We start from the raw sequence: 72,089 nt of genomic DNA, 5'->3' as shown, positions 1-72,089 counted from the left end.
TCTATTACTTTATATACTTAAAATCAATGTGTTCAAAAACCTTTAGAAATGAGCTAATCTTACACTCCCTCTTTACAGATGAGGGAACTGAGCAGAGCTAGAAACACAATTCAGAGCTCCTAATGCCTTGAACACTTTTCCACCTAACTGCACAGATTGCCTAGGCAACCATATACAAAAACAAGACTTTGTCAAAACATCAAGATGACAGCACATAAGCAAAGCAAAGCAAAGACATTCTACATATGAAATACTAGCTTTCAAAAGGAGTTACTTATACACTTTGTCAGCCATTTTGGAAAACATGGTACCATTCAAGTCAGATAATATTTTTTCTTGGTTAAATTCAAAATACTTTTCCTCTCATTGAATATGATATTACGCTATAATTTCTTAAGAACTATAATAGAGAAAGACAAATATTGTTCCTCCATCTCCCTTTCTTAAATCAGAGCCCTCAGGAAAGAGTGACATTAGTCCTTCAGTGTCCTTCTCATATTTCCTTCCAGTGGTCTGCAGCATATACAGCCATGTCTGCCAGCTCGAACTGTGGCCTACTTGATACTTAGAGTGGCATTATGAATTCACTACCATCTCAAGGAATGGACAGACTCACGCTAAGTCATGGGCATTGAATTTTGTATATCACATCACATTCTAAATGTTCTTCTAAGGCTACATTCTAGATGGAGAGTCCTTGTGGACCATTCTTCCATAAATGGAATGCTATCCAATCAACTCTACATTTGATAGGGTATTCCAAAGGTAAGACCACTACATAATGCAGCAATAAAACCTAGGTACTATTGCTGCTTTCTAACAAGAAAAACTAAAAATCGCTTACGAACCCATGAGTCACAAGGAAACATGTAATACAGATGTGAAACTACTATCCTACAATGCAGAATAAAATGGTATCCTCTACCCAAACCCACTCCATAAAAACGCATAGTTCATCTGATCCCGCAGCTGACACACGTGGAATTGTCTGTATCATTAAAGCCAGATAATTTGACCTAAAATAAAATGTACTATAGGGAGATCGTTTTTATCAGCCCCAATAGGAAGAAATGTCTAAAACAGGATAATTAGGGTCTTTCAAGAAAGTAAAGAGTTCTTTCAGTTAGCAAACTGAAATTCTCAGCAACTCGCTGGGATATTTCTTTAGTTCCTTCAGTGTGGGCCAATATTCCAAGAAGCAAGGTGATCATAAGGCAAAATACTGACAAAATGTTGTAACTTCTTGACTTCTTTCCTTGATATTTCGTAAATAGCGACATTGACATTTCTAAATTCTCAAAGCTCTCCTCTGTACTCTGATTCAGAAAGTCACAACACTTCACTGCAAACGGCATCATAGCTAAACCAGAACTCCACTGTAGATACACACAAACTTACGTGACTCAAAGGGAAAAAATGGCACTACAACAACCTGAAGAAGTAAAAACAAAAAACCCGGTCACACTTTCTTTCCCCTTTTATTTATAAAACTTCTTCTAAACATGCCAAACAGCCGGTCATGGTAGGTGTTTCTCTAGTTCGGTGGTATTGAAGTGGCCAAATGTGGATAAATGATGGGCTTCCAATCTTATCAGACTTAATGTTAATATCTCAGATGATTTTGTTAAACAGTCAAACTAAGTGATCTAGACTATAGTCACACCATTTACACAGCAATAACTGTAACTTCCCAAATGCTGAATTTCACCTGAACCAGTTCAGGGTATGGGCGTTCATTCAGAGAAATTCTCTCTGTAAGCAATTGTTTTCAGAGAATGAAAAATATTTAGGGGAAAGAATCAGGGCTCTCTTCACAGTGACATTTAAAACTAACAAATTTGAATCTCTCCAACATGGGCCTGCAGCAAGAGGAAGAACTTCTCATTTCACAATTACACAGTTACGTGCGGATGCAAATATCTCTCTCCCTCTAATGAAATAACGATACTCTCTTTTCTGCAGTTTCATTGACAAATATTTAAAAAGATATCTAAATGGGTTCGGCAGAGTGAGAGTTAAATCTGATTGTAATTAGATTGCAGTATGCATGGTCATGTGGTTAATAGTAAATTTTCCTTGATTAACTCGTCCTGTTTGTTAAGAGCTCCTATTAACATTAGTGCTCTCCGTGTTGGCTGTAGAGACACACCATGGACCAGTGCAAAATTAATGAAGGCAGGTACGCATGCTGATTAGAATGTGGCAGTTTAATAAACTCTTCCAACATTAAATTATTTAATGCATTCATGCTCATGCAGGCTATTCGATGGTCAGCTTGACCACCTATGTGTTAATATTGGGAATTGAAATGCAGAGAGTGGAAGAGATATAGTGGTGTATGAGGTAATTAGCTCTCATGTCTGATAAATGGGGCAATACCTATGTGTGCGCATGTTTTAGCACACCACAAATGGCGCTTTCATTAGCTGGAATCTTCTGTGGAAATTTCTATAAATGTTTAGTTTGATTTTTGCACCATAAACAGTGGATCTGATAGCTGTAGTCACTGTCGGTTGAATATTTGAGGCAAATTTCAATTCAGCTATAAAGCAAACTGACTTGTTAAAATAAATGGGTCACAAAAACTAGACAGGAAGCTTATCAATAAACATCTCCAATCTGGACATAGTCTCTATCTATCATATCGAAAATATTTTATATAAATATAAATGATTTCAATATATAAATGCAAATATCTATTAGATTTCAAGCAAAATAATAAGCTCTTATATTAGCACAATGCCCGATAGTTTATACAATGCTTGTACATGTGTTATTTTATTTAATCCTAATCATAGCCATTTTAGGTACATCGTGTTTGCTAATAAGTGGCCGATCAGAAACTTAAAATCTCAGTTCCTGTAATTCAAAGTCCAGAGCCTTTTAGCACAATTTCACAGCTGCCTACAAAAGTAATACTAGTGAGAATAAACTATTACTTATAAAAATAAGTTCATTTTTAACAGTTGATGAGCATTCTAGGAACTTGACCTCTCCAGGAACAGGATGTTACTTAGATTTAGCAGAAACAAGAAAGAGGAAATTTCTATATTTTAACGCTGTCTAAATACAAACAAGTATTTTAAATGACTTACATTTTCCTAGACCCCAGGATACTTGCTGGCTGTATTTTAGACATTCACAGGAATTTTCATAGCATTTGCATGAAATTAAGTACGCTAACACAGAACAGTCCAGACTCTGGACCTTGGAGACAGTGCAGAAAATAAAAACTGTACCTTTGGTCAAGTCACCAACAAGTCTAGCTTTACTGACTCACAGACCATTCACTGTAAAACTAAGCCCCGGGAGAATGGTTGAGTCGATTTCAGTCTGGGGTTTCTATGATTTTGCCACTCCCATCTTCATTTCTTCTCTCACTCTTATGATGCCAGCTAAAATAAAAAGGAGAAAATGATTCTTGCCCTTAAAAACTCAAAGCAGAGTAGCAAGGAAGCTGGGAAAGACGAATGCACCGGAGGCTAGGATAGCAGATCTGTTTTCTAGTCCTGGACATTCGCAGGAACCAGTAGGCTGACTCTGAGCAATTAGTTAATTTCTCTGGGTCTCAATCTCTTCAGACGTAGTTGAAGGGATTGGAGAAAGTGAACTCTCAACTTCCTCAAATCTCTAGTGGAAGCTTCTAATTGTTTCTCACTGGGAGAAAGGAGGCCAGTGATCTTATTTCACCTCCCCTTGTGGACAACAAAGCCATGAAATTCTGTGGTAGACAGAAAGTGCCACCTGTGAACAGCGTACTCCACAATTCCCCTTCTCCTTAAGGCCTGAATGGGCAATTTTAGGTTTTGGCTGGCCTCTAATTTCTCTGTAGGCTTTAGCCAGTCTGGATGTTCTGATTGAATTCCTGCTATTGTTTTTTTGTTTTTATTTTCATTTTTTGTCTCTGGCCAGCTTCAAAGGATGCTGTGGTCACGAAGTAATATTGTTCTCTTGGTTAGCTATTACAATGTTGGTGGCAGTTTCATTGGTGCTTGTCCTTACTGCTTCCCTTTGACAATGTGGAAAGTTATTGATGTCTGGCACTTGTTACAGGTGGTTGGCAGCTATGTGAATACTGTAATTTATGATAGACTTTCCACAACATTGCCATGGTGTCCGTGAATTGTGACAGCTATCTCAAGGATATAAGAGCTGCCAGTCTACTTTTTGCAGTCACGGTGTGTGCTGACAAAATGGGCTTTACCTTCCTCCAGATCTAACAGAAAATTTGTACAATTGGGAGAGTAAACAATTTCCACTTGTTTGCATATTTGTAATCAATGAGCATTATGGAAAATCACTGAATTCTATCCATTTATTTATCCCAAAGAAAAAGTAGCTGAAACCAGGCTAAGTCTTTAGTTCTTACTTTCAAGCCTTTGACTTCTTTGAAAACCAAATGTGAGGAAGCATTTTAGCTGACTACCTGAAGTGGGAGAAGCCTACTCCCAAAAGAAGGCAAGGTCTCACCCAATTTGCAGAACGAACTCAAAACAGTGATAATAATTAAGCATTAAGAATGGCATGATTGGATGACTGGGGTAATGATAATGTGGTCAACATGGAAATATACCTTTAACATCACACATTTTTTCCAACACGCCCTTATAGGCTCAGGTAACTTTATCAGCAATATCATTCCTTTTGTAGCATCTAGTGCAGTATAGTTACCATTGACCAGGTATTTTGAATTCATTTAACCTTCATGACAACTCAATGAGATAGGGACAATTTTTATCCCTATTTTATGTATTGGGAAACAGAGTCTCACAAAGTTTAATTAACTTGCCTGTGGTCACAGAGGGACTGAGGCAGAGGCAAGATTCAAAGTCAGAGAGTCTTAGCGTTCTTAACCCCTACAAATAGTACACCTAAACCTGCACAGTCCAATATGGTGGCCACTAGCCACATGTAGCTATAGAGCAGTTGAAATGTGTCTAGTCTGAATTCAAATGTACTACTAGTGTAAAATATACCAAATTTGAAGACTTAGTATGAAAAAAGAAGTATGAAATATCTCATTAGTAGCTTTATTATATTGATTACATGTTGAAATGATAATGTTTTGAATATTTAGAGTTAAATAAAATGTATTATTAAAATTAATTTCACCTGTTCCTTTTGATTTTTAATATGCCTACTATAAGCTTTATATGCATATAGTATTTCTATTGGTTAATGCAGATTCTTCATCCCAGTGCCTCCAATTTTATTTATTTTTCCATGTTTTCCATCACTAGAATATTTCATTTCCTAAGAATTCCATTGAGAGAGGAGAAAAAATGATGGAAACCATTATTCTGCCTGAAAAGCACAATGCTCTCAGTATTGACCATCTCATGATGTGCTTCACGAGCATAACCTGATGTGGGATTTAGACTGGCTGTAGATCCACAGTAACTATAAACTAAAGTGAGCTGCTTTACTCTGTTAGCCACGAAACTATTCTGATTTACAACAACAAACCATATTGGAAAACTTCAAATTTTGGGAATTCCTGGCCAGTGGTTGGCCAAACGTTAGCGTCTACCATTTGCAATTCTCTCTCTCTATGTTGAAGTCTTTAAGGGTAAGCATCATGAAATATTCATTATTTTGTAAGAGACCCTAGTACAAGGGTCTTTGGAGAATATAACGGCAGTAGACAGAGACTCCAGCCCAACAGCACCAGTGAAATTGTATCTATTAGGGAGAGGAAAAGAAATCCTGCAAGAAGTCTGAAAAAACAGCTCATTTCATTCACAATTGTACAAATATCCGAGAACCAATTGCATCAACCAAAACACATTTAGGGCACTTTTCACTCAGAGGATTCCCTGTGAGAAAAAATAGTCAAAATTAAGTTTTCTTAAAGTATTTGTTGCTGACTGATCAAATTTATCTTCGAAATGAAATTAATAAGTCAGCAAGGGTCATGAGGGGCATGCACTGGAAAGAAAACTCTTAATAGTCATTGGAGAAGCTACATCATAAGCAGAGCCCATGGCTTATACACTTGAATATTTACACTCATGATGAAGAGACAACACGTGAAATGTCACAAAGTAAAGAGCTGCAAATATTAATGAACGTGGGTAGGAATTAATTAAATACATTGGATTTAAGTGCAGTGTATGAGTCAAGACACTAAAGAAGACTGAGACAGGTAGATACGGGGGAGGGGCGTTAAACTTAAGAGTTTCAGTTTGATTTAACAGGCAATTGCGTGCTGTTTTTGAAATAGTTAATCAAATAGAGAAATCCAAGTTTTAACTTTTTTGAAACTGTAAAAACAATAACAAAAATTCTTTTATGGTTTTTTCCTCACCTCTAGCTAAAAACCAGCTGACTTTTAAAACCAAATTTGGCAGGTGCTTGACGGCATGCTTTCAGCATGATGTTTTAAAGATTAAACTATGGAGCAATCTTTAAACCTTAATGGAGGTTACATGGCGAATGCCACTCACACAACAGAATCATCATGTCCGTCTCTCTAAATGTGTGTCTCAGGCTCTAAGCTGGAAGAACACAAAGCGTTATTCTTATTCTTCCCCCTCCTCTTTGGGTTCTAAGAACACCCTTTACGTGTTTCTGTAGCACATCTAATTCCTCTCCAATACATTTTGCTGGCTTTGGGGTTCAATTTAATTTAAAGCAGCAGAATAATCCAAGTGAATCTAGGTTGTTGTGATGTTACATTAGGAAGACCTGATCTGTTTGCAGCTAAGGTACACCCAAATTCATTAACATTTACTCCATAGGCTTCCAGCAGGCAACTTTATGAGAAGAAACAGATGCATCTGAATGTCACCTTACCCTACATGTGACTATTCCCAGATTTTTGTTCTGTCCACCTACTGTCTCTGCATCCCATTCTAAGGAAATGTGGATAATGGCATGAGTTTGATTTATTTTTAAATATACAAAATTGTACAGAATGTTCTCTAAGACACTTTGACAATTAAACAAGTCCAAATTGTACACAGGTGCCATGGGGATTGCCCTCAGTAGTTTTCTAAGTGCTAATCACTAAACGTAAATGCAGCAAGGCTCAAAGGGCGAAACCATGGAGGTTGTGGGTTCTAAACCCCACGTCAGCAGTATGACCTAAGGCAAGACTTCCTAGAACAGAAAATAAAAATAAGTTGTCCAATTGTCTGGCTTCTGCACCAGGGCAAGGAAACTGGTTGGAGATCTCAGGCTCATGTGCAGCTCCCGTGCATCCTGAAGAAAGTCAGCCCCTTGCCAACAGGAGCTAAAAAACTTAAAACAATTAGTACACAAATAAAGGAAAACTATGGAATGCTGACAAAAATGTGGAGGGAATTCTAGAAGCTCAGAGAATGGAGAGATCATATGGGCCTATGGAAATAATCAGGGACACATTGTGATGGAGTGGAATGAATATATAATAGGAGTCACAGGACCTTATTAGTTCTAGGACTGGCGCATCTCAGAGCATGATGATAGCTCCTGACCCATAAATGCACAAAGTTATTGTGGAGGTAACAAGTGAGACCATGAGCATGAAAATATTTTAAATACTATAAAGATCCAACGTGCTATGTTAACTGTTACGTATTATTGATTTGCTGGATTGAAGTGAAATTAAATCTTTCCAAAATATGTCCATTTAAAAAAACCCCTTCAGAACAGTATATTTGTCCTTATAATTAATATTTTTGGGGGAATAGATGACAGTCACCTCTGTGGAAAGCGCCACACACTTTGAGGACATAAGAATGCTGGTGTCTGTGTCTAGAGAGAGCTCCTGATCAGGAGGGAAAATGATACCGCACTTAACCTCTCCCCATAAGTAAATAAAATAAATCCCGTGTTAAAGTAAAAGGAGAAGAAGAAAAGAAAAAGGGGGAAAAGAGAGGGAGAAAGAGAAAGAAAGAATTTAAAGTTTTACTGATGCTGGAGAATAAACAGCATTGCCTGGAGCTCAGTGATCTGTTTCCATACCTGCTAAGGCTCCTCTTCAGCTTGGTGCATCCTCCTCTCCTCCGCCCCTTCTTTCCCATCCTCCACCTCTTCCTGCCCTCAGCTCCCCTCCAATCCCCACCTCCCCCACATAAATTCTCTACCTAAAGCTGGCCTCATGATCCCTCTTCTCTCACTCGTTCTTCCCACTGTCCAGACAAATTCTCTTCTCCTCCACATTGCTGAGGGTCTTCTCTAAGCCATGTCAGCCTGATCTTTCTTAGTTCCTTCCCCTTCATTGCTTTCCCATTAACCTGAACAGCAAAACAAGAGCCTAAGGACTCAGCAGACAGAAACAAGATCTGCCTTATAAGGTGAGGAGAGAAGAAAGAGTGTAAAATATCACTAAATAAATATAAGAGGATGATGTACAAAGATCTATGGAATTATAATTAACATTTATTAGTATCTACAATATGCTCAGCGTTGTTTCAAGAATGTTACATCTCTTAATTCCCTTAATTCCTTCAACCATCCTATGAGATACTGTTCTTATCTCCATTTTACAGTTGAGAGCAATGAAGCCTAGCGAAGATAACCAATTCGCCCAAACTCACAAAACTTTAAGTCTGACTGAGGAGCCCGCACTCCGTCACTAAAGGAGATGGACTTCAGGTTAGGGACATAAATCAATGTTCAAAGTATTGAAGTTGGCTTTGTAGGGATGGGAATAGGAGGAACTAGAATTTTGTGGGTAGAGAGGGTAACGCCTGTGAAGAGGTCACAGCCAAATCCAAGAGTACCTATCACAAGCTCGTGACAAGTACAATATTGTCTAAGGTCCATCCCTCTCTAGGCAATGTTTTCTTAAAGGCTGGATTTGTACAGTGAGTCATTTTTGAGAAATTAAATTTGTATTGGCTACTGATTTCATTAAACTCAGGGAGTAGGAGAGTCAAATGAAGCAGAATGAGAACCAAACTAAATCCAATGAAGGCCCAAACTATTACAGAACCGGAGACAGCCCGCTGGTCAGGGGTAGCCGAGCATCACACATCCCCAGTGCGTGCATGAGGGCATGGCATGGCTTGCTCAGAGGCTCTGCTGGAAGGTGGAAGTGTCATTTCTTTTGGCTTTTGTGCTGTTCCCCCACCAACCCTGTATTTTTTTGATGAGATGTGAAAGCATTATGAATTTGTTCCACAAGTTCAAGTAATCCTTTTTAATAATTGTGATTCTTTACTTTTTTTAATATTCAGATCTTTTCTCTCTTTGGTTCCATGAAGGTTTATACTATGCCTGATATTGAGTTTGACTAAAAGAAATTGTTTTCATGTATTTAGGCTTTAGGAAAAATTCTTTAGGTATATTCCAGAGTCTAGTAATTGACTGTTATTAGTATTAATAGGAATTACACAGCCTAATCCCACTGCCATGCATGGAAAATTTACCCCTTAGGATCAAGCCTTAGTAATAATACAAATGTGTCAAAATGTAATTTCCAGTTCACAGACCTGTGGTAAAGGCAAAGCAGATATGGGAGTTTAGGTTTGAAATAATAGAAAGGAAACATCCTAGTTTGTGCTGCTTGGAATTACAAATGTGCATTAAGTAATCATATTTCTTCAAAATGTAGCAATCCATTTGCTATTTAATTTGTAGGGTTGGACTGATACACAGGACAAGCGATCATTCCTACAAAGGACTCTTAATAGTGGATCCTTTCTACGCATTTCTTCAAATGAAGGGTACCTCTGGCCGTACTTCTGTCAGAGCCATTTCCTTTGCTCTCTAATCTCTGTAATATATATTATTTGAATATCTGGTAAATGTATTATTACCTTGTAAATAGGTTGTGCAAATTACCAGCCCACACAAATTTCACCAATATGTCTCATGCTAGGTTTTACTCCTGATGCAAAGTAAAAGAAATTGGCCTTCTTTCCTTTTCACCTGATATAATTTGTTAGTTACCTTGGCAGAAATTTTTTTTTTAAGTCTGCTGATAAACAACTAATGACATGTATTTTAAAATGTGGGTGAATTCTAAGAAAAGGTAATCTAGGCTTTCCTGATTCTGCCTATTTAGGCAAGAAATGGGCAGCTCCTTTTGTGTGTATATTCTCTGCATTAGTCCAGGGCTTTCTGCAATGATGTCACAAAGGAAGCTGCCCCAATTATTTCTCTCTTCTACATTAGTATCTTCCATATTTTTAAACTTGAATCAGCAATCATTCCACACTAAAGGATATATCATGACTTGTGAAATGCTTAGTACCTTTCAATAAAAAAAGATGAAATAATTTTACATAAGCAAGTTTAAAACGTCAGGAGAACACAAATGGATCTATTTGAAATCATTTCTAAAAGAAAATTTAATTTTTGTCAATAGTGTATGAAAAACAATGAAACAGACTAGAAAAAATTTGATATTATACAGTCCTTTTGACAGAGGGTCAGTCCTCACTTTTAAAATTTGGTATCCTAAAAGAATATCAATATGTTTAGTTTGAAGATAGAATATTTTCTGAAAGTTTATTTTCAGTAAAACCAAAAGTGAGAAGAATTGCAGCAAAATATATTAATAAATTAGAGAATGTGCTATTTAACTGATGTGTTTAATGGGGAGCTATGCTTGCTATTTTATAATAGCAACAATTTTTTAAATTACTGTGTAAGAGGTCTCAGCAACATTTCCATTGTGAAACATACAACCATCCGAATCCCAATCCTAAAATTTTTAAGCAAATCTACTATGAAGACACGTATTTTTTTCTTTTCAAAAACTGAAAGTAATTTTACTAATGCATCCGGTAACCAGAAGCCAGGTCAAAATATCTTGAAAAAAGCACATTTCACATGTTTCCTGAGAAACTCAAAAGTGGTTCCTATCATCGAGGAGTCTACAGGAAGGACCATAATATGTACAAAGTCGACTTTGGATAGAACATAATTTCTTCTTCAATGTACTTGTTCTCATCTAGAAAAATTGTTCTATTTTCATGTCAACATTAGATTTTTGAGTGTTCCTTTTCCCTAGACTGAGAGTGGATTTATGAAGGTCTTTTTTTTCTCCTAAGAACTCAGAGAAACAATCACTTTCATTCTGTAAAAGGAGTACCAATTATAATTGTGGTGATTTGTATTTACAGAGTAGTATTACCTAAAAGACCAGCATGCTCTACTTCTCATAAGGTGACTCTTGTTTCAAGAATCTCCAGAGAACTTATCCATGAATCTTCATAATGCCTGGGTTTTAATATTTCAACATTTCCAAGAACAACGTGGTCTGTAAAGAGCCCAGGAGTGAAGTGGAAGCACTCTTATCAATGATACTTATGAAAATGAAATATATTTTGCAGGTTCCTTGAAATAGAAATCAGCGGTGGGGGAAGTTGATTGTTCCATTTGCTTCTAAGAGTTGGAGGAGATGACCTTTAACCAAGGAGCACGGAACACCAGGACACAGTGCTAAAAATGATCTTCTCTTATGAAATGAACAGAAAGAAAATCCCATTGCACAATTCTAAACAGTTACGCTTTTTCAAAAATAGGCCAATTTAGCTTGATCAGACTCCTTTTCCTCTTCCTCTTGATATCTACTATTATCCCCATATTTTCTTTCCATTTTATAGCATTCAAACATTTCTATCTGTGCACTGTTTGTACCAAACGTGGACTAAGCATAGACTTCCAAGTGGCCACCCCTGGCCTCCTTTGTCTCTCCTCACCACACCTTGGACTTTGGTGTCTTGATATCTTTGCAAAAAGCATGCCTGAGCTGAGTATGCTCTCCTTCCCTATCATAACCCTACTTCTGTCCAGGCCCCAGTTCAAAGATTTCTTCAGTTGGAGTTCACCTTTTATCTACTGACGCATTATACACTTGGCATGTGCTTTCTATATCATAGATATATTTCTGAATGAACGAATATCACTGGTTATTATATCTTTAGTATGTATGGCAGAGATCTTTTTGTATAATAAGAAGTCTGTTGCTTTTTGAGTGAAAAGTAAGCAAGAGATATTCGTAGAAAATATGAAGACTTTTTATTGAGATATAATTGACATATAAATTATATTAGTTTCGGGTATACAACATTATGATTCGACATTCGTATAAATGGCAAAATGATCACCACAATAAGTCTAGTTATATCCGTCACCATACATAGCTATGATGTTTTTTCTTATGATGAGAACTTTAAAGATTTACTCTCCCAGAAACTTTCATATATAAAATACAATATTATTAACTGTAGTCACTGTGAACATTCTTAACCATAAAAAGTTCCTCACAATTTAAAGTATATTCGTACTTGGAAAATAGCACCCTAAGACTAAAGAAATCTCAACTAAGGAGGGATCTCAAAGATTTCGCTAAAGTAGGCATTGGAAATGGAATCATATTTAATTGAACTACCAAATTAAATAAGGAGCAGTCTAAATCTTTCAAAAAGGAAATTTTTGAAGGATACTAACAAATGACACACAAATGAGGAAAAGGCAAACTAATGTTTAAAAGGTTAACAATGTATGAGTTTTGACTCAAAATGTCAGCTGGCCTCCTACCTTTGGGTGGTTGGAATGAAAAAAAAATTGCCATGGATATTAAGAAGAATTCTTTTAATTCTAAAGAATCTTTCACACAGGTACCTCGAAACATGTTCAAAGTCTTCTCTGGTAGTTAGATCATCTGCTGTGGTCATATTGAATGCCAGGGCAGGGCAGCCAGAAGGTATAGAAAGTCCAAAGTCACATAGTGTCACTAATCTCACCAAGAAAACAATGCCTGCCTTCCAAACCCTTGACTCATTCTCTGGCCATGGGGTTACATTTTCCATACCTCTCATATGAGGAAAAATAATGAGAAACATAATTTTTAAAGAGCTACTAGTAACCACCAAATATAAAATTTTCTAGAAACCACCTCTCCTGTTCATGTCCACTGTTACCGCAATAACCTAAACCCTTTTTAATCTGAGTGGACTACTGCCATAGCTTCCAGTGGGGTTCTCCAGTCCTAGTCTCTCCCCTTACCAAATGTCCCTCTTACCACTGTGACATAAGTCTCCCCAAATCACGCAGCTCAAGGATAGTACTGCTCCCAACCTCGTTTCTCTAGTTGCTAAAGTCCCATAAAATCTGATCACACCTTAACTAGCCAAATTTGTTTTCCTACCATTGAACAGTTTAATAAGTAAAACACTTTTCTGACTGGATTAAGTAAATTAACCTCGACTTTTTATATGTACCTTAAATGTCTAAAGGCTCACCAAAATGTCAGGCAAAAATAGTAGCTCAATATCCACATATGTTAATCAATTAAATAGTTGAAAAGGGATTTTTAAAGTGCTTGTGAGGTACTGGTAAATTGACGCATGTCCTATAAGCTGCTTTGTAATGTCACCATCCAACCCTCTACATGTAAATATTATTAGGTTCAACAATTCTAGGAAAAAAATCAGCAGAGGCCCTTTTCCCTTTTCTCATCAAACCGCTGTGCTCTAAAACATTCCTCTAACGAGATTTGCCTGGTTTCATCATCTTTCTCAGACAGAATTCTAAAGACGCTTCCATATTTAGGGGTGTTGAATTTATTTGAATACCAAAAGCCTAAAACCAGCGTTTATTTGCCTTCTTATAAGCACTTCAATAAGGCAGACCCAAGAGCTATCAATTTAAGAGCAACATCTGGATGTCTCAGACTTGCCTAATAGATGCAGAATGTTCTCACTCAAGGATTTAAAGACAATGCGTAAAATAAAGGATACAAAGCTAGCAAACCCTGTGTACCACAGAATAAAAAACACAGCTCATTTTTCCATGATTGAGAGGAATTGTGATATTCTCACGGTAGCTCCCGTTGCAATTACGTGGAAGATGTAATCTCTCAGTGGAGAGTTTGCATCCATCTTGAATATTTGTCTGCGGGACAGGTATTCATAAATTTCCACTTCCCTGGTTTAATTTCAGTCTTAGGTGGGCAAACAAGCATATGTTTCACAGTGGATCCTTCCTTGTCAATCCTTCAGATGATCAGCTCCTTTGCAGTTTGGTGTTGATCAAACCAAGGAATGCAAAAGTTGGGTCACTCAGGAGCCACTTCCCTGAGATTCCCTCTCCTGCTCTACCTGCGTCCAGCAAGGAGACTGCTTTTTTTGGTCAATTATCATAAGATCACTTCCTGGATAACGAGTAACAGAAAACGCACAATTCCTATAAGCTCATTATTAGTGATACAGACTCTTGGTCAGCTATTAAGGATCGACGTTCACAACGGTACAAGTAGACAACTGACATTTTGCCCAAGCATGCGTCTCCGGCCAGTGATAATTAACCTGCAGGTAAAGAACCAGTCATTTTCTTAATACAACAAGGAACCTCTTTCAAAGTTGGGGCCCTTCCTGTTTTAATAATCAAAAGGAAAAGACCTTTGGTACTTAATATTTAAACAAAATGTTTAATATTTACACAGTAAAGTTCTTCTTCTGATATTAAACCAGCATTAGAGCTGGGATGGAAATTGGTTTATAATCTCTGACACCAGGCCCGGAGCCTTGTAGTGTAGTAAACAATGTCACTCTTCAGATGGGCACCACCTGCAATGGGTTCAGAAATGTCAACTGTAATTAAAGATTTTATTTCAAGGATAATTCATAGGTTATGTACATGAAGGACTGCTTTGCGTCATGAGAAATTTCAAAGTACTGGGCTCTGTAAACAAGAAGCAGGTCTTTTTTTTTATTACATGTTTTTTAAAAAGCACATGCAAACTGCCCACAACCAAATTAATATTATTCTTAAGCATATGCTTTATATTTTGCAAGAATTTTTAAAGTCAATTTCAGGAGACTTGACTGGTAATGATGTCTCCACCTTACCAATTATTTCTTCTAGCTACAAGTAAGAATATTGTAGGGGAAAAAAGGGTAGATTTGTCATAAATTAACATGGTAAACTAATGCAAAGTTGGGATTGACGCTCATCAGTGCTAAATTTCTCCTTTGGGGCTTTAGTTTTAACCTATGGTTTCAATGAAAACCTGAAGACAATTTATTATTTTTAAGAGGATGACAAGTTATTCTAGGATGTGGGGGTCACCTACCACCTCCAATAATCCTTCTAATCCTAATGAGAATTTAGAGTGAAATTATTCAATTAAGAAGCGTGCATGCATACAAGAGACAGAGAGAGGAAGCAATCCTCCATTCTTTCTTTATCAATAAAAATTCACTCACTGTCCCTCGGTAGCAATTTGTTAAAAGCTAATATAATGACTCAGAGATTTAAAATACACTTTCCCTGGCCCTCTACCCTAACAGTCTACATCAGTTCCCTCCCCCCCAAAAAAAAGGCTTAAGAGGAAAGATATTAAATAAAAATGCTATTAATATAATTTAAAAAAACTGGGTAAAAGTGACACTTTTTTGTGCATTTAACGCAGTCCATTGTAAAGAGTACTCTTTTCTTGAATTATTTAAGGCGGCAAGGAAGAAGGATGCTCTGTCTGTCTTGCTCACTCTGTCTCCCTGTTCTTTCTGAATTGGTTCATAGCCAAATATTTTCTGACATATATCATCTACCAAAAAGAAGGCTTCATGCATGTGAACAAGCTTCAACACAGGGTGAAGAGGTGTTTGATAGGGAATGCAGAGCCCCCTCTACCAGGTGGATACCCCGCAGAGAGGCCCAGCCCTGAGCAAATGGAGCCATGCCCATGGCAGCACTGTTTCCAAGCGAAAATGTCAGTTCTTTGTCATTGGGAAGAAATTGTTAATAGCAAAATGCAAGATACATAAAATCTTCTCAATCACTATTCCTAAAGTGAGTGCAATATGAATATTTGTTAAAAGAGTTCAGATTGTGCTTCCTTTAATTAATAATCTTTTCTTTTGGAAATACGATTACTATAAAAGCTATGTGAAAACATGGGCAAAGGAAATGGCACATTAAGAGAAAAATGTTATAAATAATATGTATACTGATAAAAATTACATTGGAATTAAAAAGCTGATATGAAAAAAATACTTGAAGGGAATATGACAACAGCATGTGAGGATGGTGGGGTTCTAAGTAACAATTTTCCCATTCCCCAAATTTCTATAATGAGATTACATGACTGTAATTATTAAACATCTATATCCAGTAAGAAGATAGTCACTTTAGGGAATTAAGAAGTCCACAGGGCACTTATTCATTGAACCACAGTAGAGAAGAGATGGAGAAGGAACTCGGTGAAGGCTTGGACCAAACACAATGGGAATTTCTTTGTCTCCACATCTCCCACTCAATATAGAGAGAAGAGTCCAAGAGGAGCATTGGCAAAATAGGATGAAGGGAGAAGGTAGGAGAACACAGCAACAGAATGGTTAGTTGGACTGAACCTGGAGCTTCTGTTAAACTAATTTCAGATCCTAAGTATTAAAGATGCCCTTTATCTTCCTGTTAAAATGGTGCTGCCCCAGCTGCAAGACAGAAGAAAGACAAAGGTCTCTCAGTCCAGCCGTATCCAGTCCTGATTAGGAGAGTAGTAAAGGCTGTGGTTTTGTTAAAAAGCCTACAGCTCTCACAAAATAGGATTATAGCATGGGCAGCGTGGTTCAGCTACATAAACCCTCCCTGAGTCAGACCAGACACAGTATTACATTTACAATGCATTTTCTAACTCAGAAAGGAGAAAGGACACGTCTAAGGTGGCAAAGCTAGTAAATGACAGAACTGGGAGGTGGCACAAATGATTGACTTGATAGTTCCATGAATTTCTTTATTCAAGTCATATACCTACATACACACATTGTTTGTCTCAATCAGTTAACATCTGGTGGGTATTTGTCCGGTGACTTGGAGAGCAAGAGCTCTCATTTTCCCTTTCAACCTAACATGATTTCCCACTGCGTCTCTAATCACAATTGCCTCTCTGCGAAAAATCCCATGTTTGCAATGGACCCACTATGGCGACAGTGCCATAAGCTTTCCACACGCCAAAGCCCGTTAGCCAGCCTCGCAGCCTTCAGGGGTGGAGAGGCACAGGGTGCCAGCTTGAGGCCTTTTACATAAAGGACCAGGCAAAGGGCGTGGCAGCCACGGAAGAGTGATTAGAAAAAAGTTCCCTCCCCTAGAGACTTCTCCTTTGCCTACTAAGATGGAAAAGGCTCAGGAAGAAGAATTCTAAAGCACTACACCTGATCAAATAATAAGAATTCATTTAGAACAAACACAATATTAAAAGCTAATTTTTTCGCCGCAAAATTAATTGATTAACTTTTCCCTCTACAAATATATTACTAAAACTTTCCCACTGCACAAACTCTCCAAACAAAATTAATGGTTTTGTTTTGAAAATTAATTTAGATATTAAAAAATTATATTTTCCAGCAAGATCTCCGTTACTCAGATTAAATATTAACCAAAAGCTGTCTTCTGCTTAAATAGAATTTAGCCTTTGAAGTGTTTTTATTAATCTCTTCTGATGTAGGTGCTTGAAATTCTATGAAAGTGCTGCTGCTCCCCGTTCTGTGCATCACTTACTGTAATTTATTTTCAGAACATAATTCTATTTATAAATGAAAATCCTATTAAAAGAAGACAAGAAAAATTAGTCCTAGACTTTGCATTGGTAGAGTAGAAACAAAATGAGCGGCCTAACCTGAAGTGACATTTACAAATTACCTGTTAATTTAAACCGGGTTGAGGGATGACAGAATTTAGTCAGACTGACAGGAGGTACCGGAGGAATGACAGTTGGGTCTGGAGTGGTCATAAAGCTCTTACTGCCGGCACATTGATCTGTGTTCCTCTACCACCCACCACCTCCCCAAAAGCTTCCTGCCTAGTAAATAACATATTTGTAAAAATATTTACATTTTTGGCAGATTAGTGAGTAAAGGTTTTACACAGCCGGAAGCTCTCCTCCTTTGTTTAAGGGAAGGAAATCATTTATTAAAAAAGGCTTCAGGCTTTAGTCAGGAGAGCAATCCTCCTGCACACCATCCCTACTACGCTTCCTTCAGGAGTGTCGTTGACTAAGCGTGAGCGCCCAAAACGACTACAGACAAGTGAATACCTACCCGTGGGCACATAGATCTATGCATCCTTCTCACTCTCCACCTCGAGGTTTCTGAGAACAAGCTCTCAGAAAGAGCTGGTGCGCCTTTTACTCGATCTTTGAAACGTAACCTCCACAAATATCCTGTAAATAAAAGTGTAAAATAATAATCCTCTAAGAGGAAGCCAAAGAAGGAAAAAGAATTGTCGTAGCCTTGGATTCTCTTAATTTTATTTCAATTACTACCAGCCAGATTAAATATCTGCAGATATTGCACATATCTAAGTAGATTTTAGTATGTAACAATTAAAACTTATTTTTATAAAATATCTATTTCACACTCAATTTACAAAGAGGTAGTTTTTTTTTTTTTTCTGAGGAAGATTCACCCTGAGCTGACATTCATGCCAATCTTCCTCGATTTTTCAGTCTGTGGGCTGCACCAGCACAGTATGGACACTTAACTGAGCGGTGTAGGTCCGCATTTGGGAACTGAACATGGGCCACCAGAGCGGAGCACACTGAACTTAACCACTAGGCCATGAGGCTGGCCCAAGAGGTACGTTTTTCTGTCTGGCAGCCATATCCTCAGTAGCACTAATAAGAGCTATGTGTGTGTATAGAGTGGAAATATACACAGGCACACATGCACATGCATAACACACAACACATACATCTGGTTTTTCATGAGTAATACCTCTTTGTACCTTAAGAAACAAAACCAGTGTTTATTTTTTAAGTAGGAGACCATCTTTACATTCTTAAATTAGTAACAGTAAATACATTTAAACAAACAGAAATAAAAAATAAAAATATGTTTCAATAAAATTAAAATGATAAAATAAAAATAGGAGGCCATCTTTGCCTTCTGAAATGAGAAGAAAACCATCCTGGTGTTTCACCTGCCTGCCTCCTGGGTGAGACTCCTGATCTCCTTTGCCTCCTTTAAGCGAATTTCTCCATTTGAGAATTCAGCAGATTTCAAGAACTTGTTGTACACTTTCTTCTTGTTTACTCATTCTGGAAGGCTGTGGACTGTGCAGGGATAATTCTGTAACACAAATGTAACTGCTGTGAATTATTTACACTCGGATCCTCAGAATCTTCACACAACTCTCTGTAACTATTCTGGGCTGGGAAATTATTGGGTGGAGGCCTTTTTCTCTGAACAAATGTCTCTTTGTATTTGCGGTGCGAGTGCCTACCAAAGACTATGAACCATGAATGTATTGTTTTAGAAGAGGAATGCTATCAAAGAAAGAATTTTATCTTGAAATTTTGATCCAATATTCCTGATTTTTTATCTTTTGTTATCTAGCAATAAGGATGAATTCAATCCATTAATACTAGGAGAATCAGAATAATCACCTGGATAACTACTTTTTCTTAATAAGAAACTAGTTGTAGAGATTAAAATATTAAATGTGAGTGAAAAAATTTGAAATCTGAGATTCTGACCAACAGTTTATTAGAAAAACAAATCCTTTTCCATCCAGCTCCTCAGTCGGACTGAATGAAAGCCTGTCCTGTTCCAAAGTGTTCTCCATACAAATTCCATTCCAAATAACCAAGAGAAATTACTCACCTCTTCCTCCATCCCTCCACCCCAGAAGGGCCATGGGAGCCTCCTGCCCAATCCTATCTACTGTAAAAAAGAAAATCTAAAGGCTCCCTTGTCCTCTTTGGCCGATAAAGAAACACTTTTTACATGAAATGTTACTTTTGAGTCTTTCTTCAATCTGAGTTTAGAGATAAATTATAAATTATCTGTGTCTTAGACTGCTCTGTCACATTGCTGTCAAGAAGCATATGCCTGTTTGGACAATCCTGGTTCTTTCTACAAGATTTATGAAATGTTACTTTGCTCCAAGATTGATATCCAAGTCCTTATTCAGTGTATCAAGGGCATATGATAATGATAGCGATCAATGTTATTTTAACACTGCACAAAGGCCAGGGTGTCAAGGCCATCACTTCATTAGACAACAGGACTATTGATTATTAACTAGAGACTGGCTAAAATCGAAATACCTGTACAATCTCCCCATGCCAAAAAATTATCAGTGGGAGAGTGGATTACATAATCTGTCAACTACTGTGAAACTTTCTCAAAACTAAACAGAGGGTACAAGGAGCACTTCAAAGGGCATTTCAAAATGAGCAATTTCTCCTTTATGTCCCCTGACCCTCTGCTATCCTCGCTCCTAAAGCTGAAATAATTTTAGATTTGCAACACTGCTAAAGTTGTGATCTTATGATATAAATGCTCATTATAAATTGAGGGAAGTGGGGGACAAGAAAACCTGAGGTTTTGGTGGGAATGGAGGGGAGAGAATGGAAGTAAAAGGTTACAGATTTGAAGGGAGTTAATTAAGGACTATTTATGCTCCATCTTTCTCTAATCTTCCTCTTTCTGCCTCTTTAATATTTAGATGTCTTCTAAACATCACAGGACTAAAGGAAACCACACAGTTTTCCCTCCCTGTCAAGGGACGTATTATTATTTAGCTGGCTCCAATAGTTTTTACAAGCAAATTTATCAGATGCCTATTCTCTCTGCCCCAAGCTGTGAGGTATGGAATTTGTACACTCTCATCGCAGGTGTTAAAGAGGCCTCTCTATCCTGGAGTCACATATTTGGACTCCAAGGCAATTTCCCCATCATGTCTGCTTTAATTGGACCATGCTTCCTAATCAGCATAATTTCCCCCTTGACCAGGCCTCTGTGTGCCTACACTCAGAAAAAAGGAAGTGGGTTAAAAGGAGGGCATCGGAAAAAAAAACTCAGCCTGTTCAAAACAGTGATTTGAACACTTCCTAATGGAGCTCTAACAACTCATCCTAAGTAAGGCAAATGGCATGAGGCATGTGGAAAACTGATTAGTGAGGACCAAAGCAGACATTTATTGCCCAGAGGTAGAAAGTCCACTAATCTTCCTGTTAAACCTCTGTTTTCATTTCCTTCTCAACTAACCTCACTCTGGACCAAATTCATCACCTGTCTTAAGCCTCCAATTGCTACTGAAATCGAAGAAGTCAAGGGAACAGTGAATGGAATCTCACGGGAATTTTTCCCCCATTCCTCCCTGCTTTCCCAAAGATCATTTTGAAGTGTTGAAATATCAGACACTCAGCCCTTTACAACTTTCACTACATTTTTGCTTTTCAGAAGCAGCCTTAGGAACCCCACATCATAGTCCGAAACCATCACCAGTGGTCTTGGGGAAGGGAGATGGGATTGACTTCAGTGAATTGTTGAGCACACAGAGAAGAAAATCTATGACTAATTGCAACATGAGGATGTAATGGGAGCCTTCAATGTCACGAGATTAAGTCTCGAGCCAACCAATTTTGATGGTGCTAGGCTAAGATGGTGGCACCCTTTTGATAAGTGAGAGACCATAAAAATGAAAATCTTAAAAAAAAAAAAAAATCAAAGCTGGAACAATGGATCAACAAAATAAATAGCAGTATTCAATTATAGCCCAAAGTATAAAATAAATATATATGAGTCCATATTGCTATAAATAAGTGAAGGAATAAATAAATAAATGAGAAGAAGAGAAAATCTTCCTTTCAGAAGAATTTTGAATAATTTATACAGATACTCTCCACTCCAGCAGATGGTTCTTAATGCCCTCCCCCCCCACTGCCCCAGCTACCTTCCCTGCCCTTGAACCGGACTGGATTTAGTGACTTTCTTCCAAAGAATAGAGTATGCAAGGAGGACATGGGGAGTAAGTTTAGAGTGGAGATATTTGCCAAATCCTACCTGGGCCAGATGATCAAGATTAATATCACCAATGATAAGTCATGTTGATAACGTGAACTCCCTGATAGGATATGACAAGAAGGGCATTTCACCTCTGTGGTATTCATCCCCAAAACTTATAACCACAGTCAAATCAGACAAATCTAAATTAAGGGACATTCTACACAATAACTGACCAGGAATCTTCAAAACTGTTGAGGTGATAGAAATAAGGAAAGACTGAGAAACTGTTGCAGACCAGAGGAGACTAAAATACGACATTTAAATGCAATGTGGTATCATGAATTTGATCCTGGAACAGAAAAAGAACATTAGTGGAAAAGCTAGTGAAATCTAAATAAAGTCTGGAGTTTAATTAATAGTAATATACCAGCGTGGGTTTCTTAGGTTTGACAAATAAACCACGGTAAAGTAGGATGTGAACATTTGGGGAAGCTGGGTGAGGGGTATGCCAAAACTCTCTGTATTCTTTTTGCAACTTTTATGCAAATATAAAGTTATTCCAAAGAAAAAATTTATTTTAAAAATCCAAAAATATCCTTGTAATGACCAGCCTAGAATTTCGTCACTGCATAAAAAAAAGGAATAAAAATGTAGAGGTTAGGATTTTTGTCAAGAAAAACAATGAAATGAGAAAGGATAATCTATTTGTAAAAAACAACAAAATAAATATGTATATACACACATATACATACATGTACATACATAAATGTGTATATAAGATATAGACACACACACACATCTATATATAGATAGGCCATAAATACAGAGATATATAGATAGGTCAAGACTATCACTGCCATCCTATTCATTAGTTCATTCATTCACTCATCTATTATTTTGAAATAGTGACTACTACAAGTGAGGCACTTTGCTGTGGGCTGAGAATCCAACCATGGATAAGATGAATATGAAGCTTACCCCCAGGGAGCTCCTATATAAGCTCATTCTTTTATGGTCCAAAACTTTTAAATCTTCAAGAATTTCATGTATTCCCTCAGAAGTATTAGTTTTGTCAAGTAAACTTCTTGAGTTCCAAACCCAGACATACCACTTGTTGAGTATGTGGTTCTGAGTAAAATTCTTAATGTATACCTGTGTCTCAATTTCGTGGTCTGGAAAATATGAATCATAATAATTACCATCTCCCAAAGCTATTGTAAGGGTCAAATAAATCCTCACATATGTTGTAAAATGCTATGCAAATGTCACCTATAACTCAAAGGACAGTTAACGTGCTGTCTAGCAGGGCCCATTAGGAATAGGAACCATGGTAGAATGAGGAATCAGAAAGGAGGATGGAATTCTGAATTTGGCTATGGGACGGCACCAAGAAAAAACCTTCTCTACTTTATACTCTTGCCTGGAGTCAGCTTTGGAACTGGATACGTAAATGTCCAGAAGAAAAGTACAAAACAATCTTGTGAAGTAAGTGCAAGTCACACATTACTGGCCCCATAAATAGATGAGGCACCAGAGGCCCAAAGATATTGAATAACTTGCTCAAAAGTCCACACTGAGCCAGTAACACATAAAAATTAAGAATTAAGTCTGTTGGCATTGAGAGTGTTACCACAAAGCTTTTGCCATTTATCATACTCTTTGTGCTTATGCCCATTTCATCAGGACTCAGGATCTAAAACTGCTTCTTGGGTTTGTCAAGGGCTGTGATTGGGAGAACCATGTAGGACTGTTTTGCCAGATGGGACGCCAAAGACTTCATATAGCTATTCTTCAACGCAATCCCAGTTCAGGCCATAAGATTCCTCACGGCCCACTCATGCTCTGCTCTCTCATCTCTGCCCCACACCGCTGGCTGTCCAGGAGAAGCTTCGATTGCAAGTTACACGCCGTCCTCGCTCTCTTCCCTCCCCTGTGTTGTATGATACAATTAAATTATGATGTATACTTGTATTTTAATGTTATATTTATAACTGCACGTATGCCCAAAGGCTATAGCAGGAGTTACATTTTTATATCTTGAAAAAAAATACATATTCAAAACATCAGTTTTTGAAAAGCAAGAAAATGCCTTTAGTAGTTTTCTTCTTTTTTGCAAGACAAGAGTAAAGTCAAAATTTTCCCTAGGCTACTTTAGGAAGCATTAGATCAATTTGAAAAGTTTTTTGCTTTTATTGAAAAGATTCTAGTGGTTCTTCTAGCTGTTTTTTTGTACACATGGCACATAGGTAACAGTCTATTCCAGCTCAATATTTCAAGTTCATGACCATTTATTGAGTTCTAAGTTCTTGAGATTAATAAAAATGAATGAGCTCCATTCCTCAGAGAATTTGCTATCAAGTGAATGTGAAAACTGAAAAACCCAAATAGCTAGAAAACAATATAATAACATGTGTTAGGCTTACATACGGGTTGCTATTGAGGTTTAGTTGGGGTTGTTGGTGAGAGTCATGAGAAAAAAACGTGAAGAAGGAGAAGAGATATTTGAGCTGGATCTTCAAGAATGTGTGTGGGTTTAGTAGAAAAACAAGAAGTATACATCTAAGCAGAGAGAAACATATGAGCAGAGACCCAGAAACATCCATTATGAGAGACTCATGGTACTAGGGATTCAAGAGGGCAAGACCAGAGATGATAAGGCAAAATACGGTGGGAAGCAGCTTATAAGGCCCATATAATCCAAACTAAGAAGTTGGGGGATTTCAATTTACAGGCTATGTAGATCTAGCAGAGAGTTTTATGGAGGATGAGGAATTAGGGAGGGGTGCAGAAGTCAGGACTAAGAACAGAATATCCAAGAAAAGATTAGCAAAATCATTCTGGCTTGTTAAATCATATTCTTGGAAAACAGTTGTCAATTCACTAAACAAATTTAATTCAGTTTTACAAATATGAACTAAGAATGGTTTGTATCTGTCAGAGTTCAGTTAGGAAAACAGAAACCACTCTAGATATTTCATGAAGAAATGGATCCTACACAGGGAACCAGAGACTTAAAATCTCTTGGAAAGGCTGAGGGACAAAAGGTTAGGGAAGCCACCACTAGCACTCAAGAAATCAGGAAATGCATGAATTTAGGGAAAGTGACACTGATGATCTCACCGTCTCCAGCACCTAAGTGGTTTTGAGGAATTGCAGGAGAACACCCAGAAACCTCTGGCAAAATTTTATTGTTGCCATTTACCATCCCAACACCCACTCATGCTGCTCAGAAGCAGTTATAGCTTCTGATTCTCTTTTGCCTTCCATCTCTTGCACAAGTGTCTTTCACTAGTGGAATCTAAATTCTGCGGGCAGAGATTCTAAGAAATTTAGTTCTTACTCTTCAAAGCCCCTGGAATAGTGGTAGTGCAGAGAAGATGGGAAATGATATCGAGTTGCCAACAGACAGTCTGGCACACTGGGCAAGGAAAGTCAAGATCAAGGGCAAATATTATTTAAACGGCATCAACAGTAAAATTTGCACTTCTCAGAAACACTGGAAAGACAAAACAACAAATAAAAAACTAGAGGACTAGCTCCCAAGAACTTTTGGATTCTGCTCTACCTTTTCTGATTCCACAAATATTCCCCCAGTTCAGGTGTACCAAAAATCAGTGAGCGAAGGCTTGTGCACTCACTGTGTCTTCTGAAGCCAGTTCTAACTAACTCAGTCCCAAAAATTACTCAGGATGATTCACAAGACTTTGAAGATTTGAGAGACACAAAAAATATTTGGTATTGACATATTGAAATTGGATAAGGCACTTAACGTTAAAGTCTCATGTCAGAAGGATTGTGGATTCCCAATGGAATTTTCTAAAATGTTCTCAAACACATAAGAAAGATACATCAAGTTCTGTAATTTTGACCATCTGCACACACACATACACACACAGGGAGGTCATTTCATCCTTCAGTTGCTTCCTCCTGCTCTTAGGATAAAGTCCAGACTTATAGATAATGTCCGCCAGGTGCTGCAAGTTATGGCCCTTGACTACCTCTCTAGGTGCATCTTGCACGTCTCTGTTCCTCACTTGGAGCTCTGAATCCGCTCGGACTTTTCAGCCTTTCCCTGCATAGGCCCTTCTTCATCTGCCAGGGATGTCGTTGCCTCTACCTGCCTCCTCCTATTCATCTCTCAAGTGTCACTTTACATGGCATTTCCCCTGGGGGTCTCCATTGCTCATCAGTCTAAGGCCCCCATTATTCCCCGCATCGCATTCTATGCTTTTTCTATACTGAATTTACCTAGCGTAATCACATAATTATGTGCATAATTTATTGTTAATTATTTGTTGTTTTTCTGTCTCTTCCAGCAAGTTTTACAAAGGCTATGACCTCTGTTTGTCTTATTTATAATCGTATCTTCAGGGTCTAGCACAAAGTCTGTCATAGCAGGCACTCAATAACCACCTGTAAGAACGAAAGACAGAAAAACAGAAGGAAGGAAGGAAAAAGGCAGACAGGAAGGAAGGAGGGAAGGAAGATAAGCACCTCTGGCCTCATCAGCATTCTGCACAATAGTTACTCTCTCATAAACAAATTGGGGGGGGTGGGGGGGCAGGTATTTCCCTACATTTTTCCTTAATCTATGAGAAAACTAAAAACTGGTCTGTTCCTTTATTTTAACTTGTTTAATGTATGCACGTAAATCAGGGCACCTTAATTCCTCTTCTTAGGTCAACCGAAGTCGCAGTCTTTGGAGGAAATCCTTAAAAAGTGGACCACTGTCTTGGGAATGGATTTTGTGTGCAAGAGAGAATGATGAGTTTCAACAAAGAGACACAACAAGGAGCCACATCCATGGGCTCTGCATCAGACTGTTATTGGGCAAGCTCTGGGGAGTCTGGCATCTGGTCCAGAACTGAGAAATCTTTCTCAGCAGCCACAACACCCTCTTTCCTTGCAACTTCTGATGTGTGGCAGCTGCATCTTCAGAGTGGCAGTTAACCAAAAATGGGTGAAATTAGCAGGAAAACATACTTATTTGCATGCTATCATCTAAAATAGGCTATGAGATGGGGGAAGGGAGGAATATTTTGATCCAAAATTACTGTAGACTGCAGCCAGAAGAAGTCGGTCTGCTTCTTTTCAAATGTGTTGTCAATAGGTGATTGTCAGAAGACTCGTGCTTTTACATACAAGTTAAATCAGAGATCCAAAAGCAAAATCCAGCACTCAGGGACATCATTGCTATCTTAATGTTCCCTTGGGAACCTAGAGCCCTTAAAGCAATGAACGGATTACAATGCAGTAATAAATACAGTGTTTTCATTTCTGACAGATATAATCTTGTTCTAAAACATCCTGCTATTTAAAGGAAAATGATATCCATTTTTCGCAGCCCAAAGTTGAAATTTCAAGAGGTAAGAACTCCCTTGGATAAACTCATAAACATATGAAAATTAATTTTGCCTTATTCTTTAAAACTTCACACTCACAAGACAAGCAGCAAAACTGGCATTGTCTTTCTGCTACTCCTTCAACTTACAAAGAAAGAACACAATGATGGACGTGGCAATTTTTCCACTCCCTTTTCTGCCCCTCAGTAGCGGAATGGCACCATGGTGCAGTGGCAACTTAAACAGCAAAGAGAGACGATGACTGATGCATTGAGCAATCTCACAAGATCAGGTTCAAGAGCCAAGTTTAGGAAGCTGTTGATGGGAGAAGCCACACTCAGAGATACACACACACGGCATCTGGCAAAGAAACTATTCAAAAGTTGCCTGTATTAGAAGTAAAGCATAGAGGTGAAAAGAACCTTGGGCTCTACAACCAGCCTGCCTACGTTCTCATCCCTCACTCTGCTGCTTACCCACAGTGCACCTCTGTGCAAGTCATGTATCCCTCTGTACTTCAGTTTTCTCATCTGTAAAATAGTAATAACACTACTATCTCCCCAATGGTTATTGTGAGGTTTAAATGAGCTAGCACATGTGAAGTGGTTACGACGGTCACCGGAAGCATAGTAAAGCATAAGTAACTGGCACTATTATGATGACGACACCTTTCTAAGAAGGTGTTCTAATGTCTGGGCTCTTCCTCCCAAATAACATACTTATCAGTACCTTTGGGTATCTTCAGTCATTGCTATGTGCCATATACTTTCGCAAATACGCCCTGAATGATCATAACTCTGTGTTTATGATGCTGAGCCACACATAAATGTTCATCTAAAGCAGCTTCTGTAAAGGGCCAGAGAGTAAATTTTAGGCTTTGCAACTACTCAACTCCATTGTTGAAGTGTAAAAGCAGCTATAGACTATACTTAACAAATGAGCAGGGATGTGTTCTAATAAAACTTTATTTACAAAAACAAGAGGCGGGCTAGTTTGGCCCCCTGGGTGTAGTTTGCCTACTCCTGATCTAATGGATTCTTCAGCTAAGAAAGCTTTACATAAGTAGTTTCCCAAATGAAATAAAAGTAGGATTCAAATCTCCTTCTTTATTTAATGCAGGGCTTCATAGGCATTCTGCGCATGTGAGTGACATCTTTCCTGACATCACACTTAAATCTTCCTCAGGCATTTGGGAAGCCTCAGTTTCCTCCCAAACTCACAAAGAAAATTTCAGACCAATACTTGTTTACTCGTTAATAATAATAGCCTACCATTTAATAAATGTTGACACTGTAGCAGTCACTGTTCCAAAGGAATTAGTGACTGCCTCACTTAATAATGATGATGGCAAATTCCAACAGCACCACTTTCAGAATATATACACATTCTGTTCATTTCTCCCCGCCAGTCCCATCGTGATCCCAGGCACCTTCACCTCTCATCTGCTTTAAAATTGTAGCTTCTAACTGCTTTCCACGTTTTTACCTTTACTGCCTAAAGTCCATCCTCAACTTAGCAGCCAGGATGTTCCTTATACAATGTGCCAGATCATTTCACCCGACTGCTTGAACCCCTTCAGCAGCTCCCCATCTCACTCAGAGTAAAAGCCAAACCCCTAATGGGAGCCTGTGAGACCTAAGCTGGCCCTTATCTTCTCTCTGGCTTCCGCTCTTACTATGGCCACCTACTACTGGCTCTGAGTCTCCTGTCCCAGGGATTTTGTGCTTCTCTTCCCTGGGCCACATGGCTTGATCCTCCCCACCTTCAGGTCTTTGCTGAAACACCATCTTCAGAGTGAGCCTACCCAGACTACCCTATTCAAATTGTACTCCTGCCTGTCACCTTCCTTATCCTCCTTCTCTGCCTCATTTTTCTCCATCGTCCTTAGTATAAATTTATTTTCTATGTTTTTTTGTCTGCTTCCATCCACTAGAATGAGAGCTAAAGGGGGCAGAGACTTTTGTCCACATCTGTGTCTCCAGCATCTCAGATACTGCTTGCCACATAGTAGGTGCCCCACAAACATCTGTTGAATGAATGACTCTGTTAGACCCTCCCCACGTACCAAGTATGGTTATAAATTCTTTAAAGGTATTATCTGTTTTCATCTTCACAGATTGTGAGTAGATGCTATCATAATCCACATTCTCAGACTAGGAAACCAGAGCATTGAAAGGTTAGATGGATTGCTCCAAATTACATGGCAAGTAGTGGAGGCATGTACTTGAATGCAGGCCATCCAGCCCCAGCTTCTGTGCTCCCAAAATTTACTTAGTCCTCCCTCTACTCTACTCCCTTTATTTAATCCTCACTTCGCCTTGAGTCAGAGACTATGATTACCCTGGTTTTACAGGTGAGGAAAGTGAAGCTTATTGACATCAAGTAACTTGCCCAAGGTCACATGACCTGTAAAGTGAGCAGCTAGGATTCAAACTTATGTTTACCTATCTCAAAAGTCACAAAAACTTATCAGTTTTGAATGCTATGAGATGCTATGGACTTTGGCAAAGGAAGACTGATACAATTTTACAAACACACAACCCTTCACACATTCATGGGCTTAAGGCAACCATCTAGAAATCCCCTGTCCAATATCTCACCAAATGTGGCCAGTTCTCTGGGGATTATTCCAGAATTGAGGGAGTTGTCGTGCAACATCAATAAGCCTGAGCAACGACATTCCCATCATCCCCACTGCATTAAGGAGAAAGAAGAAAAGAATGGTAAACACCCTTGTACGAGGTGGCACAGCTGCCTGGAATAAAGGAGAAGCTAAATCCAAGGACTTACATTTCAAATTTGGCCAATTAGTTCATTCTGATGGTCCCACATGAAATTTCAACCACGTAAAGTTTAAATATGTACAAGTTGGGATTCGAGAAGAACTCAAAGATGGTGACAATCTGCATGGGAAAATTAATAATTCCACTTGGAACACAAGAGAAAGCAACGCCTACCACTGGACATGTGTTGAGTCAGGACTTCTTCTACAGGAAGGGAAACAATTGAACAAAGATCAGGAGCGGGAGCAATGGTTGAACCAGACCCCTCATCAGTAACAAGGAAGGGCTGAGCAAATCCAAACAAGGCTGGCAAACACAGGCAAGAACTGTTGTTTTGATTCCGGAAAAGCATAAAAAGAAGGGACCATCTGGAAATTCTAATTTTTAAAAGGACATGGATAAACACAAATGCTTTATTTTACATTTTATAAAAAAATGTTAGGTACATAAGGAGGCTATAAATACTAAGGACTTGCTCTTTCTTGCATTTTAAAGCAGTTGCAATTGCAACGATGCATCAAGGTATCACAAAAGACCTGGAATTTTAATAATTTGGAGAGGGCTTCTGGTGCACAAAGGCAAGGGGAGGGATTAGATTCTTGCTATCCAGTTCTCATCACACCAGGAATCTCATATTAATGTTTGTTAGGAGAAGGAATCCACCGTAATTCCTGCAGCCTTAATGTTGAACAGAAATGTCAATATGTTTTATTCAACCTTTTATTTTTCTTCATAAAGTAAAATCTGGCTCATATATCTTGGTGCATAATAACCCTCAAAAAGTCTAAAGAAAGAAAAAAATATGTACTTATATTTTATAATTATTTGACAATTACTAAGTTTCTATCCCTATCCAGAATACAAAACTACAAAAATATTTCATATATATATGAATCTATGTATAGGTGTGTGTATATATATAAATAGTGTGTGTGTATATACATATATACACAAAAATGTCTTAAAACATTTCTCAAAAGGTTAAGGAAATAAAATACTATAAGGAAAATCTAATATGATTTTAAATGTTACATGTGAAAGAACACTTTAAGCAGGTTCCACTGTGTATAGATATATATACATCTGCACACAATCAGAATACGTATAATAAAAGACAATCACAAAATCTCAGAAACTCAACAATGATGAATAGAAATAATTCGATTAGAGAATGTAATCTTTGAAGCCAAAGAAAGCTACATAAAATCCTCAAAGCTAAACTCAATACTTTGGAATTAGAGAGGAGAAGAAATAAAATTTTAAAATATTTGACTAAAATTTCATAATTCAGAAGGCTGCTCTGGAACTCTTCAGAAAATATAGGCCATATCTTTACTATTAGCTACAGCCACAACCATGCATACATGCACACACGTACACACACACACAACCCTAAGTGGAATTTGTCACTATAGGATATTTAAAAGCCAGACTCGCTGCATTTAAAATGTATGGAATTTATTTTTAAACCAGCCATATCTGAATTCAATGCCTTATATTTTGAGTTTTAATTCCAATCATGCTAATTTTAAGTCACAAACATATATCTGCTGGTAATGAAGGTTGTTTAATTAGGTCCAGATAAAATAGCTCCAATTCTGTTTCTGATCCACCTGTCAAAGCAAATCAGTCTTTTACATGGCTAAAAAAAAACAAATTAGACTAGCTGATGACTTTTTGAATATTCAAGTAGACACACTGAGGATAAATCCAAACAGAACTTGTGACTGAACAAAAGCCTGGAACGTGACCTCAAAGATGAAGATATCTTATTCTGCCAAAAGCAGATTTGCAAGCAGGATCCTCCCAGTATCATGAAGTCAAGGACAGGGTGCTAAGAAGAAGGAATGAGAAGGATAACAAAAACAGAACAGGCACCGCGAGAAATCCAATCTGCCACAGCTTAGGGCAATGCCCTAGCTCAACGCAGTAAAAAATAAATACAAACAGTGATGAAAATTGTGACAGGGAGGGTCAGTTTAACATTTTGTCTGCCAAGGAAGTTTCAAAACAAGAGACCTTCTAACTCGTGGAGTACACATTATCCAGAGTTACATACAAATTATTTTCAAGGCTACTAAAGATAGAAAAGTGGTCTCCCTGACAAGTCTAGTGTGAATAGTTTTAGAGTATTTTAGTCTTTACGGATCTAGTTTACTTGTGTACAGAGCACTATACACTTGGGGGTAGATCCATGGAAGCAGAGGTGTAAAGGGTTTTGAAATTGGCATGGCGGCCATGTGAACAGGAAGATTTATGTGGGAGGTCATGGAGGGGAGGAGAGAAGGAATAACCAGAAATCCAAGTCCTTAGAGTCTGATTGGTAGTTGCTTCTAGATAAGACCCTCAGAACATTCCATCCTCACATGATTGGCTTCTGAACAAAGACGTGAGATGGAGTCTGTAGTTAAGGCTCTAGGTTACGACTGTGCTCCTAATTTCTCACTATTGCATTCAGAAAAGAGACTCATGCTCAGCGCTTTCATTCTTAAGCTGCTTTAAACAAGAGACACAGAATAAAATAACAATATATGGTGTAAACATTTCATAGAAGTATTATATACATAAAGAAATAAAGTGATCTATGTATTACTTATTTTATTATATTATTAAATTATATATTGTATATATTATATATTATATATTAGTATTATTTATTTATAGTATAGTAATATTATAAATATTATTTATATATGTATCGCCATCCTCACCTCACACTATATACAAAATTAACTCAAAATGGCTAGTAGATCTAAACGCAAAATATGAAACTATAAAATTTATAGACAAGTATAGGATAAAATTTTCCTTGGGGTAGGTAAAGATTTCTTAGACTAAGACACAAAACACATGAATCATAGAAGTAAAGACTGATACATTAGACTCCAAATTTAAGAAGTTTTTGCTTTTCTAAACATGCCGTTAAGAAAATTAAAGGCAAAGTACAAATTAAAAAAAATAAATGCTGTATCTACAGCTGATGACTAGGAAGAAGGAAAACAATTTAGTTTTTAAAATGGGTAAAGGTTTGAACAAACACTTCACAAAAGATAATGTACAAATGGCTAATAAGCACATGGAAAGAGGTTTATCGTTATTAAATCAACAGGGAAATGCAAAATAAAAGCACAATGAGATACGACTCCACATACATTAGAATGGTTATAATTAAAAAGACTGGCAATACCAAGTCTTGGCGAGGGTGTGAAGCAACAGGAATTCTCATATATTGCTGGTATGCAGTGGTACGAACACTTGGAAAACAGTTTGACAGCTTCTTATAATGTTAAAAATCCACTTACCAAATGACGCAGAAGAGCCATCCAAATCCATTGCAGCTCTGATTTCAGCCATGCCTGGAAGTTACCTGACCCAGAAACTAGAAACAAACCTAAGTATCTCTCAACAGAATATTTCCTGGGAATGAGCACAAAGTGACATTTTAGGAGAAGGAAATGTTTCCTATATCTTGAGTGTGCTGGTAGTTGCAGGGTGTTAAATTTGCCAAAACTCATTGAAATATACATTAAAATGAGCACATTTTATTACATATAAATTATACCTCAATAAAGTTTATTTTAGTAATACTGGAGTCTAAAAACACTTTGGAAAACACCTATTCTAACCTTTTTATATCATAGATGAAGAATGAAGACCAATCAACTTTGTCTAGCTGTCAGACATCTAGGAAAGCTAACAGAGGTGGGCCAAAAATTCCATCTCCTAAATTCTTTTCCAGCCCCCTCTCTGTGCAACTGTTACCTTTTCACTGAACTACAGAATTAATTTAAAGGAATTTAGCCTAAAATGCCCTGGAGATTAGGAATTTTAATTCCTTGAAAGTTAAGATATTTTGTAGAGGTGACGATGGTGATGATGATGGTAAAGATGAGTTCGCCTCTACAAATACCATTCTCTCTTTTCTAAGAAATAGATCTCAATTTCTATTCATTTGTTCCCCAATATCAATCCATATAGTCTGTAGACTGAACCTCAACACCCATTCCAAGAGACGGTAAGTGACCCAGGTCTTAGACTGTCATTGTCCAATACAGTCGCCACTAGCCACATGTGCCTCCTTGAAATGTGGCTGGTTTGAATTGAGATGTGTTGTAAATGATAAAATACAGTCTTTTACTGCTTTTTTTGTAAAAAGAAAAAAAGAATGTAAAATAGCTATTAATACATTTTATATTAACCATATGTTAAAATAATATTTAGGATATATGATTGAATAAAATATATTTTCAAATCAATTTCACCTGCTCCTTTTTTTTAACATCTCTATAGAAAATTTTAAATTACGTATGTAGCTCACATTTGTGGTCAGCATTGTATTTATTAGATAGTGCTGGTTTAGACAGTTATCCATGACCTTCACTATATAGACTCATTTTTGGAAACGCATAAATCAGGTTATAGCAGAACTGACTGCACTCAATCCAGTAAGTTATCATATCTTAGCCTGTTTGTGTTGGGCTACCTGTCACTTGCAATTGAAAGTGTCCTACACATTATTATTCCCAAACTGGGTGTAAGTCAAAATACTGAACTACCTTATATACTATGATACAGTCCCCTGGCACTTTCACATTCATTACCTTCTTTTGTTTTATAAAGCCCATGATTATTATTATAAGGAAACTGGGATTCAAAGAGGGTAAGTGAGCCGACCAAGGTCGAGCTAAGAAATGAACAGATCCAATTTGCTAAACTCAGGTGTTTGGATCCCATTTCTTCCCCCTTTGGCACCACACTCTACCGACCCAGCTGGAATGTTACCTTTTTAAGTTGAAGGTGATACAGTCAATGTAAATGAAGGTGACTTGCCATATGTGGATCCCTCTCCCGGAAGTTATCTAAAAGATGATTTGTAACGTGTTATTGATGAGATTAATATGCCCTCGAAAGGTTATCAGGCCATATAAAGCAGATGTGACTACTTTAATACTGTCAGGGAAACACTATTCTATAACCTAAGGCATACAAAGTAAGAGATGGGTTGTTGGTGAAATGATCAAGATTTTTTTGGAAGTCTCTGATAACAATATAGAAAAGGGGAAGGTTGGATAATAAAGAGTTTATACCTCTTCAGGGCTGTCCAAGGGAGTGTTAGACTCTGTACTTTGGACCCAAAAATGCAGGCCACCAGGAAGATATTTTCTATAGATTAACGGACTGGGTATAATTCTGTGGGTTCAACAACAGCCTTTGTGTACACCTCATTCCATGCTCTCCAATCTTCTCAGATTGCTTATCTGGTTTCCTAGATAATCTGACTCTATACAAATAACATTTCATAGAAATATAACTTAAAAAGTACATTTTTAGTGAAACAAATAAATTCTATATTGTGGATTGTGTGTTACTTTAAATGAATTCCCTAAATGATTGTTCTGTAAAGAGTAATAATACTGACATGTTGAATATGTAATACAGAGTACCAAGCCCCATTTCTCAACTAAAATGCACACACCCTAAAAATACAGCCTAAAAATGATGGCAGACTAATCTCTTCTTGGTCTTTCCTATAAAAGAAAGCACAATAGTTATGGCAACATACGCCCTGAGTTTACCAGAATGGCCCTGATTTCAAAATCCTTTATTACTGTCTCCATGAGAAAACAACTCATGCTCTGATTAAAATAGATGTCCTGGTTTTCAGTTACAAAAACCTAAGATAAGATTTATAAATCTAAGCTCTAATCCTCATTCTCATGAAGATTGCAGCCTAGTTGGGGATCTGAGGAGAGTACATGTAGCAAAGGAATAGAATTCAAGGAAATTTCCAGTGAGTGCCAAAGACAGGGCATCCTCTCCTGAGCATGTGCCAACATTGCCCAGGTTATTCTGTTCTCTTCAAGCTGGAACCTAGAGGGATCAAGGTGAGAACATTTCCTAGCTGGAGTCTGGGTGAGGGAGGATAGTTGCTTTAACCTCTCTGTGCCTAAGTCACCCTATCTATCAAATAAATATAATAACCCCTATTTCACAGTGATGTTGTGAAAATTAAATGCGTGCATGTAAGCACTTAAAACAAAGCCAGGTACACTGTAAGCACTCTGCCAATGGCCGCCAACAACATTACCACTTTTCTCAAGTGGGACTTGTGTAACTCCACACCATAAGGAAACAAAGACTTACTTGTTGCTCCTTAAAAAAAAAAAAAACTTCACTTTGTTTTCCTGTGGAATGTGTAAGTTCAGGAATCTTTGGCTACTAAAATTCTTTGAAGTGAGTGACATTAGCTTCAAGCCCGCCCCCTGTCCCTCTGCCCCCAGTGTGGTGGAGGAGCGGCAGCAAGTCTAGAAACTTATGAGCCAATAATTTTACCCCAACTATGTCTTTAAGGCTTCCTTTCCAACTCAGTTTTCTCCAATTAAAGTTGCTGTATATGCAAAAAATATTATTAGTATTAATAAAAATATTTCAGCCATGCTGCCTCTTGCATCATGTGTAATTCCTTAGCAGCAGCTCATAGGCGAGGCAGAATTTTCCTGTCAAATAATGTTTTATGGGTCTTTAGGACATTATACTTACCGGGGGTCCCCACATCATGATGAGACCTCACTGGGAGGAAAGACAGACAGCAAAGGCTTTCAGAAGGCCTTCCTTTTTCAAATTTGCTTGGGGAAAAGGTTGCTTTCTGCTACTCATTCAGCAGCCACATGCTGCCAGGAAGTTTAGGCACTTCTTGAAAGAGTGCGTGTTGTATTCTCGTAGAAATAGGATTTATAATGATGCTAACTCAAAACAAGAAATTAAATATAAAAAGATTAATGAAAGGCTTCAGTCATGATTACAGTCACCATGATCAAAGGCCAGAAAAATGGCCATTTTATAATTACAATATCCCAACACATTGATATTTTTCACTATTGCCATATCACAGCAGCAGGCCACAACTAATCATATAAATAACCCCAATAAGCTAAATTCTGAGATTCCCTTTTTGTCCTATGAGATGCTGTATTATTGTTAAAACTGATGAAAAGACATTTTTTCTGATATTCTGATCTAAAACATCCCTTAAAAAGATCACTTAAGCAGAGATTATAGGGAAAACTCTAAGCAAGAAACTTTAGTAATTTTTTAAAAGCTCAGTAGATTTCAAGGATGGATAAGCATCTCCCATTCAAATGGATAATAATGTTTTCACAAAGGTGTATCAAAAGGTGAATTAATTGGTCCTTATGCTTGGTAGTCATTCATTCATTCATTCATTTATTTATTCATTCATTCATCAACCGCTACTTATTGAGGCCCACTATGTGTCAGTACTCTGCTAGGCCCCAGAGTTACAGCAGCCATGATCCTAACCTCATGTGACGTAGAGTCTAGTAGGGAAGAATGCCGTTGCATGAGTATTCATGAAAGTGGAGAATGTGATGAAAAACAAGGTATAGAAGACTCCAGAAACTTATACGAATTTAGGTTGGGAGGGTGAAGAATAGGCGTTTCCACTAAGACGTGAAGGATAAGGAGGAGGAGTTGGACAGGTCATGGGGAAATATTCAGGCTGAGAAATTAGCTTGTACAATTGACCACTGCTGTGTTGCCAGGACCTGGCATGTTCTAGATGCACAATAAATATTTATGGAATAGATTAATGTTGATCGTTCTATTTCCAGAAGTACTTGGCTTCTTCTACTTAGGGCCATGCCCTAGAGACTGATGGGCCCCAAGACAAAGCACACTCAGCCTCCTCCTTTTCTTACCCAATGTCTCGCACAGATAAAACCTAAGATGAAAATGCCAGATTAGGGGTAAAACAAAAAAGAGCGATACCAAAAAGGGCAACAGAGAATCCAGTGTGGGGCAGGAGACAGGTGGAGAGGAAAGAACATGGTGGCCGCAGTAGTCACTCCATAGACCCACCTGAGGCTGGGGTTTGGGAGCAGAGCGCATGTTTATGGGAGCTTGGGGATTTTGTTTTCCCATTAGGAGAAGGCACCCCCTCCCTGTCTCAGTGATGCTTGATTCTTCGGCGATGAAGGACATCACCTCTTTTTTTCTGCTCCCCTTCTCCAAAAGCCAGGACCCAGGCTGATCATCTACTGGTCCACATGGCAGGATGAGGTCTGTTTATGCTCCACACTCTACTCAATGGCAAATGAACCTCTGGACGGTCATGTACAGGGTGTGTCACTATGCAGTTTGTACCCTGCACAAAGGCACCATCAAAGGCAGTGAGTGGTGGCTGAAACAAGCCCCGACTCCACTCTCCAAGTGGAAGGCCCTGATGTGGGGCTCTTACCTCACAGAGGTGGCATCTTTCCCTAATTTGTTCACCTGCAGAGGATGCTTTTTTAAAATTCCCATAAGGCACCTTATAAACCTGCTGTTCCTTTGTATAACTCTTCCCTTTGGACAGTAGAACACATGACTATTAGTTTCATATTTGACACTAATGTTTTCACCCCCCTCCCCCCAAAAACTGATCCAAACCAAATGACTACATCAGCAAAATGGAAAAGTGGGGCAGAGCTATTTGGAGATGGGGATGATGTTATCAAAATGGAGGCCTTTGTGGTCCTGGGTGCAAGCTTATAATTTGTTCTTCTAAAATGCCCAGGGTAGACTAACAGTCATTATTGTAACACCATTGCCTCCATGACAAAGCCCCATACGGTATCGGAAAGCTCCAATTTCACAAGCCTAATACACAAAGATCATAGAAAGGGCATAGTTCATGCCAATAATGTATATTCCTCAAACCAAACAACCTCCAAGCAATTGAGTTGAGGCACTTTAAGCTAAAACACTTTCCTAGGTCTAGATTTCATAGAGGAACTAAGAAGTATGAGATTTCATCCCTGCCTTTAGATAATTCACATATAGTAAAAAATATGAAAATAACAGGCTTTTCTACCATGAAAATGTAGATAAAAATTGTTCAACTGCACAAACATGAGATAGAAAGTAAAAGTGTTTCTTAGTGTGTACAAATATAACATCAGGAAAATATATGTCAAAACTAAGAGTAATTACATGTCACTTTTTGCCCCTGCTCTATGGGTTTAAGAGCAAGTTCAAATATATTTTCCCAATAGAATCTCACAATAATATAGTGAGGTCGGGCAGGCTAAACCCTTGAATGTTCATTTCACACCCAAATGAAACAGTTCCTGGGAAAAATTACTGACTTGCCCAAAGTCATGTGGAACTCAGGCCAGAAATCAGGCAACCTGACCTCAAGCTTTCTTTACCAAAAATGCAGACTGGAAAACAAGGCTAGGTGTCACTTGTATGTGTGAGTGTATCAGTCCATGAGGTTACTGTGACAATTTCTGGCAGAACTATTTTTGCTATAAATTATAACAAGTATCCAACACAAGAAAACCTGGTGGATGAGAGGTGCCGACAACATGTGGCAGTTAATTGATCATATAATCAGGGGCTGCACCACTGTGGCGGCTCTGGATGATATCAACAGGCATAATGATGTTGCTAAAATTATGCACCCACAATTATCCCTCAAAGGTAGGTGATAAATGAGTTAAGTAAGTACTAGAAGCACAAACCTTCAAATATTTAGAAATGACTGCTGGAAAGTGTACGGGGACAGCAAAATATCAGAGCAGGCATTCTAGGCGATTAGTCGCTCTTTCTTCATAAAAACAATTTAATAATATATTGACATGGTGCTCCATGTACTTGAAACATCAAGAAAAACCTCACAGGAAAAAAATAAAGCACTTGTATGTTAGCTCTAGCAAAAGGGGAAAAAGCAGGTATAGAATTTAAAAAGCATCAAAATAAAGCAGAGATGATTTCCCAGGCAGTAGGGTATAGACCATCATATTTTAGTGAAGAGGGGTCATTTCATGCATCAACACCATTTCCTGATATTTCAGTAGCAGGAATTTGTAGAAGAAGGTTAACCAACCTTTAAAAGATGTGAAATCAAGATGTGGAGAGAGGAGAGCATGAGTGCCAAGAAGATGGCGGGCAAGCAGGTGCCATGGGCATCATGGTGGATGATTCCTGAGAGCCTCGCTTGCGGAGGAGGGGAAAGGTGGGGGTGCCAAGACTGGAGGTGGAGGAGAAGCGCTTGGTGGTTGGACATACCTGGCTTGCCGTCCCCACCAGTTTCTCCATAGCCCTGCCCACAAGATGGATATTTAATTTCTGTTAAGCCTCAGTTTCCTCACCTACAACATAGGGATAACAATTGCTCCAACCTCACTGATTTGTTGTGAGGATTCACAAATAAATGTGAACGTTTAGTCCAGTACTTGGCATGGAGGCAGTGCTCAATGAATAGACACTGTCATTATCATTATTATTATTGGGTCTCAGGCCACTGCAATGTACACATGCCATACACGACTAGGAAACCTTACTTTTCTAATGGCACTGGGTCATTAATCAAGCGAGTTCCAACATCTGTCTCCATCAATATTTAGCCTCCTTTGTCTTTTATAGAGATATATATGGTCATCAGGCAGCGGGCTTCCTTTGATTGTTTATAGAATTTTTGTGGGAGGGTTATCAGCCAAAAAAAATGGGAAAGTGATCAAGATCAGTCATTGTAGCAGTTACGGTTCAATATTTGATGGGGATGGAGGTTCAAAATTAATCACATAAATGAGGATAGAAAACCGGTTCTATATTATGCCCGCCCATGTTGGCCAGGCCCCTATTACCCTAGATAATTGAGAACTGACCGTATTTATTCCCAAAGACTTCCTTAAAATGGAAAGATCTCTCTGGCATCTATAAGATTCAATTAGAGGACCTTTATAAGCACACATCTAGTTGAACCAAATGAGAGATAAATTAACCTATAAACAGCATGCTCTTTCTTGTGGAATCCTCTAATGGCCTGATTTAGGATATCAGCAGATGGGAGGTCAGTGCCCAGTGCTTTCAGAGTTCAACCCATTCATTACAATCAGGTTCACGATGCCACGAAGAGGTTCTAATGAAATACACTCCAGTAAACCTCAGAGGGGGACAGCTCAAGCGTGCGCGACACATGAGTTTAAGGCAGCAGACAGACTGTGATTTTGTATTTCTCGACAGGTAGGGGGTCCAAACAGAGCCACTGCACATTTATTAAGTTGTATTCTTTCAGGGGAGAAACTCTTGCCGAGACATCTTACCTGGAAGCTCCTTTAAGCTTTTAGCCGAAATGCTCTAGTTCACATACAAAGAAAATTGCACTGTTTGTCACTAGTCAATGTCCTCTAACATCAGGGCTTTAGAGGGAAAAGAGACACATTAAAAAGGTACCTGATCTTCCCTGTATCTCTCTCTCTCTACCAGCTGAGAGTACTTTCATCGAGTCCTTTCTTCTCAAGTCTGGGAAGATAAAAACTTATAAATCTTGAATCTTGCCAAACTACAGCTCCAAATAATACAAAATATGTGCCTGTCATTTTTTCTAGCCAAAGTACTCCAGAGTCTCAAAAAAAATCTGCTTTTGTGGCCATGTCCACTAACAAAAAGCTTTGTAAATTGTCTGTAAACCAAATTAAGAACTCACAGCAAGAAAAGGTCCACTTTTAGCAAACATGCGTAACATCACAGGGTGTCTTGTTGGTTTAGAATGCTCAGTTTACGTGGTGCTAGCAGATGAAGGATAAGACTGCCCTACATGTGCTATACAGATGATCCTGGGGTACAATGAGGTGGGCATGTAAATTAATTATAGATAATGCATTGGAGTCTTGATCTAATGCTTCCCCTGACGACCCATGCTGGGAGGTGTTCTTAGAAACGAGATGGCTTCTTCGGAGTTTGCATTAGTATTTCAGCAAATGAATCCCCTCAGACAGAAGTTTCTAGTGCCTCCATTTTATACTAAATTCCAACATATGATGAATAGTTTTATAGTGTAGTTTTAAAAATATTTTCTTCCTATTTTGTTATTAACTGTGGGGTTTTTTCCCATGTAAGTATATTTATATACCTACTCTTTTTATCTTTCCTCTCAACTAATCAAAATCATTATTGAGTCCTGGACATCCTTTCGCTAAGCCTTCAGTTTACAGAGGGAGGTCAGCTCATTAGAGCTAATAATACTCAAGTTAAAAAATTAAAATATGAAATTTTGACACTTCAAAATCTGAAAATTTTGGCACATGCATTTTAGAATAACTAAAGGGCCTGCTTTGCCTAAAAGTGTTTGTTGGAGCATGTCACTTCTTCCCTTTTAAAAACCAATTAGTAACTATAGTGCCAAGCTTTCTTCCTGGTAACAATGGTTATAAAAACCAGGATAAAAGATTTTCTCTCTATAATAATTAATATCTACCTGTCTGCCATGTCTTCACTACCATCCCCTTGACTACTGTTGACCCAACCCCAGGAAAAATATCTGAATTGTATACAGACAGTGTACTTAGTATATCCCTTTCACCATAACGTGGTAACATGGTAGTTAGTGGTTCCTTCAAAAAGCATTGTATGGCTCTTCCTCTAAGTTCTTCAGAAATCTTAAGCATTTGCTTATGCTAGTCAGTTAATTAGGTTGGTCCTCCCCTTCTATCACCTTGAGCTTACTTGTTATGATGCATGCATTCGTTCAATAATTATGTCTTTGACAAGCATTATATGCCAAACACTATGCTAGGCACAAGGGATACAGGAGAGACTAAAAGATACCAAGACCGTGGTCCTCACAAAGCTTAGCGTGCCAGGGAATGAAGAAGAATGAGTAAGCACAATGCAGGAAATAGAGGAGCCACACAGGAGGGACAGCTAATCCAGACTTGGGGAAGACAGCTAAGGCTTCTAGGAGAATGAGCCATTTCCGTTTGACCTACTGGAATACAGGTGCCAGCCAAGGAAAAGATAGAAGAGTGGAAATTGATTCCAAGAATCAAGGCAGAAGAATAATATGTGTGACGATTGAGGGACGGGAGAGAAAGGACTGCATGTTAAAGCATCTGGAAGAGCAACCAAAGTTTCCTAGGGCAGTGCCAAAAAAAGCCCTTTCTGATCACCCAAGCTAATGCTGTCCCATAACTCACCCCCACATTGCCCTCCATGGCACTAGCGTGTCTCATTTTTTTCATAGCTCTTGTCAGTACAGTAGAAGCTCATTATCCAATAAGATTTGGAATCTTTATTTGATTGGTTAATTAAAAGTGGTATTTAAGTGAAGAAACATAAAATGTGATATCACAAACCCTAAATACTTTATGTAAAGTACGCCATAAATACATGCTCATTTATCAATCATGTGATGGAAGTATAAGAGTTTTTCTTTGAGAATGAATCCCTTGATTGGAGTTTTGTTTTCTTTCTGCTGCATAAACCATACCTATAATACATCATCAACAATTTCCAGTTTAGATTTTTTAGGGGTAGAGAAGGAACTTAAAGACAATTTTGAAGCAATCTGAATGCAGATTTTTACAGTATTTTCCCAAAATTTTTATTGCTGTCTTATCTAATCTGATTTGACAATTAATTTTTAGCAATTTTTATTGACTCTTTTCAAAGTTTTTAAATTATTTTTCACAGAAACAACTTTTTCTGAAATTATCTCAATCCTTTGTTTAATTACTTATTACTTGGACTCCTCCTAAATGGAGGGGCTTACATTTAGGGGCCCATTGTATATGTGGCACTTAGAATCTTCCACGATGCCAATTATGTATCAGTAAATATTTATTGAATGAACAAAAAAGACATAATGTTAGTGAAGAAAATTTTGGAAGACCTAGCAAGCCAGGGTAAAGACTTTGAATGTTATTCTAAGAGTAATGGGTAGCCACAGAAAGATTTTGAAAGAGGAGAATGGCATGATAGACATGATACAATTTTATTTTTAAAAAATCCTTCCAGCTGGAGTAGGAGAGAATGTGGGCGACAAAGCTGAGAGACTCGGTAAGAACAGAAAGCCATGGTATAGGCAGTAAAAGTGGATGTGAATTGTGAGTAGATATTAAGTGAATGGTTATTAAAAAGAGTTTGGGAGGCAAAATTCACAGTGGTTCTGGTTGTTCATATCACTCTCCTCCATAAAATTAATATCTACCCCCTGTCTTAATTCTAGAAAGACAGGAGCAAGAAACCCCCTCTTGCTCATCTCAGTATTTTCCCATAACCAGTGGAGTTCTTATATACAATGTATGTTCAGTAAATTTTCCAGTGTCCAATAACTGTTTAAACTTTTAATTTGTTTTGACTCGTACGGGAAACTTGAGCTGAATGTCTGAGAATCATAATGAGTTTTTACCCATGTTCTCAGGATCTAAAATAAACAAAAACAAGACCAAGAAAATCAAGTAGAAAAGACATCCAGAAATCAAACTGCTTATAGTGCTGTTTTCTTCATTTCCCCCCACGAGATTCTGCAAAAGTGAGAGAAGGATTTGAGGAAGACTGCAAAAGTAATAGGAAAATTTGAAGAACTATCTTAGAAGCAGAGAAAAGAGATGCTTAGTGTTCTTATCCCGTCATTTCGGGGAGGACAGTGCAATGAGTGCTGGCAACATTTCCTGAAGCCAGCAGTGAATTAGGCTCCCAGAGCATCAGTCCTCTCAAAGGAGCTTCTAGAAAAAAAGAATTTTCAGGAAAATTTGTAGGAAAGCAAAGACTAAGATCAAGGGAGAGGAGGGTAGAGTCCTTTAAGCACAGGAGTAGGAACATACACGGCATCAAGAAGTCTTTTTTAAAATCTCTTCACTAGACTGTAAGTTTCCTGAGGGCAGAGAGTTTGTCTAATTTTTTTTATCATTGTATCTAGACTGCCTATTATGGAATCTGGCATAAAATAAATATTTGATGAACGAATGAATGTAGGATAGAGATGAGAAGTGAAGTTGATGAGGTATTGCTGGTCTTAAATGTCAGGTGAACTGTCTCTATATTTCAGTAGGGAATGGTTTTTAAAGGGATAGAGGGAGCAAGAAAGAGTGATAAGTGAAGAGCAGCATTTTGGAAAGGTTAACATAGCATCCGTGCGCAGAAGGAGTAGGAAGACGGAGAGAGTGTACCTGTGGGATAGTGTGAACCTGCAACAAAATGGTGGCAAAGGGATCAGAAAGAAAGTGACAGATATAAAAGATGTAATAAAGACTTGTTTAAATTTGAAGATGAATTGATGTGGGAAAAGAGAGAAGGTAAGGAGTCCAAGATCAATATGGGATTTGGAGTTGCTACAATGGGAAAACAGTACGGCCAGCGGCTCCAAAGGAGAGAAGACAGTTTTGAGCTCCTATGAGGTTGAATTCGCACAAATCTTGAGCTAAGGAACTCCTGGCCAAATGGCAAAGCGAAGGTATAATCAGACAACGTAAACTTACCAAGTCGGAATTAAAAAGGCAAAAAAAGATAAAATCAGATTCAGCCAGCAGAAAGCAAACCCATTTCTAGGTTCTCAAAATCAGGAAGAAACCCAAGGTAACATCAGGGGAAAGAAGGAGGTAGAATTCAGCCTGACTCCCTGGCTGCATCTGCAAGGCCAGCCAACCCTCTTCCAGACCTACCCCAACAGGAACAGAGAGAAAAAGATTTCAAGGCAGAATGGATATTTTAAGTCCCTGTGAATTTTGAAAAATATGAAGGTTACTGATAAAAGAAGACAGAACACATGGAATACACTCTCAAATACTCACTGCATAATTTAATTGGAGCTATAATTTACATCTTTCTTAAATTGCATATCAATTTCCCAAGTTTTTACATCTCACAATTGAACTGCTTTCTAGTATTCTACTATCTTGCCATGCAAACCTACATATGATTCCATCTATTTTTACTGTTTAAAATGTATATATATGTAAATTGTTATTCATTGGATCCTTTTGCATCTGAGATATAAATGCTGAATCAATGTGGGAAACATCAAGTGTCTGTTTTAACCCGACTTGATTATATCTAAATATAAAATATAAATTAGCATTTTATTCTTGCTTGTATTTATTGTTGTATTATATCATGCATTAATTAAAAACATATGTGTTTTAAAAACACCTAATTTATAATTCATCTGTCTACACCACCATAAAGTCAAAATTTGTAAAGACTGAAAGATTTACGCTAAATTTTTAACAGAATGTAATATATCCTTATTGATTATTTTCTAGATTTATTATCGATTTTAGCTCAGTATTAAAGGTTTAAAAAATAGAAAATAACCAGGCTCCAAGATGTCTGTTTTTTGTAACATTGCCAAATATCATTTTTCTAGTCTATTGATGTGATTGACATGCAGATATGATTCAGGGGGGAACCATTATTAATAGGAAGAAAAGTTATGACTATTGAATCATGACACTTTGCTGTTTTAAGTAATTTGCTGGCTCTGTGTTCTCAAAGAGAACATCATTGAAATGGAGAACAGGTTAAGGAGTCTGCACCTTTTTAAAAAATCAAAACACTAATGGAATGAGACATTGAGATTTAAAATAAAATAAGTACCCAGAGGTGGAAAGTGTCAGGATGGCTACAACACCAAATCAAACTCTGTTCCCAGCTTCCCACTGCCACCCCTTCCTCAACACCCACCACCTCTGGTTACAGGAATGTGAACCATCCACGGTTGTCACATGAATGAAAATTATGTCCACATGATTGACTGTGAATTATCAATGAAACTTCACTTGGTGAAATATGACTTACCTACAAAATCTGAGACACAGAAGTCTCTGAAATGCAATGTGAGACCTTAGTAGGAGATATCTCATAATTTACTCTAGCGGTTCTTTCTGTTCAAGTGTAGAATTGATTAAGAGAAAAGGTCTCAGCTTTATCCTTATTTTGGTCCACTGAGTTGTTTTTTTCTCTGTCCTGTAGTCTTATAATGCATTCTCCCTTAGCCCTAACCTTAGAAATCATTGGGTGCCCTTGGACATAAGGGAAATAGATCATGGAACGGGGGGTGAAGACAACCTTGCAAATCCATCATTATGATTAGGGGGTAAAATAATTGGCAATATTCTACAATTGATGCAGCATCTTTGGAATCTAAGCAGTCTATCTCTGAAATATGTTTGAATTCATCCCAGGATTATATCCCTAATTTAAGTTTTGATCATTTATAGCTGAATTTAAAATTGATGCCAAGCTGGGTTTTCTGCTCCCAGTCTCCTACACATGAAACAATCTACCACATTCCTAATAGAATTTTCTTTCAAAAACATAGTTCTAAATATGCCATTTCTAGCTCCCAAACCTCTTGTCTCTCAGAGAAAATTCAGAGCCTCTGCAGGACATGAAATACCCTATATAATCTGGCTCCAGTCTCCCTCTCCAGTCTTATTTCCTTCCACTCTCCCTCAAGCTCTGGCCATCCCATGCTACTTGCTAATCCCTAAACATGCACACTTCATCATACCCATGAGCCTTTGCCCATGATGTTTCCTGTCTGAAATGCTCTTCCTTCTATTCTTCACCTGACGAAATCTTACTCCTTTTTCAATATCCAAGTCAAATGTTTCCTTCGTTGTGAAGACCACTGGCTACCACTATCCCAGGAAGAAATAATATCTTTCTCGTTTTTCTTCCCAGAACACTACCATGCCATGAGCACTTCTTTCATTGTGTTGTAGTCAATTGAATCTCTTCATTTTCCCTTAAGAGACATCTAGGCTTTGTGAAATCATCTTATTTATCTTTGTGTTCCGAGGGCTTAACACATAGTAAGTGCTCAATAATTGTTTTTAAGTTTAATTAGAGGAAAGAAAGCTGTATTCGTATTCCATATAAAATAGAGTAATTTTAAGACAAGTAGAATAAAATACCTAGGTACTCAGAGGCCCTTGACTGAGTTATAATCAAAGTCAATGTTTATAGGTTTGCATAAGATGTGATCCCTAACTTTAATAATGTTACAGACTCATTGGGAAAACTCAAGTAAAATAATACATGTACTTTTTTGACAAGGATTTGTTAGGCACAATGTGCAAGTCATTCTAGTGAACAAATAACAAATAAATATTATAGATAAGGATTTCGAGAAATTCTGAGGAAGGCGAGATTATTATCAACTGGAGCAATTGGGAAAGGCTTTATAGGGAAGCTAAGATGTGACTTGGACTTAGACTAGGATTAATACTTAATGAAAATGGAATGAATGATCACGTATGTAAAAGACAGCAATGATAAAGCAGATTAGGTTGTAAGGGAAGCAGGTAGTCCATTTGGTCAGAAGGCAGCATATATTTATGGCTATATTAGGAGGCAGAATGGATATTTAGCCAGAGATTAGATTGGAGAAGACCTTAAAATAAAATTTAGAACATGGATCTTATTTCAAAGACACTGAGGAGTCAAGGAAGGTTAGAAAGTAGAGAATAGTAGTAGAGGTCATTGTAGAAAGCAAGGAAAGAAAAGAAATAAAGAGAAACTTTTTGAGAACTCTATAATAGTGCAGGCTCAAGGGGATGAGGAAATGGACTGGATAGTGGCAACATAAAAAAAAAAAAAAACTTCCAGGTAATAAATAAAAATGAAAAGTGGTTCTGAGTCCAAGCTCTAAAGTCTGATATACATACTTGGGCTTAAATTCCAGCTCCACCACTTAGTAGTCACGTGAAGTTGACGAAAACTAGTTTATCTATGCTTCAATTTTCTCAGTTCCAAAAGGGGAACACTATTATATGAATATATATAACATATATCATATATTATATAATATACATATACTATATATAACATATCCCACAGCTGTGTTATGAGAACTAAATGAGATAACACATATACAGCAAATAGAGAGGGGTCAAGAGGGACTCCATAATTCAAAATCTCTGTAGCAGGGGAAATAATAGGGTCACTGACAAACTGAGAAGCTGGATGCAGATATGGTTTAGGGGATGATGAATTTTGGTTTGACATATTGAGTTTCAAGTGACGGGGACATTAAAGTATAGGCATCCAGTGGGCAGCTGAAGACCTGGGAGCAGTGCACAGGAGGAATAACAAGCTGGAGACAGAGAGGCTGCCCATTTATTTATTTATTCATTCAAAAAATATCTATTGAGTGCTTTCTCATTCCAACCACTGTGCCAGATGCTAGGGGGAAACTGATGAGAAAAGTAAACACAAATGCTGTACTCACAGCAGACAATCTATTGAGAACTCAATAAGCACACAAATAACCACAAACTATGATAAGTGATGTAAAGAAAAAGCCATCCCCTAAAAGCACACTGGACACTATCAGCATGGATAACATAGCCAATGCGAAGTGCAAAGAAAGTTGTGCAGAAACTAAGCTTTGAGGTATGGTTTGTATTCAAGTAACTAGAAAAGATGATGCAGTCTATAAACAAGCTCAAGAACGAGTCGTGGAGACAGGAGGCACACCAGGGCACAAGAGGACTGTGGAATCCGTGGGAGAAGGATCTTTCAAGAAAAGGTGGAATGCTCAGCAGTGTCAAATGATGCAGGAAGGTCAAGGAGGAAGAAGAGTAAGTAAAAACATTGGTTCGACAGGAAGACACTGACTGTCTTTAAAAGTACATTTGCAGAATGGCAGGGAAACTAATCAACATTCAATGGGTTAGGAAAACATTCATGGAAACAACATGGAAGTATAATAATGCTTAGGTCAGTTATTGGAGAAGTCCAATCCAAGAAATTAGCAAAATTAGTAAAGTAAATGAAGAATAGGAATAGTAAGGCCTTCTGAAAAAAGGGGATGAGATACAAAAGTAGGGCTTTCAAATGTTTCATTTAATTTAAAAGCATCTGTCATCTTAAAGGTTCCTCCCCCACTTAAAATTTTATGACTTTCGATGGGTTTAATTTTCAATTAAGTAAATAGCTAAAGACTTCTAAATATGCTAAGGAAACTTTATCATCTGCTGCTATGGGTGTGGATAACTTAGGAAATAAGAGTGAAAGTTAGACATAACATGGTTCCAAGGTTTTTTAGTCTCACCAGCCTACAAAACTTCTAATATGAACTGATGCAACTGTAACATCAGAAAATGACTAGATCTTAATTGCTAGTGCTAAGTGAAATTCAGCTCCAACAGAACAAAGCACCACTGAGAATCCATCAGACTGCCTTGGTTATCCCCAACTCCTTTGGTTCACTCCATCAAATCAAGGTTCACATGTTAAACACTTGGCCACACAGACAAAAAGCATGAAAACTGGCATGGTCAACAGAGTCAGTACCTCTATCTGTGGTCACATGGATCTATGGAGAAGCAGCCAAGCACAGGTGGTTGAAAGAAAAAGGAAGAAGAACGATTCCAAAACACAATTTGTTGAGTGCTGTATTATTTGGCTCAACCCTCACATCCGACAGAATTTAAAAGGAAAAAAAAATGAGAATGAGGGTGCAGAAACTACTTCCTTTACACACACAAAAAAGGGAGGGCAAGCAAAGGCTTTCTTGTAAGAGTCTTGTTTAGAGAAATTATATGGTAATGTTTATTCTTCCAATCCAGGCTTCCTTTGTGGTCTTGGAGTATATCAAACCCTGCAGCCACTCCTCCTCAAAAACAAATTTCTGGAGGCCATAGCGACAATGAGGGCTCATCTTGACACATCACATCATTGCTTTATTGTCAACTTTATGCAAACTCAAAGTTCTCAAAACACACAAAGAACCTTCAAATTTTCTGAAGCCTTCCTCTCAGATGTGGTAGAGCCTGAGGTTAGACCTCTGCTAGCACAAGGAGAAACCTGAGGAGCACTGGTTCTCTCCCAGAGTTGTCGGACCAGATGGTAGGTACCATTTCCACTGGGCCACTTCATACGGAGGCTTCTGACAATGACACTACATAAAATTTTTACTGAGGTATAAATTCTCATTCAAACAGTAGAACAACAATCATTTTCCCTAAATTGAAAAGTTATTGACATATCCCACCGCCCCCCCCATCTCGTGTGTCCAAATTATTTGATTGACATGCAACAAACATTTCAGATTCTCAAATGATCCAAGTCTATCTATACTCACAAAGTGAGACGCAGAAAAAGGGGATGGAGCCAGATAAATCAGCCTTGCCCCGTCATCTTTTAGCATAGTGATTAAAACACAGGCTCTGGAGTCAGACCATTTGAGTTCAAATACAGTTCTGTCACTGAGTTTCTTGAGTAAATCACTTAAATTCGCTTTTTCAAACTTGGCATTTGCAAAATGTGGATAATGATTGTACTTACCTCATAGAGTTGCTGGAACATTAAATGAAATCATTTTTGTACTTAGTGCCTGGCACATAACAAGCATTCAAAAAAATGTTAGCTGATATCATAATAGATGATAAATTTTACTCCATTTATTCAACAGTCAACACACTTTGAACGTATTTTTAAATTCTTTCATTGAATCCCTATCTCCAGATAAATAAACCAGGGATACTGTCTTGGGGAAACTTATGGTTCAAGGACTGAATTTTGATTCTACCAGGTAGCGGTCAGGGTACTCAGTGGAAGCAAGCAATGACTCCTCTAAATAGCATCCTCGTGGGTACAATCCAGCACAGGTGAGAACCCTTTCCATGGGTTAGATAATCATTACTCTGCCCACACCCCACTACTGTGGGCAGGAATCGAATTTTCTTGCCTCTGTTTGCATGTGCATTATCCTTACAACTTGATGAACTCATTGAATTGAGCTTCACGGATACAAAACTTGTGCAGCTGCACAGGGCCCCACACTTGGCTAAATGCTCTATTGTGACCACCATGAAGTCCTTAATAACTTATGCACAAGAGACCCTGGATTTTGCCTTTGCACTGGGCCCCACAAATTAAATAGCTGGTCCTGCCTGGAGCCATGCCCTTCTCATCTCTACAGTCCCAGGAGGAGTGCTAAAAGCTTGATAAACTTTACAGAAGGAATGACATTTATGAACAAATGAATGAATTAAATGCATGAATGAATGACTTGGAAAACAGTCAACAAGTGAGACATTTAATGAAAATTATATTTCTTTTCCTCTTAAAGGGACAATGAAAGGCCAAGCCAGCAACCCAGAAGGCACAGCCACAGATGCTAAGCCTCCAATGGCACAAAGCGCAGGGCATTGCTGTCCCAGGTTTCGAAGGTGTAGCTCCCACCAGTGCTAATGGGAGTTGGGAAAGGCAATTGATGGCAGGCCTGAGCAAGGCCCGCAGTATTCGTTTTGATAACTGGATTCAGTCACATTTACTCCTTAAAGGTTATTAGTTATTTTAAATAATTTTGTTAAATGCTCGAGAGGGAAAATGAAGACATATTAATAAACACACAATTATACAGGTTAGAGCAACAATGCAGCGCTGGTCATTCAGGAACCTGGCGCTAATTTTAATTAGCTGCTTTCCCTTGCTTTCAGATGTAATTAAAGGAGCTTAGTTGTGCTCAGTGATGCAAGCCACCTTATTTAATCACTAACATTATTTCCCTGAACTATTAATGATTTTCAAAACGCTTGTTTATGCAGAATTAGAACAGTAATTACCTTACCAGTTAATTTTGTACCTTCACATTTCACACCTAGCTCAAACGTCATTCATTTACCACGGCTTCTCTGTCAAAACAAAGAAACGCTTGTTCTAAATGTGCTTCTGAGTGCCAAATTGAAAGCCAAGTTTTGTAACACTAATAAAGTAGCTCCCAAGTGAAACAGGTGTAGTAATTTAGACCCTTCCTGTCTCGAGCTTGCACGTACATGCTATGTCTTTTCTTTATTAGCTTTAAAATGAGAGCTTGGTGTGCAAAATAAGCTATTTAATTCAGACTTGTGGAGCAGAATATAATCTTTAATTTAAACTGGTGCAGTAAAAAGAGGCCTTTAATTTTAACTGGCATGTGCGTGTGAATTTGAATTAATAATCCAGAAAATTGAAACTGTTTTGCCGCTGTTGCTGGATATTGACTGTTCTTCACATGCCCTTAGTTTCGCTCACTCGATTTCTCTCCCGAACCATGGCTCGTGCTTTCCTTCCATCTCTCTCTTTTTTTTTTTTTTGCTTATGATGTAGCTGCTTTATTCCATGCAGAGCTTTCTGAAAAAGAAAGTCTCAGTTGACTGAACTCCCTTTACCAAAGAAAAAAAGCACTTTAATAAAGGAATACTAAATCTGTATTAATTTAGTTTACAGAAAGAATATAATTGGTGTATTCATTATATCTACTTAAGACGTAATTCAAGAGCACTCGGAACTCACGCCTGATTGAATCCTTAGATGCGAAGATGATCTCCCCACATTCCTAGTGACGAAACTCCACTGAATCCAGCGGCACCAACGGCTACTCTGAAGGGTGTTCTTACATTGGAAGCAACTTTTAGAAAATATTGGTAACAACAATTATACCATGACATTGTATTGTTTATGATTTAGATAGAACTCAATCATATCCACCCTTTAACCTCCAGGAACACTGCTAACCCCGACTGAGCACTGCTTCCCTGCATCCCAGAAACACTGGGACCACACAGTCCCATGGGGGACAGAAACTTGGGGACCACACAATTAGCTCTGATCACTATGCATTCATTCCTTCATTAATGTAGGGCATTTGTAATTGATAACATACTTTTTTCTGAAAACATTTCCCAGATACTCAACACCTTGGGGCTGGGGCCATGTCTTCTCAGATAATATTTGCAGGTGATTTAATAAATTTCCAGGGTGGAAATTAATACTAGAGACATCAATGTGCACTCCAAAGTGTCAAATAGGTGGGCTATTGTGCAAAAACGCACTGAACTGAAAGAATTTCAAGAATATTGGGGAACATAAAATGTGCATTTTAGGGAAGAGAAGGGGAGGGCATAATGTGGTTAGAATTAGGAGATGTTACTGATTACGTCTGATGTGCATTTAGTCTAGAAAGAGAGGAAAAGGAAAAGAAGAAAAGGAAAGCATCAACAGGCTGGTATATCTAGGATCAAACACTATTGAGTGCAAGCCCCTGACAGAATACCCACAGCCTCCTCTTCCCCAAGAAGCATCACCCATCAGGCCTTCAGCTGGAGGAGCCAAGCCCCCCAAGAGAGGGGAGAGTACCCTTCTGAGGGAGAGACCATGGATGGAATCCCAATGGCCCCACTATCTGCCAAGCCAAATATAGCTACATGATAGATAAATACACAGTCAGCCAGAAATAGATGTGCATTTATGTAAATGTCTGTTCCTTTTTGCTAGTTCATGAAGCTCTTTTAATAGAAGGCAGAGCTTTTCATTAATTAAAGCTTAAAATTTAAATTGCTAGAAGGCAATCGTCTGTGAAGGTAAGACGCATTCACCCCAGAGCGCAACAGTCAACAAGGGTATATGACAATCCTACGTGATTTCAGCTGGTGGCTACAAAGAGAAGACGTGTGCAGAGGGAATTTGATCTTGTCCAGAAGATGAACGCCTCTATTTCTGCTTCATGTGTACTTTGTTATAAAGAAACTCCATTTCCAACAGATTACTCAATCAAGGTATAACTATGGTTTTGTATAGCACAGTTTTCATGTCTTTTAACTAGGTCATATCTTCCCAAACTAAGTTTTACCTGGGAGAACAAGCTTCTTGAAGGCCGAATTCATGTTGTATTCACCTCTTTCTACTTTAGGGGTAAGTACTGAGCTCAGTAAATGAAATAAAATGGCAAATAAACCCCAAAACTTAGTATACTAATTGATGCACTGCTTGGATCATTGGCTAAACAAAAGCTAAATTTTACCAAACTTTCCAACCTGCTTAATTCTCTGTGAGTGCAGCTTAGCACTGAGGATGCCCTCAGCCTGTGGCTTCACATTATACATACAACTTCATTTATCAAACATTGATTGCATGCTTACCAAGTGCCAGGCATTGTGCTGGGCTCTGAGAAAACAAACATTAGCATCTCCCTGCCCTTGCCCCGAGTGAGGGAGAGAGACGCGTAAACAAAGTCAGTTGAACATGATGTGGTATGAATCACAGAGTGGGGAAAGAATGTCTCAGGATACATTGTTGTCAATTCTTTGAAAGATCTCTAGAGATATTTGGGATATTTGTATTTTGCTCCATGTTGTGGCTTTATTCCTTACTGTAACGTTGTTCTAGGAGACTACAGAGGATCTTTTCAGTTCTGAAATGTTGACTAGATTTTCCTTAAATAAAACTGGAATATACTCTAATACAAATTCATTTCCTATGTTAAATCTGCTTGACCATGGGAAAAAGCTGGTCTTAATTTCCTGAAGAAGAATTTTTTATGAATCTTAAGCATCTTAATCAATAATTAAGCCAATGGTTAGCCTTCTCTTCTATCAAATGAAATACACCTTTTGTAGTAAATTTCCTTCATAAAGGGTATTTCTCATTCTTTTATAAGTAAAAGGTATATTTTGGAAATACAGTTGAAAGTAATCTTCAAGTTACTTTTCATTTTTCTGTATTGTTTTTCTCTTTTCTCTTTTATTTTCTTATACTCTCTGTTCCACACTTCCTACAAGCATATGGTCATGTAAGACATCCTGCATGGAACATGAAGGCGGATAAAACCAATCCTTACCCTTAAGGAATTTACAGCTCTGTCAGGAAGATAGTATAAATGTGTTACTAAGGAAACCACAATAAAGTACTTGGGAGTGCAGAGTGAGTAAAAATGTATAATCAGAAAAAGATTGATGGAGGAAGTGGATATGAGTAATTTCCACAGGAAGAAGAGTTGAAGAAATGCATTCTGGGAAAAGAAACCATGTAACAAGGAGCAGATAGAGAGATTTAAAAAAAAAAAAAAGGTATTTGGCATGCTTAGGGAATCCTAAATGATAACCATTATTGGGTGGTTCGAAATAGTCTATAGAATTAAGTCCAAATTCCTTAGTTTCACATAAAGGACCCTACAATACCTGGTTCCAAAAACCTTTTTCAATATAAGCTACCATTAATTCCCATATTTCAGTCAAATAACGCAGTTTCTGATTTCCCGTACTGCTCTGTGGCCTGCTGACTCTGTGCCTTCACTGAGAATCCCTTCCTCCAATCATCCTTCATTCAACAAAAAAGGAAACTGACTGACTGAGGAAGGCATTGAGGAAAGTTAGAAGCTGGGTCCTTGGTGATATCATTGAACTACTGAATTAACCAATATTAGTGCCAATTAACCTCAAGACTTCTTTTTTTGTGAGCTAAAAATTTCACTTGTGGCAGCTGAAAGAATCCTATATGATAATGCGGTCACTCCTTTAGAGAGCTCATAATTCAGTATAGTAACATAGGAGAAAATAACCTGTAAACAACTTTTCATATTTTTCCATGAAAATAAAGCTTATCCCCTAGAAGGATTCATGCCTCCATACTCTGTACCCCTATGGAACTAGAATTGTTGGATTGTTTTGCTCCATTGGCCACAGGAAAACCAAAGACTTCAGAAATACTTACGAAGTTTAACAATATTCCTAATTTATCAGTAACCTTACCCACTGGCCTAGAAGTTAGTTCTACTTTTCCCCCAAGAAAGTATGAAGGCAAGAGAGAAACATCTGTGGGCTTCTTTTCCTATGCACAGTACATGCTGTAGCTGCTCTGGTTTCCATGCCTGCCTGGACTGTTGCTGGTCTTTAAGAGATTTTCTTTTCCTAATATGAAAATCATGTCATAAAATTTTAGATGTTCTAAACTTTAAAATGAATAAACAATCTCTTTCTTGTCCAAAATGTAACTTTTTAAGTTCACCCCTTTCCTTCTCAAGGAACATAGGTCAAATCCCCAGGGGCTAGGCCAGGGGACAATGTAATCCCAACCACAACCCTGCAGCCCAGAGTCAGAGTCCTTCTGCTCCTTGTCTCAGGGGAATTCTTGGAGCATTACCCTACAAAAATTAACATGGTTATTTTTATATTTTATAGTTTTATATCCACTTATTACATTTTCTTAAAGTTTGTAGGACTCAGGCCCCAAATTTATTTTCCCATATTTCCAAAGAAGTCCAAAAAATAAGACTTTGATGTCACTGAGTTCCTCTGGTGGAAAATCCACCTTGAACATCTGAACCGCACTGTGCTCTGAACATCTCCAATTGCATTACTAACTTTTGACAGTATAGTGCAGTTATTTGAGTATCTTCTTTATCTGTCTCTAAAATGAGAAGCTTCTTGACGGCAGGTTTCTCATCTGTTTCATCTTTGTTGCCCTCTCACAGTTTCCTGAACACAACAGATTCGCTGTCAACAATGAGGGGGATATAGAGAAGCTATGTGTAGAATGGGATGAATGGGGAGGAGACTGGATCCAGAGAGGCTACTTAGAAGTCCTCTATAGACAAGAGGACATAAGTGCCTACCCTCGGCCAGTGCTGGTAGAAACGGACAAGTGAAATAGATTTAGGAGATATTACAGGGGTAGTATTATCAGATTGTGATGAACTAGACATAGGAGGTTAAGAAAGGAAGAAAAACCAACCTGATTATGGAATACAAAGCACGAAAAGTTAGGACATAACATTAAATTAAAATAAGGAGGGGATGAAGAGCAGAGATGGAAATGGGACCGAGAAGAAATGGGTTCAGTTTTAGCTTTTCCACATTCCTGCTGGTTAGATTACCAAAATTGAACATAACATGCTATTACATAATCAACTGATGGACAAGACCTCAGAGTGTTGCTCTGAAAATATTTCTTCTAAAGGACTGGTAGTTTTCTGCCAAAATCTGTTGTTCTCTGTTCCCTGAGAACACGGCTAGTCTATATTTCCCAGCCCCTCCTGAATCTTGGTGTGGCTACATGACAGTTCTCACCAATCGACTCTGAACAGAAGTAAAATGTGCTGCCTCCAGGCCTAGTCCTGGAGACTCCGTATGCCTTCTCAGTGCTCTTCCCCTTGCCACTGGTTAGATCCATAGCAACCCTGTATCAACCAGGAAGATGACAAGACAGCCCTGAGGGATGGTAGAGCAATGTGATGGAAAAATCTAGATCCCTGAATGTGGAGCAGAGCCACCCACTGACCTGGAATGCTCACCTTGGATTGTTACATCAGAGGAAAATGAACTGCAATTTTTTGAGGCCACTGAATTATGATTTGGTCTTTTTGTCACAGCATTCCCTGAACTCACACAAACACCATGTTCTGCTTGTTTGGAGATCCCGTGGCTTTAAAATGAGCCATCCTTATCCTGAGGCTGAGAAGGCCTCAACTGTCTCTAAACTACTTACTTATTAAGATGACATAAAAATACTCTCAGAAAAATAGGCTAGACCTCAGGGGGGAACCTTAAGGGTTAGAGGTCAGGTTACCTGCACAAATTTAAAAGAAACTTTCCCAGCTCTCAGTATCAGAAAAATCTAAGCTGGTCCTGGGAAAAGAAGTTGTTTTTATATACATTACCTCCTTGCTGTGGTTGCTAGGAAACCCAGAGTCATATTTGTGGTGCAATAGCAAGTACAGAGGACCGTGGACACATGACCTGTGAATTCTTGGTCACTGGTTTTCATTTGCTTACTCAGATTTTCTCTCTTCACTGATGATCTTGACTACAAATTCTACCCTTCTGAAGCAAATATGTATAAGTCACTTCAAATCATTTCAGGAATGAAATGGGATGCAAAAGAAAAAAATTAATACATTTCAAAGTGACCTATTTTTTAAAAACTGAAGTTTTGTATGCACAAGCTATAAAACTTGATGAGACAATGCATACTGTTCCAAAGGTGATTTCAAAACAGCACCATTTGGATAATCTACTTTGTAGCCTGCAATTTTCTGCTTTTTCCAAGCAAGAATATATTTATTAAGCTATTTATAGATTTTTAACATATAATTTACTGTTCTAAACACTCATTTCTTGATCTTTGCTCTTTATACCAGACATCCATTTAGTATAGCATATATTATCCAACTGTCATAATAAGAGAGGCAAAATGAAAACACTCTGTTTTAATTTAGTACAGAATTATGTTTTAGTAACTCCTTTCCTGCTTTTTGGCTATATTATTTATATGTATAAATTAAATAAATCATTTTCATAAGAGTTTTAACCAAATTTGAATGGGCTTTTTGTAATGGCTTCTACCTCCTACAAGTTTAATGATACCATATTGGAGGAGTTATATAATCACTGAAAAAATTCTAGAAGGTAGCACAGTAGTCATGTTGCACCTATTCAAAAGTGATACGAAAGGTCAATTCCATTTAAGATTTCAAATATATACCTTAATTTTAAAGCTGCTGAACACCTTACATATAATCACGAACACTTTATGTATAATAGTGGCAGTGTTAGTTTAAGAAAAATGTATACTGAACTTTATACTAGATATATTTAATATTTAAATATATTACATACTTTAAATGGTTTAGGAAACTTAGAGTGACAAAAAAAAATATTTCCAGTATTTCTACAATGCCCAAGATTCATGGTCTCCAGGCAACTAGGGCGCACATGGCTGCACGGGGTCTGGCCTGTTCTTGCAGGGCCATTATGTGTTTGGTTGGTGATTTATTCAAACTCAGTTTCAAACCTGCTATTAGGTCCCTCATTGCTTTAATGCAACTAGCCCACCATTCATAACTGTCAAGGACTGATTCATCGGAACTGAGACATTTTAGGCATCCAAACTTGTAAAAATGTATTTTTTTTGTTAGCCAATATAAGACTATAAGTACTATTGTTCTGGTCTCGCACATTCTCTCCTTCTTGTAAATACTTTAGAATACATCTACTCAATTTTTAAACCTACCTGTCAGAGGAAACATACTTGAATCATAAGCACACATGGCACTGAGAGAGGTTTCTGCTTGTGGTTGATAGTGATGGTCTCTTAATGCCTCTCAACTAACCTTGGGTTAGTAGTATTAGCCTTTATAAAATAAAAATAAACAACAGCATGTATAAGTTGATAGGAATAAGTGACCAAGTGACTAAAAACTTGACAAGATCCTCTAAAAATGGTGACAGAGAAGTGACCACTTAATTTGAATAGTTCTGATTCTCTTTGTTTAAAAAAAATGAAGAATTTACTGTAATAGATGAATCTCCAGAGCATGACACTTCAGGAAAGAAGTCAGTCACAGAAGAATGCATGGAGCGTAATCCCATTTATGTAGAGGCAAAATTGGCAAATAAAAAAACAATGGAATAATTAACTAAAAATCCAGGTTATGGTTACCCAGGGGATGCAAGGCTGAGAGAATGAGATTTGAAGAGGCACATAAGGGACTTCCGAAATTCCTGTGAAAACTTTGAAAAATAAATCACATAAATCAGAAAAACATTCTGAGTTTGGTTGGTGGGTAGTGTGGGCAAAACCTCGTTCTTTTATAATTATTTTGGTAAGGAAAGCATATTAATATTTTCAGGGGAGAAAAGGTTTATGGTATATTAGTTCAGTTCAAAAACGTCAGTCCTAATATTATGAAAGCTCAGAAAGTCTTCTCAGGAGAATTTCCCAATGTTTTGTTCGTCTCATCAGGAATGTCGACAGAGGAATAAAATGGCACTCGATCTTCTGGACAGCTTGGTGTTTGTCTTTGGCTGTCAAGCAAAAAGAGCTGCAATTCCACTCATCTGGAGAAGATTAGAATACTTTGCGAAATCAGAGAAAATAGAAAATAAAATAACAGAATGCTGGCCAGTCATTTTTTCCAACTCCCTTTGAAAGAGGGCATATCCCACCTCGTAGCACAGGTTTTATGAGCTACAATTTCAACAGCATAAATGCCGAGAGATGGAAACGTACTTGGGCACTTACCTTTCAAATCATGACGCAAAAAGCGTGCATGACATGGGGAGTCTTCATTCAAAGGGAAAAAACCCACTTGATACACAGATAGCATTTTATTTCTGAATCTGAAAACTTACAGAAATTAATCATTTATTCAGAAAATAAAGAGGGTTTTATGTGTTAAAATGGATATGCTTAATCAAAGGCTGTCAATAGAAAGCTCACAGTTTAAATTCCAAGTTTAAAACGGAATGATTTTAATATTTTTCAGATGTTTCTCTAAAAGCACACGCACCTGCTCTAAGAAGAGGGTGTTTACTACTATGATTATCTAGAGACCACCTAACTTCAGGATGAAATATACCCATATGTGTACATATATATATATATATATATATATATATATAAAATACATACATATATATATACACATAGAGACAAGCACACATATATACATATTATAAATACATATATATTAAAGTGAAACTTGATAAAAATACACTTCTTTTTTGTTTCCTTCAAAGTAACTTTAAAGAATTTTAAAATTGCATTCCTCCTTTTAATACCACGTACTGTGCAATAAGCCTTGTATTACATCATTATATCAGCTGAACACAGATATTCCCCAAAGACCTGGCTCAGGAAAGTGCCACAACATGGCAGCTTGTCCTATCCCCATTTGGTGTGGATTCCAATTAAGTCTAACCATGAGGGAATGGCTTTCTGACAAGAGCACAAGAAAGGGACAGGACAACGTTCATCCTGGGCCATGGGGAAATTAAAGGCAATAATGGACGCTGGTGCTTCTGGAATTGCCCCTCTGGTCTAACCTGGGAAATGCTGAGAAGAGACTGGAGTGAACCAATCATGTCCTCTAAGTTCTGATTTGTTTGTTTATTTTTCTGTAGTAAACCTTCAGTACGTAAGGCTTTAGAGTGAAACTGCAGCACACACAGGCTAATGAAAGGATGAGCTCTTCCGGATCGTGTGTTTTAATCCTTGTGCCCATTCTGACAGCTAACACCACCACTCTTCATCTCCCAGAGCCTAGTTAATGATCTGAAGCCAAGTTTCCACAGTAGGAAACAGGTGGAAACCTGGCATTTTGTCAACTCCTTAGGTCATAGTGAGGCCAAGTTGACTCTGGTACTTGAATCTTGATACGATGAAGAAAATGGACACCTGAGTTCTAATCCCAGCTCTGTCATGCACTTACTGCATCCCCTGGACATGTCACTTCCCTTTCCCGAGCCTTTGTCTCCTCTTCTATAAAATGAGAGTCTTTAATCATTTCCAGTGTCGTCCAAGGACCCTGGAAGTCTCTGAAATCCTTTCAGGGTATTTGGGAGACCAAAACTCTTTTCATAGTAATACTAAGATGTCATTTGTCTATTCTACCCTCACTGCGCAAAAGTGTACAATGGAGTTTTCCAGAGACTGCATGAGGAGGCAATTAGACTGAGGTGGCTCTAACGCATTGGTAGTCTATATAAGTGAATCAAAACCCAAGCCAAAGTCAACGCACCTGAATATGAGAAAGCAAAACTGAAGAACAACCACTCACAGTCTAGTTGGCTTTCCTAAACAAGGCCACATCTTAAGCTATAGCCAATCAAATAATTTCTTTGTTTTGCTTCCCATCTTCTCTACAAAAACCTTGCCCCCAGCTCCTGTTGATGCTCCTAATCGCTTTTGGTTTGGTGCTGCCTGGTTCGAATTGACATGTGCTCAAATAAACTCTTGAAAATGTTAATGTGTGTCAGTTTATCTTTTAACACATGTAATATCATAACAGATGAAATGCAGAAGCAGATCTGGGAATCTAGCTATCTTCCATTAAACCAGACCTTAAGGAGATTTACAAAAAAGAGTAAAAGAATGCCACTCTTCTCACTAACAAAAATGTGCTGTTTCTTGTAAAAAATGTTATTTTGTTTATTTATACGTATTTACTAATATTTTTAAATGAATTAAACATTTGAAAATTTCTCTTTTAATATCTACTACAATAAATATGATAGATAGAACTCACAAAAACTAAAGCTCTTTGGGGTCGTCAATAATTTTTAAGGTTGTAAAGTTGCCCTGAGATCAGTAAGTCTGAGAACTGCTGGATGAGATGTTTTCTGAGACCCTTTCAGCACTGCAGTACTTTGATATCTTATCTATCATCCGATATTATTACCTATAGTGAGTAACTTCATAGGACAACTACATTCTCCAGTTTACCTTGTCCTATACAGACCTAATCTATAAACAAATAATTGAAATACTTCCTAAATTAAACAAAAATTAGTAAATGTTGTCTACCCAGAGAACTTATTATATCCACAATCTTCTTTTGAGTGAAGAAGTCACATTTCATTTCTCATACATGAGTGACCCTGCATTTTGAGACCTCTCTTCCTGAAATCTTTATTCTAAATATTTATGCCAGGAACTAGCACCTATTCTGAAGCCAACTACTTGTGGCATGGATAAGGGAAACCCGTGCCACGACCCTGTGCAAAATTCTAACCAAAGGTGTCATTATCCAGTGAATACTAAACTAGTCAATCAGATCTTCACTTTGGGGAATTTGAAGGTGACACGAGGAGAGATCTATAAAGGGTAGTAGTGCGCCACATACTCTGAAAGACACATGGGCAGTAAACTGAAGCTATGAAGTAGCAGGAGCCATAGGCTAGTTGAGGCTACTATTACACAGAAGCCATGAGATAGAATAAGAGCAGAGAGAATAGTCATCAGTAAATGCAGTAGGAAAAAAGAGAAGTGGAAACAGAGGGAGAAGCAAGGACAAGGTGAAAGTGCCCCACAAGCATGGCATACTGCTAGAGCTGCCACTGGCCTGCTGGGATGGCTTCCTAAATGATATTTCAGGTCTCCATGGGCCCACTGCTCAATTGCTAAAGTGAGTCCCTGTTCTTATTTCCATGCCTCTGTAGAATAACCAAGGAGACTAGGGTGTGTCTCTTTCTTAATTTTCTGGAAAGTCTAACACAGCTCAAGAGCACTGGAGTATCTGTTAGGAAACTAAAAGTTAAAGGGATGAGCAACGGAAAAGTCGTATGTTAGCTTCAAGCAAATACATATGCATAACCTTTACAGAGTTATGTATATGACTCTATACATACTTTGTATGTTATATACAAACGCATAATCTTTAGAGAGTTACAATTTTCCTCATATTTAAGGAACTCATAAAATAAAATTCCCATTTAACAGCAGAGGGTGAAGAGAAACTAACCAACACTGAGGCAGGATAAGAGCCAGTTAGAAAAGGAGAAAGATCTGGGACAAAGGAAATAAAGGACAAGGAACTGACCAGTAAGAGTTCTATTCTTTGGGAACCTGCAAGAGAGGGAAGCTAAGAACGGCAGCTGGGAGCAAAAATCATAATATACCGATACGATTAGAGGCCAAAATGGGTTAAAAGAACCTAAATTTCCGACAAATCCCCTTTGTCCTTGAGAAATAGGATACCTTAGATTTTCAGATGGCTGGTCTGACTCCATTGATAAAATGTATCAGGAGAGTTAGGACATCACAAATTTCACTGGCTTAACCTCCATTGACCAACACATTTCTTTACCTATTTGTTCCTACATTCAATATATTTGTGCTGAGTGCCAGGTACATGGTTGGAGACTCCCACAGATTAGGCACTCAAGAATCCTTTGGGGAACGAGAGAGGTAAATGTCAGGTACCATAATGGCTCCAAGGATGAAACAGCCATGGTCCATCCTTCAAAGAGCTGACAATCTAGGAAATCACAAACTAAATTCTCAAAGTGCAAGGTAGGTGTGATCTACGCCTTGAGGTGGCCACCGAGTCTTGGTGAGGGGTGGGGATGACTTCTGTAAGGAAGAGGAAAGGCCTCATGAACAAATATTTCAGCTGGGTCTTGAAAGATGAATAGGTTTATTACAGGTAAAGATTTGGTAAGGGGACATACAAATGGATGGGGAAGACAAGAGCAAGGCCACAGAATGGGCAAATATGGGGCCTATTTGAAGGACAGCAGATAGGTTGATGGATACGTGTGCATAGGAGTATAGAGGGAGACAAGACCAGAAAAGACACATCAGGACTACAACATTCACGTCCAGAGGCTAAGACAAGTTTGGTTTCTTTATTTAGAAGATAATAGGAAATTGTGAAGGCTTCAGTATAGAGGAATGACATAAAAATTAATTACTATCATTTTTAAGGGCTTACTCTCTGCTAATACAATTTTATACAATCATCAAACCTCACAAATGAAATAAGATATTTTTATTCCCATTTTACCTAGGAGAAACCTAAGACACAGGGAGCTCCCAGAGCTTGCCCAAAATCACAGAGCTAAGTGATGAGCTGGATTCAAATTCACATCCATCTAACTTCAACACTCATGGTCTTCACTTCCATGAGTGTAAACTCCAGAGACTTCAGAATGACTTCACACGCATACAACCAATGTAAGTGAGTGAGGCAGGCTGGATGTCAGACAACAGGGAATGGTGGAAACTATCTCAAATGTGAGACACATAAAGGCATTCAAATCAAAGAAAAAAATTTGTTATCTGGCTCAGGCCAAACAAAATGTGCTCAGTCTAGAGCATACAGTTTGTCACCTCCACTGATGAAACTCCATTCTTTCTCTCTCTAAAATGATCAGAATAGTGTTTTAAGATAATTAATCTGAAGTTTTATGAAGATTAGACTGGTCAAGAAAAAGACAAGAGGCAGGAAGACCAGTTAATATGACCTCAGCATGTATTTCCAGATGAAGGAAAATAAATCTGGGGACCAGGAAGAAGAAAAGGCACAAGTGACATTACCAAGGCACGGTAACAGTCTTTAATCGTGGGATGAGAGCAGTGGGATAAGTCGGAAGTCAGCTGTTCCCTTTCCAGTCATTTCACCAAATGTCTCATTTTTAAACCCTCTGCAACCCAAATGCAGGACTCAACATCCACTGAGATTCTCCAAAGAAGTCAGTCTCAAAAAAACCATTAGGGCACACTGGAGTCTTCTCTGAAGATTTTATGAAGAAAACAGAGGTAGAGATTTCCCTTATGTTTGCACAGCAAGATGGTCAGTAGCTTCAAAATCCACAAACACACATCTTTTCCCACTTCTTTCTCATTCATGCCTGCCACAAGATCTCTAACAAATTTTACTTTGCCTTTCTCTCTCTCTTCATTCTCCCACATAGTATCTAGCCTTGTTAGCATCTATCTCCTACTTCTAAATTTTTCCTCTGAGAATTTAAAATTTAGTAGTCCTTTACTATGCAAAGCAATACAGTCCTGACCTGGCTACTACTTCAGATTTTGTATAGCCCAACCTCCCAAAGCCATGCCCAGAAAAGCAGAGGGCTCAGCTCCTAACAGAGACTCTCCGCCTCAGAGAGGAGCTCACCTGCCATATTCTGTTACTCACACAGCCCTGTGAAGTGCTCACCACCCATCTCTATGAACTTTTCCAAACATTTCTTGCAAACATGAGCAACTGGGCTCTCCCCAAGAGGGACCCTAGTAAAGGAAATTTTCTCTATATAATTACAGAGGTACTAGTGCAACAAGGACAAAGAGTTTCAAACCTGGATGGCTGGGAGGATGACTGGCTTTAATAGAAATCCAAAAATAAAGAGCTGGAAACACAGCCCCAAAGACCAAGAGAGAGGTTAGGGCTGGAAACACAAATTTGGAATGCATTCAAGATACAGTTCAAGCAGTGACAGAGAGAGAGAAGAGAAGCCTGAGGAAACAGCAGAGGTAAGAGTTATGATAATGAGACAGAAGCAGGAAAAGGAATGTGTGAAGGAGACAACAGAACCATAAACATAGAAGAGGAAACCAGAAAATGTTCTTCTGGAAGCCAGAACAGGAGAGAGTTTCATGTCGCTCAGCATGGAGGCCAAAATCATAGGAACCATCTTTGACCCTCTCTTTTTCTCACACCCTGCATCCAATCCACCAGCAAATCAGTTTGATTCAACCTTCCAAATCTGTTCAGAGTCTGACCACTTTTCACCCTTGTCATTTCTACCAGCCTTATCCAAGCCATCATCTCCTCTTGCCTAAGATTGCAGCAATCACCCTCCTTCTACCTTTGTCCCCCAGGCTTCTCAACAACAATGCAGTCAGAGTGAGGCTTTTAAAATGTCAGGCAGATCACATCAGTTTTCTGCTCAAAACCTCTTCACTTGCTCTCCAGTCTTTCAAAGCCAAAGTTCTTTCAATGACCAACAACTACAAGTCCCCACGTGGTCTCCCTGTGTATTACCTCTCCTATCTTATCTTCCACTCCCTGCCCCAGCTCCCTCTCTCTGCTCCATCACTGGCCTCCCGTTGTTCCTGGAACCCAGCAGGCACACTCCTGCATTTGAGCCTCGCACCGGCTGCCCCCTTTTCCCAAGATGTTCAAGTAAGACACCTAGAGCACAAAGTTTAAAGAGGTGAGGTAGTGCAAGTGCCAACCCTGAGAGTGAAGGCCACCTTAAATTCTGAGGCATCTCACTTGCTTCACCCAAGTCCTGGCCCTGTACATCTCACAATTGATAGTATGGTCCTTGTTTAGCAGATAAATTATTTATTGTCTGCTTCCTTCCTTTAGAATGTAAGGGCAGATATTTTTATTTGATTTGCTCATGGATACATTTCAAGCACCTGAGACAGTGCCTAGAACATTACAGACACTCCATGAAGGTTTGCTGTAGGAACAGAAGAGGGTGGAGTGGCCCAGAAATATCAAATCCTGCAGATAAGTCATACAACCTATCGATTAAAAAAGGGTTGGGATTTGGGAATAAAATGATAATTACTTCTTTCTAAAAACACAGTCAAGGCCAGAAACTAAAGCGTAGATGGTTAAAGAATGATGGTTAAGAAATGAAAGCAGTGAATATGAGGCCTTCTTTCCAGAAACAAGACAGCGATGTCCTAAGGAGCAAGGGAGTGAGCGTCAGTTACCCTTTCTTGGAATTCTTCAGGGAAGGAAAGTTGAGAAATAAAAACTTAGCTTGTAGGGCGGGGGCAGGGAGGATAACGGGATGGCTGGCAATCAACGTTTGTAAGAAGAAGGAGACCTGCAGTTTGTTGGAAAAATGGAGAAATCCAGAGAGCATTGAGTTGTTGATGATGCAAGAGACAAGTGATGAGTGGTCCCATGAGAAGTGAGGTAAAAGAGGTAGAGGAAAACAGACAAGAAGGAAGAAATAAGACATGATGCAGATTAACAAAAAGAATCGCTTTGAAGAGATGGTCATAATGACTCAGTGTGACACAATGCTCATAAGAGTATTAGCACATTACATATTAGTAGTTCTCGCCCCTGTAGGGAAAGCAAGTTTACAGCAAGGAGGCATTTGAACAACCAAAATCGAAGACTAGTTCACAGAGCAAAGGCTCAAAGGTAATAGGTAAAATCAGGTGAAAGACAAAATATTAGTCAAATCTAAAGATAAATGCAAGTGGGATGTTCAACTAGTAAAATAAAATTGACAGTCCTTTCAATGCTTCAGCAAAGGTCTCCCAGCTTTTGTAGAAATTAAGATACCCAGTAAACACCTGAACTAGAAATTTCAGTTGGAAATTAGACCTGCCATCAATGCTGTGGATGAAGGGCTCTGATCTTAAGGGGGTTGGAAAACAGGGTAGAAAAAAAAAAGAGAGAGAACGGGAGAGGCAATTTTCATCAGTGTCTGCAGCCAGCTAGAGGGATATTCAAAATCACATTTCAGATGAAGTACAGCATGAGCAATATATTCACCTGGTGCTCACAAATCCCAGGGAAAGTTAATTAGTCACTTGGGGACACAGTTACATTTTCTCTACCTTAGATGCACTGTGGGAAAGGGGCAAAAAGTTGGAATCACTTCTACTAGGAATGAGATTAGTTTATACATTGGTTTCAAGCCCTGCTTTTCCACACAAGTGAAAGATGAAAGTAGAAACATATGTGCTCTGAGGTTGCACCTGATTCACTTCTTGCTTTAACAAGGACATCTAGAATGGCATCAGCTCTGCTGTTTCATAGACGGACTCACTCAATCTTTCCCCAGAGGGCCCATCAAAGGACTCATCAATATTTTGCACAAGAGGACAGTGGTCCCTTTTCTCAGAATCTTGAGGGATATGTGTGCCCTCTCCCATCCCCCTGTATCACTGAAAGATCCATCTACACATTGCATCACTTAGTTATTTCAAATCTGTCCCAACTGGGCACATTTTCATTGTTACAGCTTCATAAATTCTAAGAGTGATGAATTTCATTCTATTGTACCAAAAACATTTTTAAACAATAAGAATCCTTTAAGTAAAACAAACATCATATGCATCCAAAGTAATCAACCTCTCTTTCCAGGCTCACTTAAAATCTTCGTTAGCTTGTACAGACATTTTAATTGTGTGCAACTGTTTTGTCTTCTAAAGCACGACACAGCTAGCTCACATATCATGAGCAGTAAGCATGCACCCTTTTTAGCAAATCCTACTGCTATATAAAGTTTCAGCCCAATAGCCACAGGTGCAAGAGGCAGTGTGTCTGCACTTCTCAATTGCATTCTCTTTTATTCTTGGCTATTTCAGCCAGCACGATCTATAATGAATTTATTGGGTTTTGTGCTCTTTCAGAAGTTTCAGCCAGTGTCTATACGCCTTTCCCTTGGTGTTCCTGAGAGCAGAGGAGCCTCAGGGAGGGGTGGACAAAATTGGAAAATATAAATAACAAATCAAAAATTACAATTGATTGGATAAACAATTTCCCTTAGTCTGTTTCTTAATAAGTGATCGATTTTATGATCAATATTCATTATTTCCCAGAACATACCAAACTGCTTATTGAACAAATGAATGGCTAGAACTACAATGACACAGAATCAAAAAGGTGAACCAATTTCTTTAATAACATGGGTTGAGCAGACTGTCATCTTACCTGGCTGTTCCACGTCAATGCACATTTCTGCATAGCCCTTTGGAGAAAGGCTGAAGTTCAGGAAAACAGGGGAGGTAATTCATCACTCATTAAAAGAAATGGGTTATGGGAGCACATGTTTATATGTGTGAGGGCTGAGCTGCAGTTAATGCTGGGCTGTCTTTTGTCTGTTCAAAGTAAATTCTCCATGCTGCCACCCAGGCTCTCCCTCAACGTATTGCCTTTGGAATTTGGTCTACTCCATGGCTGTGTAGAGAGCTGGAAACCCAGAGCATATTCACTTCCTAGAAATGCTTCTTATTGAAATTCAGCAAAATGACTAGTATATATTTGGGATGAAATAATTAAGGTTAAATCAACTACTTGGTAGCTAACATTGACATTTTGCCTGCCTGTTCTATGATAACTTTCAAAGCATTTAATCGAACTTAACCAATTCTGATAAACTATTAGAGATATCCAGGATATCGTCTACCCTGTGCTTCCCTTCATTAACTTGAAATAATATGATGACCAATACATTTCCAGGTGACTGTCTCCTCCCTGGTTTTTAGCGACGTCCAATGGTCTTGTGCACACAGAAAGACCGTGGAGAAATGCAATTGCACTGGCAGCTAGTATCAGCACTAGCTTCACCAAATTGCTAACACTAATGTGTGAACAAGCTCCTATATTTAGCAGAGGCAGTGAGCGGGAACCCTGGTCTGGTGATGAACACAGCAGTGGGCAGGCCTCCAGCGGTGGTTGCTGGAACTCCCCTGCCCCTGAGCAGCCTGCAGGCGAGTGAGGACCACAGCAACTTGTTTAATCCCTTTGAGCTCTCCATTCTCATCTCTCATCTCATAGTCCCATAGTGTCTATAACAAATGCCTAATTACCCAGCTCTACGAGAAATGCTGGACTGATCAATTATGAAAGCAACAAATGATTAACTAGTTTAAAAAAAAGAACAAAACCACAGCACTTACTTAAAGTCTGTCATCCAAGGCTTATCCAAACTACTTAGGAAAATCTCATTAAATCAGGCTCCCCTAATTAGAAATTAGATAATTCTGACAGGAGCAAAGCTAAAGTTTACCTTTGTACTGTCTGTAAAAAAACATTTTTGCGAAGCAAAGGAATAACGTAAACAAGGCTTAATGATTTTGTAAATCTAAAGTTCTAGGATATATTCAACATTCTCCTAGGTATCTTGACAGCAAGTTGTCAGCCTTGAAGCTATCTTCCTGCTGTATGGAAAACTCCACCTACAGAAAATACTCAAGGCTTTAATTGCAAAATATTCTTCTCTATCACTAAAGAGAGTCTCAGAAAGACCTTACAGGGTAACGTAATTGGAGCCTCGTTGTAATTAAAGTTATTTTAATATAGGCATAAATGTCTCATTTATAGTGCATCACCAGGAATTCATACAAGTAAAATTTCCAGACAATTGAGATTTTGACTTTCAGCGGCCATACTTATCTATTTTAATTAGGGAGGTACGGCACACTGGTTAGACATGCGCAGTGAGGCTGAGTCCACTTCTGCCTCCACCTGGGGCAAGTTAATGCCTTTTTGCCCCAGTTCCTCACCTATAAAACAGGCATAATAATGGTGACTCTTTATAATATTGTTCTGAGCCTTTAATGAGATGATGCATAAAAAGTCTTTAGATCAATGTTTGTTCCATGGTAAATGCTAAGTACAAATTACTATTACTCAATCCTTTTTGAAAGGATTTAGAAAATTATATTGTACAATTATCTTCCTTATCAAACAGAATGCACTGAGCATAATTTTACCTATTCTTATTTACTCAAAATCGCTGTCATGAAAATAATTGCATTATGCCTTATGGGGCCGTGTTGTCCTTGACTAAGTCATGTCATATTATTATAGTTATGTTGGCTTTGAGTTGTTCTTCATCTCCCATTCCTTGCTGCTGTTCATTATCTGCTATCACTATGCTCCTAGTGTTTCTAATAAAATACACAATGGTCCAGATGAGGTTCCGTGAGCAATGCCATGTTGTCCCATGAAGAACACTACGTGTGTTTTCTGGAACCTATCTTTTGCACTGCCAGTAAGACCTTTCCCATGTTCTCTGAATTCAAAATCTAGTCTTGATGACAAAGTTTGCTTGACATGGGGACTCTCCATAAGTACAGTGCAATTATATTTAAAAGCACTAGGTATAAATTTATTTAAAGTTCCATTATGCAGAATTTTCACTGAGACTGACCATCCCTCTGGTAATAATATTCTACAGAATTTATTGCCACATCTCACGGGCTCTTTTTAATTGGTGCAGGGCCACTGTAGTCTGAGTCACTTATTTGGATTCTGGAGAGGAAGATGACTTGATAACGTACTGTTCAGTTCCTCTCCACTGCTCACATTCACCTATGAGTTACATCAATCTAAAAAGTATACAAGTTTGGGAGCATTTTTTTTTTGGTCAAAATTTCCCCCAGTCTTTCATCCTAATTTGAATTCTCTGAAATAAGACTCCCATCAGAAACACAAGCTACGGAAAACTGTTAACAGCAAAGTCTCCGAGCCTGGTGAGTGTGCTCCTCTAACAAGTTTTCATCCATCAGCATCAGACTCAGCACAAGCAGTGTATACACTTTATCTTACATGTTCTACATGGAGGTTTTTTTTCATCTCATGGGGTGTAACATAAGCTGATGTGGCGTTCAGGCTTTACAGAAGATAGATGTATTTTTGCTCGGCAAGGGAGAACATGTTTTCTCCAGAGAACTGACAAATGTAGAAAGACACATATGCTCTAAAACATCCTATTACAAAATGCCCCTCTTATTTCTCTCAACATCAAGTACAA

The 72,089-nt window shown here is 38.2% G+C and overlaps 1 long non-coding RNA gene across 1 annotated transcript; it reads right to left on the bottom strand.

The window, feature by feature from the left end:
* Window positions 1-11,932: 11,932 nt before the first annotated feature.
* LOC111773597 (uncharacterized) lies at window positions 11,933-19,088 on the bottom strand. Its single transcript, XR_002808238.2, has 3 exons — window positions 18,856-19,088; window positions 17,976-18,097; window positions 11,933-14,507 (listed from the first exon to the last, which is right to left on the bottom strand). It is a non-coding gene; the product is annotated as an uncharacterized lncRNA (long non-coding RNA).
* Window positions 19,089-72,089: the final 53,001 nt, after the last annotated feature.

The sequence above is a fragment of the Equus caballus genome, chromosome 5 (genome assembly GCF_041296265.1).
Source record: "Equus caballus isolate H_3958 breed thoroughbred chromosome 5, TB-T2T, whole genome shotgun sequence".
In the NCBI taxonomy this organism is placed as follows: Eukaryota; Metazoa; Chordata; class Mammalia; order Perissodactyla; family Equidae; genus Equus; species Equus caballus.
This window is presented reverse-complemented; position numbering and strand designations above follow the sequence as displayed.